This window comes from Chelonoidis abingdonii, chromosome 3 (genome assembly GCF_003597395.2).
Source record: "Chelonoidis abingdonii isolate Lonesome George chromosome 3, CheloAbing_2.0, whole genome shotgun sequence".
Classification (NCBI taxonomy): domain Eukaryota; kingdom Metazoa; phylum Chordata; order Testudines; family Testudinidae; genus Chelonoidis; species Chelonoidis abingdonii.
The window spans coordinates 107,402,284-107,472,866 of record NC_133771.1 but is presented as its reverse complement, the minus strand read 5'-3'; the positions used below and the strand labels follow the sequence as shown (position 1 = coordinate 107,472,866).

General features: G+C 42.0%; 1 protein-coding gene across 9 annotated transcripts; it reads right to left on the bottom strand.

The window, feature by feature from the left end:
- Positions 1–23,187: 23,187 nt before the first annotated feature.
- Positions 23,188–53,975, bottom strand: MYB (MYB proto-oncogene, transcription factor). 9 transcript variants are annotated; one of them, XM_032783926.2, is made up of 16 exons: positions 53,622–53,938; positions 49,032–49,149; positions 47,471–47,542; positions 46,664–46,756; positions 46,004–46,224; positions 44,343–44,577; positions 43,335–43,415; positions 42,839–42,943; positions 41,293–41,550; positions 39,880–40,242; positions 38,225–38,367; positions 37,687–37,801; positions 37,473–37,598; positions 35,989–36,099; positions 35,195–35,302; positions 23,188–24,572 (listed from the first exon to the last, which is right to left on the bottom strand). In XM_032783926.2, the coding sequence occupies exons 1-16, from the start codon at positions 53,642–53,644 to the stop codon at positions 24,456–24,458; spliced, it is 2,289 nt and encodes a 762-aa protein (XP_032639817.1). In that variant the 5' UTR covers positions 53,645–53,938; the 3' UTR covers positions 23,188–24,455. The 9 variants fall into 9 exon arrangements, with proteins under 9 accessions (XP_032639817.1, XP_032639823.1, XP_032639816.1 ...); XM_032783932.2 differs by lacking the exon at positions 39,880–40,242 and having other exon boundaries at positions 53,622–53,975; XM_032783925.2 differs by lacking the exon at positions 53,622–53,938 and having other exon boundaries at positions 49,032–49,310.
- Between the last annotated feature and the right edge of the window lie 16,608 nt (positions 53,976–70,583).

Below are 70,583 nucleotides of genomic sequence, written 5' to 3'. Positions count from 1 at the left end.
TGCACGTGTCTGCTGTCCTTCGCGTCATTGACTTCTTGTATTGCTTCAATTATTCGCAACGGCGCATTGCGGTCTATGGAATTGCAGGGGATGTGATCTCTCGGTGACTTGTTATTAAAGAGATATGTGTCTTTGCGACGTCGCTGTCGGAGTTTCCGGCGTGGCTGTTTAAATGCAGCGCACTAATAATTGGGCATGTTGCAGTAGATTAATGCACCCTCTCTCAGCTTTAGCTTTTAATTAGACAGCTGAGTTAGAGTGCGATTTTGTATTTAGAGCTTGCCGTTAGATTTTGCTATTAAAGTCTTCTGGTTGTGCTTATTAAAGAATAGTGTTGCTTTAATTTTGGACAGCTAACACCGCTTCCTTGAGGCCTTGGAGGGCTAGAATTCTCACACAGAGGACGTGGTGCAATTTTAGCGGGTTCTGATTGGCTCACTGGGTGGGCTACTGATTTTAATTGGCTGAGGACGGCCTTTGGTATTGCTTGGGGTTGTGATTTGGGTGTTGCTGCTTTATTCCGTGCTTCCTTCATTGATCATGCTGTAAGCTCTGTCCTCACGGCCAAGGCTATAGGCTGTCTCGTGACGGCGTGGCCGTCTTGAATCATGAGTGGTCCGGCCGCGTATTTTTGAATGAAGAAGGGGGATGTAGGATGCCGGGCCCAGTGGATGCCTCTTAATTGGCATTTTGTTCTTGTCTGCAAGTGGGAACACCTGTTCTAATCACGGAACTTGTCTTCCTCCATCCTCCCCGCACTTTCCCACAGATCTGCCGCGTTTGCAGCTGCGGTGTTTTTAATTTGGTATTGTGCTGAGCTGCGATGGAGATTTTTTGTAGAAAACAATGATTGTACTGTGCAATTGCGCATGTGTTTCTTTGTAATAAGGAGAAGGTGAGCTCAGTAAAAAGCGCTTTGCCTCCCAGTTATCCTGCATACTGGTGTCAAGTCTTCCTCATTCTGCGGATCAGGCTACCTGAGATGGGTCGACTGCACCTAGCACAAGGAAGAGTTAATGCAGTAACTCAGTGCACTCCCATCCAATCATCTCACGCCATGAGCAGCCTTTGCTGATAACTCCAAGATCAGTGCCCAACTAACCTTTCCCATATTATCATCCCCCATAACTACGCTAACTAGTCTTAAGCCAGATAAGTTTTTTGCCCCCCTTTCCCTCGGAAGGTGTTCCGAACTTCACTCCCCTATGTTAAACCTATAAATTTCAAGTCTTAGATTCTTTAATATCCAGTTTGTACCATTTTCCTTGTGTTTTGGATAGCTTATAATTCTCTCCCTCCCTAGTTTCTCTATTTTTTATGAGCAGATATCCCCCGGCAGCCTTTTGTTGGCTAGGGCTACCAGCCAAGCTCTTTGTCTCCTTTTCATACAGGCAGGTTTTCTTCTCGGATTCATGTAGTGCCCGTCTATGCACCTGTTCCGTTGATTATCCTTTTTACATGGACGACTTGACACAGTTCCGAGTGGGTTAACAGGCTTATACCTACTTTAACCTCCTTATCTTGCTGGAATACTCGCCTGATGCACTACCCATTTGCTTTTGTACGGCCAGTATGAATTGGTGGGCTTGGACATCCTGTATCACAAGTACCCCAGGTCCTGTCCTCCTTCTGTTGCTTCACTGATGGCGTCCCTGTATATCGAATTCTTTTTATCCTAAGGTGCATGACCTTGCATTTTCACCTATTATATTTCATCCTTTATATTACTCCGTTTACAGGTAGGTCCAGATTTACTATGGGTAATAAATCCCTGTTATCCCCCTGCTTCTCTTGTTTATGCAAATACCCCGCTTTGTTATTGCCCAAACTCTAGACACATTCCACTCTGCGCCAAGCGGTCAGTATAAAAGGTTATAGATGTGGTCCCAAAACGTCCTTGCAGGACTCGCTGTTTAACCTCCTTCGCTGCCGTTCCCTTCAGTAGACCGCTGGGTCTCCTTACAGTTCCTTATCGACTTACATTCCTTTCTCCCTCTTTTCATTTACTAGTTCCCATGCGGACTGTCAACGCAAACGCCTTACTGAAATCGAGGTAAATTAGATCTACCGCATTTCCTTTGTCTAAGTAATCTGTCACCTTCTCAAAGAAGGAGATCAGGTTGGTTTGGCACGATCTACCTTTAGTAAATCCATGTTGCAATTTGTCCCAATTACCATTGACCTCAATGTCCTTAACTACTTTCTCCTTTAAATTTTTTTCCAAGACCTTACATACTACAGACGTCAAGCTAACAGGCCTATAGTTACCCGGATCACTTTTTTTCCCTTTCCTGTAAAATAGGATCTATGCTTTCTCACCAAGTCTATCTTGATGCTTAATCACTAATCTTAGGGCATGCTGATAAGAAAGTTTTTTCATTACTTTGTCATAAATCTATTATTTCAACACATCTTAATTGCCAGGAGTGAAATTCTAGCCCCCGTGAAGTCAATGGCAAAGTTCCCATTGATTTTAATGGACCTAGGTTCACCTCAGACTCTTTCAGGGACTCAGAAGCCAGCAGTTCCTGAATTGTATCCTTGCTCTTCCACTGCTGCTTTGCATAGCCTTGGATAAATCAAACATCTCTGCCCCTGTTTCCCTAATCTTAAAGTGGGGACACTAACACTTCTCATGCAGGTTATGGCTGGAGAGCTGTTTAGTTGATGGGCATACAGCACTTTGACATTATACGGTGCCCATTATTACTATTTTAATTGTTGGTGGAGTCCTCTCTCCTTCCCCACAAACATCTGCGGGGATTGTAGAGCACAGCCACATGTAGCCCCCTGCAGACAAGCAGTGGTGCCAACATTCTTAGTTTTATCATGAGTCTTGTAATATTTGGTGCTTATTTATAAAGCCCCAGCTCCTGGATTCAAGTGATTGCATGACCATTTCAGCTTTTATAAAAAAAATAGTTTCTAGCCTTCATGATTACAGAGACTAGAAAACATGACCACAGTGAAGCCAAAAGGCTCAAAAACCAGAAGACAAATAAAAGGAACCCAGAACTAGTTAATTTAAAAAAAACCTCATGATTTTTAATTCAGTCTCATGATTTTGGAGGGCTGACTGAGTTTTTGTACACGTGGGGCTGGCAGAACACGACATGGGATGAAAAGTCCTAGAGAAGCACTGCAAGAGCAATTGCTTTTCAAGTTTGGATTCTTCAGCTGTACTTGGAGACTATCCCACTATTACAACACAATCTCCCCTGGCAGTCACAACAGTCCAGAGCAGGCCCCCTGAAGCTCCTGAAGGCTGGGATGCAGCTGGGACAGAACAGCTGACAGCCCTGAAGCCTGTTCCATTTAAAAGCAAAGGGGCTGCCTTTTTCCTCAGGTTTTCTTGCACTCCTAAGTTAGTGATCAGGAGAACGGGAGGAGAATGCTGGGGATGCTGGTAGGGAAGAAGACAGTTGTTCCCCACAAATGGGACTGTCTGTATATCACGCTGGATGAAGTGGTGAAGTAATACCTTTTATAGGACCAACTTCTATTGGTGAGAGAGACAAGTTTTTGAGCTTACTCAGAGCTCTTCTTCAGGTCTGGGAAACCAACTCAGACTGTCACTGCTAGATACAAGGTGGAACCAATAAAAGACATTACCTCACCAGCCTTGTCTCTCTACTATCCTGGGACCAACATGGCTATAATGACACTGCATAAGACACTGAATGAAGTGTTTATTTTACAGAAACAGTGATGAGGAGCAAAGAGCTAATCTGCTCATTATGTCAGGTATGAAAGCAGTACCAGAAGATCTAAGGATGATCCAGCCGTTCCAGCGTCAGTCTCTATTTTCAGGGCTTTGTAACAGAGGAATGAGAGTTCCTTCAGGCTGGAATATGGCTAACAAAGGCTCCGCCTAGCAGGTTGTTTCTTTAAAATATGTCACCTACTATTGTAATCATAGGCCCAAATCCTGAGCGGTACTGACGTGTGCAACTCCAATTGACTCATTCATTAAACAAATTCTTAAATAAAAAACACATTGATCCAGTCTGAGATGTTTTGATATTGGAGTGCAAAACTTGCTGCTGCTTTTTTTTAACAACTTTCTTTTTGTTCATTTGTAACTTGAAACCAGCTTTTTTTTAAAAGTGTCAACAAACACATGATGAGATCATATTTTTTGTCTATTTTGAGAAAAAAAAATCTTACATTTCAGCCCCGAAGATATTTCTGTTTAGAAAATGTAGGTAGTGAATGCAACCATTTTTACTGGGGGTGTGTGTGTGGAGAATAATGATCATAAAGTTTTAGTTGTTGGTATTTCCCACCCTTTCCAACGCCCACAAAACACACACCGTGGCCAAATCCATTCCAAAGCCTCGATTAGAGTCCAAGATTATTATTTTTATATTATTATTATTAGTTAGTTGTTATTATCTATTATTTATTTTGCCTCTAAGCAAAATGTGCTCAACCGAGCTGTATGTTCCAGGCACTAAGTGCAGAGTGATGTGACGCTGCGAACTGCAAATAAAGCCACTGAACCACTTACCCCCATTCAAAACTTCATTAAAACAACATGGTGCCTGATAGAAAACCACAAGAGCTGGACATTGCTTCCCAGGGGCCCCATCTAAGGCCCAATTAACTCAATAGTAGTTTTTCCATTGACTTTGATAAGCTTTGGACTGGGCCTGGGGTAAAACTCTTCCAGCATCCAAGTTCAAGTGCTGGAGTAGCTTTTGCAATTGTTTTCCATGCTAAAAACTTTCCGAAGTCCTTACCCAGACCAAGCGCCCAATGATTTCAAAACATAAAGGGCTTGAAAGCATAAATATTTAAATATTTCATTACAGTTCAAGTCCCACTGAAGTCAATGGGGATTGTGAGGCTTATCTACCATGCACCATCTTTGACATAGTTTGATCCACGTCAGTGGGAGTTTTACTATAACGAGGCTTCAGTGGGAATTGGCTCAGGCCCTTAGTCATTACCATTCTCTTTGTGCAACTTTTGCTTGGTAAATAGTAAAATATTGTACTTACCCGGTGTCCATAAATAGAGAGGGAGAGTGTAACTTCACACTCTGGTTTCTCTGTTGTTTGTACCTAGCTGTGTCATGCTGACAGCACCTGTTGTTCTAATGCCACTGAAGGGCGGCCAACTTTTTGTATCATTACATTGTCGTCCTGGTGCTAGGACTGCTGTCCGTGCACAATAAAGGAGTTTTACTTCACCTGCAATCACTACGTGGTGTTACCTATGGCTGTCATCTAATCCCCATTAATGAAACAGCCAATTAGGTCATAGATTGAATGGCTGTGCAGGCATACAAATATATGCAAAATGATTTGATTTAAGAGTGGGAGGAAATGGTTTTACAAGGCTAGAGATCCCTTCACCATGGAATTCCACTCTAACTAGTGAAGGCTGACCAGTGAGAGTCCAATTTAGCTAGTGAAGAGCCTGAAATATTAGAGTATTTACAATCAAATAATAACGGATATAAAAACTATAGTAATACTTTGCAATTTTATAACACCTTTCAGCTGAAGATTCCTAAGTGTCTGATGAATTAAAACTCACCCCAATTTATGAGGTAGGTAATGTATTAGTATGACCAAGAAAAGGTCCAAGCCTCGCTGTTAAAAACAGGCTGGCTGACAGATGAAATGGTTTCCCCTTGCCTGACTGCGACAGGGAAAGGCTTTGTGCATGAGCATTCCAAATGAAGGACACTGAAGCCATAACTGGCACAGGGTTGCAGCTTGAAAGTAGCATATCCAGGCTAGTGCCAGACAATGGCATCATGGCCTTGTTTGGCTTTCCAGAATCCCCAAGTAGTTGTAGCAGCATGGTCAGCTACCACCTCACAAAACCTCAGGCATTGTTTTGCACGATGTTGATGGTGACACTCAAGAGAAGGGGGAAAGGAAAAGGTTGCATTTCTGGGGGCAGGAACACAGGCTAGCAAGGTCAAGCTGCCTGAGGCAAATTATTTTTAACTGAATCCAAGTGAATTAGCTGACACTCTGCCTGCCTGATGCTAGTACAAGCTTCAGTCAATAATAACATTATTAAACATTCCCCCTCCACTACAAATCAGGCGCCCAGTATTGCCCTCTCAGAGCCGTGGTGATCTCCACATTTTCCCCTGCATTATCTCCTCCTCATTGCAGCTAGTGAGCCTTGGCTGGGGCTAAGTCTGGCTCCCATCAATGGAGGCACGGTTGGAGAGCAGCACAAGTCCATTCTTCCCACCTCCCCTTCTCACCCATCGGGCTGCAGAGTAAGAGACAGAGAAAATGAAGCTGGGGTGCCCAACATAGCAATGTAGAGCACAGCCTGCTGGGAAACACAGAGGCTATCTCCCACCCCCTTCTCCCCTTCCTCCTGCCCCTCCTCCTGGCTTTGTCATGCCAAAGAGTGAAGATAAAAGTGAGTCTGGCTGTTTAGCCCCTTAAATCATGCCAGTTCCTGGCTTCAGAGAGCGAGGTGGAAGCTGTCAGTATGTGACCGCCAGTGAGAGATCAGAAAGATGAGAGCCACCACTGTGGAAAAATGGATGTAGGGAAAAATAATCTGGCCCACATGTACTCAGTGGGTGGGAGGAACTGTGTGGGTGACAGCGAAGCACAAGTTAGACAAGATTTTATCACATGATATGGCAGCAAAAAGGGCCAGTGCAATTTTGGGCTGCCTATGCAGCAGCCTCATGTCATTGCGCAGGGATGCGAGAGTCCCATTCTGGGTGGTTCAAGTGCAGCTTCACCTGGAATGTTGAATTCATTTCTGAGACCCATCTTACCAGAGAGACACCTGGAAAATTTAAGGGCGTTTAGAACAGAGCAACAAAAATTATCAGGGGGCTGGAGGAACCTGGGGAAAGTTTAAAGAGCTAAATATGGATATTTTGGCTTTGTGACATCACATTAGACTGGGATGGGCATGGCAATGTATAAGGGTGTAAACACCATGTATGGAGAATTACGATTTTATATGATAGCTGGCTATAATTAGCCAGAATTAGATTAAATTAAGAGAGGGAAAAGGTAGGCAGACTATCAGGGGGAACATCCTGGCCTTGATACTGTTGAATAGAGTCCCAAGGGGAGTAATAGACGCCCCATTGTTTGGTCCTCTGAACACTAGATAGGAAAGTAACACTAGCCATTGACCCTTAGAGAACAATCCTGCATTGGCAGGGACAGGGACAGGATGAGCTAACTGGGCTTTGTTTTTTGGAAGGAATAATAAATTCTAGGTCTCCCCGACCACTTGTGCTCCTTAAAGACCCTATGGAACCTTTTATTTTAATGTCAATGTCTCAATCAACCTTCGGTCTGGGGAATTCCGATCTTCTCCATAAATCCCACCTTTATTTCCAATTGCTTATACTATTCACTTCCTGTTCCAAAGTGCTTGTCTGAAACTATTGCGTAGTTTTACTGTCCTCTGTTAAATGACTGCTGCCTTCCACCCCCAAGTTGGCTGCATTTCAGTGGAGGGTGAGAGGGTGAAGTGACCTTGGCATACCTTAACTATTTAATGAAAGTTTTTAATTAATTGGCTAATGTTTGGAAATGCTCTGAGAGCCTAAGAAGAAACTGCAAAAGTACTGTGATTAATCAGGGGACAGTTTTTTGGACCGGCTATCATTAGTTTGGCTATTTATTTATGCAATTTTTAGCTAGAGTTTTTTTGGGGGGTCCATCTTGGGGAAGAAAGGGTTAATAAGTTTCAGTAAAACATTGACAGTCACTAGAGACTACTAAACTGAGATGAAAAACAAGACTGCACCTGTATGTTGGCAATTTCAGCTAGATTCTGGTCAGCTATTTTTCTCTAGCGCTTTGTTCTGCCAGCTGCCTCCGTGCTTTGGATGCAGGTGGAAGGATGGACTTTGCTATCTATAAAAAAATTTAATGGTGAAGACCAACTTCCGCTTCACCTCCCAGGGGATCAAAGTTACTGTATTGCTACATAACATGGCGAAGCAGCACAGAACAGGCTGCAGGCTGCATGCCTAGCTACTGTGCGGGACGCTTTATCCAAAGAAATAGCTGGAGATATTCCTCCTCTTTTTGAAAGACATAATAGATAAATGGAAGGAATCCCAAACTGAGTAACTATACACAGAAGGGACAAGAATTCACTTCAGAACAATGCCAGGCAGTATCCATACCATACTTCCTCCACTAAGAAGCAGTTGTATTTGTTCAAATAATCCAGTACACAGAAATGAAGTGCTCTGAACACTGTGTATATGGCGTGATGTATGTCTGACAAAGCAGCTCTCTGAAGGACCCTATAGAGTTAAGTCATATGTGCTGGTGTATAATAAACAGCCCCACCTGCTCCTGAAGGTACCTTCATTGTCTGTGGTGGAAAAACAAGCTACCATCCAGACTTTTCAAAGGGGTTAGACCTATTCTCAGCTTGTGAGAGTAATATTTTGAAGTAAATCTTTTAATTGAGATTTATCGAATTGCTTGAGCCTCTGGGAGCTCTCTGGGGCAAGAACTGTCTTTGTGCTATGAGTTTGTATTGCCTAATAATAATGATGACTATACCTAGCTCCTATAGAGCGCTTTTCATCAATAGATCTCAAAGCACTTCACAATCAATGCCACTGTGAGGTTTATCCCCATTTTACAGATGGGGAACTGAGGCACAGAAAGACGATCTGGCTTGCACCAGGTCAGAGTCCTGATTGGAGGGTTTAGGTGCGACTGTGATAGAAATAAATAATAATCCTCTGATAGTAATGTAAGAACTCAGTGTGAGTAAGCCACAAAGAATATGAAGAATCTACATGAAAAACCATTAACAAGAGGAGCGAGAACTATCAGATCTGGTGGAAAGATTATATGTAGAAGAGCTGTGCGCCAGTTGAGTGGGCTTTGTAAATGCTAGTCGGAGCAAGGGAAATCTGTTCTTTTTTTAAAATCATACAAACAGCTGCTTAATTTAGGTTGTTTTCTTAGGTTGTTGATTTACATCACTGCTCTATGACCCCACGCCTCCAAAGTGACAGAAAAAGAGGAAAAAATACAGAAGTTGCTAAATGGAGATCAACGGGTTACAGCAGCTGAAAATAACCCACATGTATATTGTAATTAAGTATGTGAGGGATTGATTTCTTTTAGAAGTGGCTATGTAGCAGACAAATGTTAGAAGGTCAAGCTATTCATCATTGTATGCCATGATAATCACAATGTTATCTAGGTAACATCATATACCGCATATAAGGATAATGAAATCTCTTGTTTCAGGACATGCTAAGCACCTGAAAGGACTCACAAGGAGTTAGTTGCATCATGGGTGGGGCTTACCTTACTCTGAAGCAACAGGTATCGCCTGCTGTGAAAGGCAAGATACCAGGATAGAGGGACCAAGTGTCTTATTTGGTTTAGTAAATCATATGCTCTTGTGCATTTTCTGGTATTTGGACATTCTGATGCAGTATTATAGATGCTGCCACAGACCCACATGTAGGAGGGGCTTGTCAACGGGCAAATGTCAAACCTAGTTTCATATGTGGTCATGGGACGACTCTTACTTTTCCCATGCACAGTATACAGTAAATGAGTCACTGTTCTACCACCTATGGCAGATAGGCGTTTACCTGACATATGATTCTGGACTGCATGAAGCGTGAACAAGCTGCCCAGCTTTCCATTAATGACCTTCAGCATTATTGTGTGCTTGGCTGAGTACTGTTGCCATTAAGGGACATGACCTATTGTATTAAAAGAAACATTTGACTTGGGTGGTGCTCAGGATAGCTTATTCTGTGGGCCAGATTTATCCTGGCTTCAGTGGCATTACAGCCAGGATTAATTTGCTCTAATATGCTTATATGGTGCTAAAGATAATAAATAAGAGCAGTCATTTCATTGGACTATGCATGCATGAGTGAAATAATTTCAAAAACTTCTCCCATTGTATGCACAGTTTTTGATAAACTGGTATTAACTGGTCTGTGGGGAGGCTAGGATTGTCACTTGAACCAGCCCATCTTGCTAACAGGTGTTGCTGCTGCAGACATGGAATTTATTGGGTTCTGCTCTCTGACTAAAACAGGTGGCTTGTTACCTCTCCCAGACATAAGTGAAAAGGTGGGAGAGGTGCTCTGATGAGAGGGGAGGGCTGAGCAGTCCTGAGGGAGGAGCTCTAGGAGCAGCCAAGCCCGAGAAGAAGGTTTGAGCTGAATCACGTGTTGTATTGTTGTTAATTTCTCTGTTAGCAACTCTCCAGAAAGAGATGAGTTAGGACTCCCCATAGTGTATGGACTGTGTCTGAGAGCAAGTTGGGAATGGCCCGTGATCGCAGCCTTTGTTGTAGTGAATGTGAGAATGTAGTCTGTGGTGGCATAAAGCGTGGCTGGTCCTGGGTTTATGGCTATATATTAGGAAGGGTTTGATTAGCTACTATGCTCACAGAACAACCTAATGGAGTCTCTAGTTTATTTGAATATAAATCCTTCTTTCTTTGTAGGCTTTTCACACTTTGATTTCAACATGGGAATACATTAAAATTGCTCTTATGTACAAGTCCCTCTCCTTCTCATATGCTCCCGGCACTCTCCCTGGTTCCCCTCCCTGAGCTGTACAATGTGTGAGATTTTCCTAAGGAGCAGAATATCTAATAGACTGACATGGGGCCAGATTCTGCAATTCACATTCACGCTGAGCAGTGTTTACTCAGGGGAGTACTCCCCTTGAAATCCTTGGCGCTACCTGCATGAGTTAATAATAATCAACATGAGTGTTACATGATCTAGCCATGTATGGATAAATGAATCCACATGCATTTCTAAGGCTCTCGCCACTGTAGCACCTGAATTAAGGTAAATCAAATGATGATTGTCACAAATCCTAGCGAGCACCTATCCTGGCCACCCACTAGGATGGCTGTGCGAGGAATCCAAGCATGTGTGAACTGGATCCCCTGGTATGTGTTAAACTTAAAGCCTCAGCAGGCTGCCGCCATATTTCTACCCTTAGCCTCTCTGGCATATTTCCTGAGCACTGACTCTAGGACCAGTGCTGAACCCCAAGATACTCTATTTACTCGCCCACCTCTTCCCAGAACTCTGCCCCAAGGTGTGATGCTTCTTGTTTAGTTTGTCTCTCATGGGCATGCAGTAGTTGTAAAGCAGCTAACACACACTTTGCGCAGAGTCTAACATGTTTATGCTCTTTTATTCTTAATCACACAAAAGCACAAGAGAGTACAGATCATAAAAACCCAATAAACATTACTCACATTTCCCTGTCTACCTTTGTTTTCCCTTGGGAATCCTGCAGGACTATTAGTGTTCAGAAAGGCAAGTGAGAGTGTCCTCTGCATCATGAGGTTGTTACATGGTGGTGGTCTCTCCCTCCTGGAGCCCGTTACCCAAGTGTTGTGACCTTGCTCTCGCCTGTCGCACAGTTCCTTCCTCTCTGACTCCCTGTTCCTGTGTGGCTCTCTTAGTCAAACTCCTCCTGGTCACCTGGCAGCCTTTGTGCTATTTTCTGCGTAACTTTCTGTTGCTCCTGCCTTCCCCACTCCCTTCAGAGGGGTTGTGCTAAAACTGGATTTCTAAGGAGCCAGCTGCTTTTTAGCATAACCTTTGTGAGCAGTAAGTACCATTGTAAATAAGTACTTCTTATTGTCCCTGTCTGGTGTGTCCTGCTACAGGCCCTTCGGGCAACGGTGGATCCACATACATGTAGGCCCACATGATAGAGCAGTTTTTCCATAGTATACTTCACAGTATCAATCAAAATTCATAAAGTGTGCAGACATAGCCCCAGTTTATCTCACTAGTGCTGTAGGAGTGTGTTGAAGGTTAGAATCGTTCCTTCAGCTGGCTACAAGAGGTCAATGCAGGCAGGGGAGGGCTCTAGGTATTTTGCTGCCTCAAGCACTGCAGGCAGGCTGCCTTCCGCGCCTTGCCTGCAGGAGGTCCCCGGTCCTGTGGATTCAGCGGCACACCTGCGGGAGGTCCGCCGAAGCTGTGGGACCAGTGGACCCTCCACAGGCATGCCGCCAAAGGCAACCTGCCTGCCACCCTCGCGGCGACCGGTAGAGCGCCCCCCATGGCTTGTCGCCCCAGGCACACACTTGGCGTGCTGGTGCCTGGACCCGCCCCTGACAGCAGGGTGACTGAGGCCTCCCCTTCCAACAGAGTTTGCTTTGCAGCATTCCCTGGTGCTGCCAGGAAGTCAAGGACCCAACTCAAGGATTATTTGCAAATCTAAGCGATCTGAAGCTCTATCTCCTCATAAGGTTAACAGTTCCCAAATGGGCAGTTTTATTAAGAATTACCTTCCGAATCTCATCCATATCCTGTATCTTCCTCCACCCCTCTGCTGATAAATATACATGAAGTTTTATAGTCAGTTGTTTTGCCTTCAGGTCTGTTCCCAGTTCCCCTTCCAGCCTACAGTGTTTTCATATTCGTCTGTTGCCAGTAGGAAATTCATAATTCTCTTTTAATGCTATTACACTTGTTCCCCCAGACTCTCATGTGATTAATAAGACATTCAGAGAGGAGTACCAGGAATGGATGAAGAAAGAATCCTATCTCAATGATGTAAAACGTTTGCACAAAATAAATAACATCCCGGTTAAGTAAATTTGCGTATACACTTTACCTGTAATTAGCTCACATATAAACAGTGCATAACCTATAATTAAAGGCATTTGCATCTTTTCAGTTACTCTTCTCAACTTGAATGAACTCTGGTGTAAAATATTCCCCTTGTTTTGGTTACATATAAAGAAAGTTACATCCAAAAATCTATGTTAAAAGAACATTGAGGTTGCAAAGTCAAGCACTCAGGAGATAGCACAGCTGTGGTTCCCCTTGTGTGTATGCATTAGGATACAATCTTTAATTACAGGATCACACTCTGTTATGACCACAGGATCACTTCCACCAGTTCTTACCACTCTCAGCCTATCCCACTTTGCTCTTCATCCCTCGCTAGTTGAGTCAGGTTGCTTCCTCCCTCTTGTCTACACTGCCTTGGAGCTATCAAAGGAAGCATTTTGAGTGCAGGAAAGCCAACCTTCTTTCTCTTAGTTCTGATGCCTGGCACTACAATGGCCCTCTGTAGTGGGAGGAACATTTTCCAGGATAGCCTTCTCAGCCCCTCCAACCTGAGATGGAGCATGCTCTGTACAGACAGAATTTCCAGAGCATTTAGCTACCAAACTCAAAAAGTCTTTACTGAGCATGTGTGAACTGAAATTTTCAGGTGTTTTAATTTGGCCAAATTTGTTTCCCAAAAGGCACATCCCGGATAGCAGGGCAATCACTCTACCAAATGTAAAGTCCCTGATCCCAAGCATGGAGGCATCAGAACTTCTCAATTAAATAGTTGCAAGATTATTATTTTTTAACATGAGCAAATAAATAAATAAATAAATCCCTACCTTCATTCTCAGAAATGGCTGAACCATTTTTGCTAAAACTATTTTGTTTTTTGATCGATCCCTTATCTTATTTGTTTTCAAACACAGAAGGTGTATTTAGTAATTTCATTACCTGCAATAGTGCTAACTTTCTTACTAATTGTGATGTGGCTAGTGTTAAGTCAAAGAAGACTCACTCTATAGCTGCTGGGAACCTGAAGCTTATTCTGAAACACTTTGCTTAGCTCAGAATTCTGGATATATTTAAAACAAACATCACATTTTGGATTGGGCGAGGCTGTCTTTGTCAAATAGCAGCCTTTGGGACTAGCTTTTGGGATGCTGTTGTTTCATCAGAATGTAGATTATTGTACTTAGATTTATCAACAGTTAACATGAAATTCACCAATACTTTAAGTGAATATTTTTCTTATGAAATAGTGCTTGCCAGATACATTTTTTGGACAGAATGCCATCTACATCTATGTAGAGGAACCATTTGTACAAGGGAACATTTAAGATGAATATGAACCAATCTTCTTTAACTGTGTTTTAAAGCCAACATGTATGTCACCAGAATATGTAAGATACAGAATATTTGTTCTAAATTGTTACGTCCTTGCTGTATCTCTTTTAAGCCCAAAATCAACATGCCCCCAGCTGCCCAAACATATTTGACATCTATCTATTGCAACATTCTTAATAAGTAATTTCTAGCCTCATGTTTGTTCTTTCACACTTAGTGCTCTTAAAGGTTGTGGAAAATAAAGAATGTTGTATTTGAGATCACATAATTCACAGAGGAACATACTACATTAATGGAGCTTTGAAATGCAGGGCTTCATTGACATTAGAACCTCCAGGGGAAGCCAGATATTCATAGGATATTTCTGAGTCCACAATTTTTCCCTTTGGGTTTCTGAATCCTCAGGGAGATAATAGCTGCGACACAGGTTGCCGCAGCATATTGCCAGATCAGCATGGACAGCTGTGGCTCTCAACAATAAGAAGCATTGTTAGGTCAATTTTAAAGTAGGTCCTCGAAGTTAATGTGATTATGCAAATGCTGTCCTAACTACCATGGCTTTCTTATATACTTCACAAATGAATGCATTGTCACATTTCATTATGTGGATACAGTCCCACTGGTATGGTGGTATCATTATATCTCTTGGAAATGGACCACGTAAAGGCCATTCACTGTTGGCATTGCATTGCGCCTGTCCTCAGGCAAAGCAACTTTGACCCACAAATTAGAGTGATAAGGATTTTCAGGCCAAACGGTGCTTGCCTTATTCATATGATTACTCCCATTGACTTCACTGGGACTGCTTGAGTAAGGCAAGCAGGAATTACAGTTAGAGACAATTCTACAGTTAAGTCCAGTCTGCAACTTACACATGTTGAAGTGAAGATGTGAGAAACTTTAGAACTCTGTATTGCTGGACAGATCACTATCATCTTAACATCTGAACAGGATCAAATAAATGTTAATGGTTTTATTCAAAGTCATTTGCAATACAAGTGTTTGAAAATGACTCCAGATACATTTGGAAGACAAGAGAATCATTTGGAAAACTTCAGTGCTTGCCTAGCTTTTCTGTTTTTATTATTATTCATGTGTTTGACTGTAAGCACACCACAGCCTTTCCTGGAAAGCTGTGATCGCAAACGGAGGGAGTGTACAAATCTCTAGACCTGAACACAGCAGGCTTCAGGTGACTTGTCAGTTAAGTTACATGACTGATTTCAAACCCTTAGTTGCTTTGTCTTCAGTGAAAACTGGTAGCTGCAGTTTTATTTGTCATAGCAAAAAGTGGGCTTTATTGTTCACACAGCAAATCTCTTTTTGGATTATTTTAATTTCTTGCAGTGGGGGCTGCCAGTTCCCTCCATTTATTCCCTTTTGTAAGCCTATGTCTTTCTAGCAAAGAAGGCGTATCAATACTTCCCATGGGTTGGCTGGAAGGGGCTCTCCTCAGAGAAATATGGAGTGCAATGTCTCAAAGAGCAGCATACACACTGTCTCTGGAGCAATCCTAGTCCTTTGTAGCTCAGGGAGATGGTGAGTTGTACCTGGAGTGCCGGATCCTACAATACATTCTTCTCATTTTATATCATCCTTGTTGATGTATTATCTGAATGCCACTGGAGTAGTAGGTAGGTCAGCCCTGTCCCCACCTATGTACATAATTAATAGAAAGCCTAAGTTTAAATTATTCTAAATGTAGTGAAATGGACTTCTCCTTTCTTCCATACATTTCAAATTTCCTTGTGAACTTTTGACCCCGTCCTAGGCAGGTAACGCCAACGTAACAAGCCTGCAGTTCTAGCATCATGAGTCTCTCTGACACGACACAAAAGTACTTGAAAGTTTAAATAGCCTGGACAAATTGGCCTTTCAAATGGGATTTCTTTATTTCAAGGTATATATTTTTAACAAGAGTTTATGTCTTGATTTGGAAATCCTTTGAACAAAGTCAGTTAAAGAGGAAGCAAAAGGAGCTTGTGTCAGTCTGACGGTTAGGGAGGCAAACCAAGATATCACTTTAAATGTAACAGTCCATCCATTCAAGCTGACATATCAAAAAGTTGGTTGTTCCATTCATCTGATGCCAAAGTGGATGGTAGCAGGAGGTTTTTTTGGATGTCAGATAGATGCCCAAACCTTAGAAGTGACATCTTAACAATAGGAAAATAATCCAGCATGTTATTTTAATCATCAAATAGGTGCGGGTGATGTTTTATGATGCCTAAGGCCAAAGTATAGAGCAGGTGTGTCAGATTTATCCCTTTCTCCTCACACTGTTCTTGGGACCTAAACGTTCAGACTATGCCACTTTGGTCGAATGCAGACTATCCAAAGCTGAGCTGAGACAAGTAGTTTTTATAGTCGAGGTGTATAGGATATATACATCCTAGTTTCTGTGGTGGTTTTCTTTCACTGTATGAGCTCCAGTTGTATTTGAGTGGGTTCTGTGACAAAGTATATAGATTCCTATCAGAGGTTGGCAAGGGAAGGGTTAATCCTATTTTGGTTAGAGAAAGCTACTGCAATGTCTTCATTGCAGAGTTAACTGAAGTTATCTGCACTCAGGTTACTCCTCTCAAGTTTGCCTAGCTCTAGTGAAAGTGGCCATGCTGTGAAACAACATGCCAGCTGCTGTGTCGATACTGGCACTGCCCTGGGTGGCAGGTGAAGCTTCCCCTGGGGGTGGCTACCTCCATGTCCCCACCATAATCCATCCCCACTCCACCCAGGCCTTGCCCCTGCTCTGCCCTAGGCCTGCCCCCCACTCTCTCTCCGACTCTGCCCGCTCCCCACTCTGGCCTCCATTGGCCACCGCCACTCACCACACTGTTCCTCTCCTCCCCCGAGAGGCCCCCTTGCCCAACACTCCCCCCATCCCTCTTCTCCTCCATTGTCCTCCCCATCGAGGTGGGGAGGTGAGGAGGGATGCAGCAAGTGGCGGGCAGGGGGACCTCTCAGGGATGGGGGGTGAAGGAGGAGGGACGTGGCGAGCAGCTGAGACTTCTGGAGGGGGAGGCGGAGTGGAGGAGAGGAGGGGTTCACCAGGCAGGGGCAGGCAGTGGGGGTCTCGGGGAAGGAGTGGAGCAGGGAGGGGAAGAGGAGGAGTGCAAGCGGGGCCACTAGGGCCCAAGCATCTGGCAGCGGGTCAGCAGCGGCTGCACCATGGGAGACTTAGCTTCCTCTGGCCTTTTACACCTGTCGCCCATGAGTACTGCATTCGCTCAGATGTGGCACGAAGATGTTTAAATAAATATCCCATGGTTCCTAGGCCTGCATAAGCTGAGCCACTCTATGAATTGTTTACCAGGAACTGAGGGAGAACTAGTCTGCCCTTTCTGAGCACATGGGGGGCATCGTGGGAAAGCACTGAAAGACTAGCAGAACTCAAATGGTGCTAGCCTATGCCTACGTTGCAGGAGCAGTTTTTTAGCAGCTGATGAGTTGTGCTAACTCAAGCTTCAGCCTATATCCCCTGACAGGCCAGCCAATTCCAGTTAAGGGTTTTTGTGTATGGGTGGGATGTGAGTTGGGACAACACCTGAGTTACAGCTCAAGTTAACTTTGCAATGAAGATAAGCCCTTAAACACCAAGATAGCAAGCACTTCAGAAATACCATAGTGAGAACCACAGGTGCTTTCCCTGAGTGCAGGGCTGGGTCAGCTGTGGGCAATTCATTAATATTTTCTAGCCCAGTACTGTGTGGGTCTGATCCAAAAGCCACTGAAGTCAAGTTGGTTTTTCACTGGCCTCAATGGGCTTTGGCACAGGGTCTATCATACAGATGTACTGTGGTGGCTAAGTATACCAGCAAGAGTAAGGGAGAAAGGTGTGCTAAAAACGTGACTGGCGCTGAAAGGAGAATGAAGAAAGAAAATATTGCTCTTTATTCCATCACTGAAATAAGATGTAGCTGAGCCCTTTTCTTTGGATGGAGCTGAAGTAAGCCCTGGCTTGTCTTTTCTCTGGCTGAGGTAATCCCTGTTGTATTTTGTTTGGCTCTTTACTTTTTCTCTTTGAAACAAACCACACCACAGAGGGGTTGAGGCTCCATTGAGGGATGCAGAATCATTGTTGCTGGGTTTAGGCGATCAGAGTGCAGATTGTGTCAGGGAAAGCAGCCACAGCTTCATACTCTTTCTTTATTGCTCCTGTACTAGTGACACCAGTCTTGTGCCACTGTTCAATACCAACAGCTTTTATTGATAATACTCCATCTGTGCTCATGTTACAGTATTCAGGGGCTATGGTTAAAACTGCAAAAGAGGCATTTCCTTTCCCTCTCTTTATTGATCAGACCTAAGGATCTCAAAGCACTTCATAAACTGTTTACACACAGCCATCCATACACTGCAATGCAGGAGATGTTGCTGGCCAAAGACATAATGGCAAAGCCCTATATATGAAAAGGGCTATGGAAACTCTAACGTCCATGCAATGCAAACAGGACACTCATTGTTAAGGTGCCTCCAATAGACCTGCCACCACTTCCCCACAACTACATGATGAATTGCACAGTAAATATTTTTTCTACCTACAAAAGTTGGAGTAGTGCTTCTAGGATCAAAACCTGTGGTTGTTGGAAATATACGTACTGTATTGCAAACCCATGGCTTACCATCCCCTCAAGTTTAGAGTGTGCCCATGTTTGTTGATTTGTGAATGAGTGAAACATTATCGCAAGAAAACGACAAACAGAGGAGTATACATGCATTCATGCACATTTGTGTTCCATCGTTCAAGCTTCCTGAAGCATTTGGCATCAGCAATGCTCCAGTTATGTGCTACACTGGAAATAATTGGGACATGTATAGAGTTGGTCAAATAGTGTATGAATTTTTTTATGAACAGTTTTCTGAATTAAAAACTTTATTAGGCACTGTTTGTGAACATTCATTTGACAAAAAAAAATCAGTGCAAATGTTCATAAACATTGCATATTTGTGATTAATCAAAAAACAAAATTTGTTTACCCATGAAATGAAATTTGTTTCTGACAAAAGTCAAAGTAGTTCATAAATGTTAAGTTATTCAATTAAGGAACAGAAACAGCAGCACCGCGTGACTTAGGTGACCAATCACAATCCCCCATAAGGAATTCTGATTAGCTGACAAATGCTTTCTATGAACAATTCACTTTAAGTTCTTAGACCCAAGAATGTTTGTAAAAATTATTTGTAGAACCATATTAAATACGTAACAAATTTGTAACAAATTTAATTTGATTGCAGACAATTCATGAATAAAAAGCATCAAATGTGTTGAATAAATTGCTACATTTGAATTGTATAACCAGCCCTGTTGATGTGCCTGCATTTCTGAGGGCAGAATTTGGCTCTGGATGATATAGCTTCACTCATTTAAAAGTCAACAGTCATTCAAAGGAAAAGTTCTAGCTGTTCCTTTCTGGCAGGAAAAAAGGTTGTGATGCTGGTGTCAAGTCCAGAAGAAAGAGGCCAACAATAACTCCAGTAGGTTAGGAATGACCAATTTAATTTGAATTAGGACATGAGTCTTAGGGGGATTGAAGGATTTGGCCAGGCTGCCTCTTCTTGGCTGCTCAGCTAAAAGCATACCTCAGACACACTCATTCTTGGCAATGCTTGTCTGCTCTGTTGATTGACTCCTCCCATAATAATGAAAAAGCAGCCAAGCAGGATGCAGAACAGTGTTTAAAAACCATAATACTTACTTTCCTTAACTCCTAATTGGTAATTGATTGTTTCCCAAGCTGAAATCTTTTAATAGTATTTACATGTTTTCTTTCTTCTTTACTGTATAAACTAAATCCTTCCTCCTCTGCCCCCTGCGTAGGGGAATAATTTAGATACAGAATTTAATCTGGAGAAGGGGAAGGTAGAAAAGGTGGATGAACTTAAATGGCTTAAATGATTGACAATGTGGGGTTGTGGTTTGCTCCAGAGCAGTGGGTTTTCAACCTGTGGTCCATGGACCCGCAGACTGTGTCTAAGATTTCCAAAGAGGTCTGTATCGTCATTCAAAAAATTGTAGGGGTCCACAAATAAAACAAAAAATGGTTCAACACAACTGCTCTAGAGTCAACCACTTGCCTGGCCTGCCAAGGTGAAGGAGCAAGGCCAAAAGAATGGGTAGGGAGAGTACATAGGACCAAGAGAGTGAGGGTAAAAATAATGATTACCTGGGAAATATATTTCTTCCAGCTTTTTGTAGTGAGATGTAACCCACCCAGTGGTCAGTTTGTGTTATGGGTCTCCTGTGGTGTCTGACCCACTGCAGATGTGAATCTGTTACAGCCACTAGCTAGTAGAGAGTGGCTCCATAGCTCAAGCTGTACAGACTTTTATACTTTTTAGTTCTGGAGATCCGCAGTCCAGGATGGGAGCTCTCACAAAGTCGAGTCTTGTCCAGGATTTGAACCTGGAACCTCTTGCATAGAAAGTGCACTATTCTGGAACAATGTAATGAGGAAAGTTAGAAAATTGCAAAGCCAGCTGGAAAACTGCTTCATGTGCTGGTATTTTCTGTTACTGTTTCACTGCTCCTCTGCCTCTTTTTTTAAAATAAAAAACCCCTCTACTTGAGACAAAATAACACTTTGAAATTAGTGCCACCTGCTTAAATAATATATATATATATAATTCTTTGCAAAATTCAAAAGCCTTCACACTGGTGACATTATGAACCTATAATTGCAGGGCTGTAAAATGGTTGATAGATGTTTGAGCCAAATTCTGCTGTTAAACTAGAAATACAGAATAACTTGATTGAACCTCAGTGGGCCAAATTCTACTTTCACATACACTGCTGGCTTTGCTGGCGTGACTCCATATTTCCAACAGTCTGAGATAAATTCACCCATGTGCAGAAGCTGAACTGGCACAAAGCCAATTACCTCTAGCAAAGACCACTCACATCCTCAAGAGAGGGTTTGAATGATACCTAACTAATGCATAGGACTTATGCTGAGCCTCTGCAAAGGGGTGTGTTTTACCCTTTGAGCAGAATTTGACGCAAGGGAACTGTTCAGATGAGCACGGCAAGCAGGATTTAACCCTTATTTTGCAAAGCAAGCACAGTGAAAATTGGTAGGAAAAAAATAAATAATCAAATATGTGGGCCACAGTATTCAAACAAAGCCTGTTCCCTTGTTCATTCCAAGATCCACATGCATGCAGAATTCTATGCAAATCTGGCCTAATCTGCTGGGTGTTTTGCATTGTCAATAAAAGGAATGAAAAGAAAAAGGAAGAGTTTCCCTACATAAATCATCATACATAAGGCACCCATTAAAATGATTTTTGCATGCCATGTTAGGGCGATTACTCCTCTGCTTAAAGAAGGTTCCAATACTGGGTATTTCCAGAACAAACCTCCAGATTCTCCATTTAGCTAAACCCTGGCTAGGTGGTTACTGTAATGTGTTCTCTAAAACTGCCACTGCTTTGCAGTTAGGACAGTAGACCTTCACGGCCAGGGGCAGGCTTCTCAGTGAAATGCGAGACCCAGCGTAAGTCTGGGGTTGTTTTAGCTTTGCCGCCTTACTTAAGCTGTAACATGCCACAAACAAAACACTTTAGCATTGCTGAAGCAGCAGTCCATGAAATCCTGCAGCCCCCTCTCTCATTTTGTGTATACAATTTCATGCCCCCAAATCTACAGCGGAGGGTCAGTGCTGTCCCCCACTCTAGCAGACTACAAAGACAGTAAATAAGCCGCAGAATGAGCAATTCCCCCAGTGCGTGGGCATTGTAAGGCTGACATAAGCAGCCCTACGCTGGCCTGTGGCTGCTTCTACTTACACCAGGGGCCAAAAGCACCCAAAAATGCAGGCTCCGCACAGGGGGCTGTAAAGCCACATTTGTCCTCTCCTTTCCCTGGACTGCGCCTCTGAAGGTGCACATGACCTGGGCGAGAAACTGTGCGCACAGCTTAGAATCACAGCACAGAAAGAAGGCAGCTAAGGTCACTTCAAGCCATCTTTTGATCTTTTATTACACTGGGCTGTTTGGGGACTGGAGAGGCCCTCCAAGTAACTTAGGCTGCCCTGGGAACCTGTCTAAATTATGACAAGTCTCGCCGGGCTGCCCTATGGGCTGCAGCATTCCCTGCAACTGCTGCAGCGCTAGTGTCAGGGGCCCACCCTGCCATACCCCTCCCACAGCAGCATACACATGTCCCAAGGCTTGCAAGGGGCATCCTTGAATGGCAGCCTTACGGCTGTCTACCCCAGTGCCCGTACTGGGAAAATCCTCCCCCAAGGGGATGTGGGCTCTAAGGGCTCCTTTACACTGCTCCACCCCTCAACGTAAAGCAGCTGGAGTCAGGGTGTGGAGCTTATCCCTGGGTCTTAGAGACTTAGTAGGTTGGGTCTCAAATTATGTTAAATTGTCTCTCAGATGGAGCCAAATTCTGCTCCCCTTTACACCAGTGTATCTCTGGAATGCCTGCATCAACTTGAATTTTAGCACCTGGTGTTAAGTAAGATGAACAATCGGTTTAATAGTAACTTGTATGATAGCATTTATTGAAAAGCTGATAGAGCAAGGGCAGAGTGCCCTCATTTCCAGCTAAATCTAGGGAGGGTGATTCTCCTCTGCACTTTCCTGGATCTGGCCCTACAGGCCTGATCACTTATCCATGAAACTCAGTAGAGGTTTTGGGTTAGATTTTGATCTCTGGTTTGTTGAGCCGTGTAAAAAGTACACATGGACGTCCTGCTGGAGTATATGCACCCAGCATACACTGCTTTTATTGCATCTGGTATGCCAATCTCAAACGGGAGGACACACACAAACGTCAGTATCCCAGAAGAGTACCAGTTTTGCATAGAAGTTGCTAAGATTAATCTTTTTTGGTGTGGCTGTAGCTTTCGGGCCTGAATCTGCTCTACGCTGTGCATCCTTGACTCCCATAAAGGTCAGTAAGAGTTGAGAGTGTTGACTGTGCACCAGGATGAGGCCCTTTAGGTCTGAACAAAGCAGGGTGACCAGATGCCCTGATTTTATAGGGACAGTCCTGATATTTGGAGTTTTTTCCTATATAGGCTCCTATTACCCCCCACCTCCGTCCCAATTTTTCACACTTGCTATCTGGTCACCCTGGAACAAAGCCATCCCCTTAGAATGCTACTAAGAATATACTACTACTGTATACTGGACTGAGGCAGAGCCCAGCCTGCCAATGCTTACTCATCTAATTGTCCCATTGGCCTCAATGGAAAAAGTCCCGTTGACTTGTTGGTGGCAATATTATTTCTGACAATAATGTTTAATATGAGCAAGTTTCAGAGACTAAGCGAATTTAAGTAAAAAAAAAAGACACACTTTATTTATCTACAAGGCAGTAAGTACATTGTCATATCAAAAATTAAGTGCAGAGGAAGCTGCACCAAATGCTATTAAGGCAGCAAAGTCAGAGTCTTATTAAAAACAAAAAAAATCAGTGTCCTTGCCATATCAGTAGAGGTTTGGTACGGCAGTATAAAGAACCATACATTTCTAAGAACTTGATTCAGTACATGAAACCCAAGTTAGGGAACAATTAGGCTAAACATGGAACGAAACAGATGACATGAACAAGACAGCGTTCTCCCAAACATATGAAGGTGCAATGCATGTTCTTACAAACCAGTGAGAAACAAAACACAACCAGACAAAAAATAAAAAAGAAATCTCCCAGGAACAGTGTTCAAAAGTATTGCTTATAAAAAGGGGGCAGGGATGGGGGGGAAGTAAATATATAAAAAAATAAAATAAGAAGGTCTGAAATGCTAGTGCATAGTCAAGTAGCTAACACCAAAGTTTGTTTTCTTTCCATATAAAGCTCTACTGCCCCTTTTACACTAGCAGCACTTCTACATGCTAAAGTCCATAGCAGCAAAACACAGTATCCATTTGGCATTTACAAAATTAAATTACTGAATAAAAATATAATTTGTTCTCATAAATCTATGTTTCATACAGTAATAATTTTTAAAGCAAGCTAATAAAAATCCCCCCAAAACAGAAACACACAATGTATAAGTGGTCTAGAACCATAAAAAATCAAATAGTACTTCAAACGGTATGGATTTTTGAGCATTCACAATCTTGATCAGTTTTCCCCCTTTGTATAGACTAGCGTTTGTAGTAATGCTTTTTATTGCAGTATTTATACCAATGCATTTTGTTCAGTGATTTAGAATAAAACTGTCTGAGTACCTGCTCTTTATAAAAACCCCACACATTTCATCACTGAAATAACAATACTGGTGTATTATGTCTGCTTGATCTGAGAAAATACAAAAAAAATCACTTGATTTTTAAAAGTCTGCATTAAGATAATAATTAATTGATTAAAATTCAATACCTAATAATTTAGGCAAGTGTCATTTATTTTAAAAAAATCCTTTTAAGTTGGGTGAAATCCAACAAGAATATGCTCAGTGACTAAATGCACTTTGTGCTGCTCCCAACTGTTGTACCACAACAAAAATATGTTCTTCTCCCATTCATGAAAAGTTTTCATGTAGAGGAATGGTGAATTCCAGGTCAACTTGAAGTGTTTTGAAAACCATAATGCTTGTCTGTAGACCCTTTACATAACCAGAGTCCGGGCTGAAAATGCATTCATGTATTTGCGTGCTTGCTCGGTCAGGATCATCTGATCCTCTATCTTCCCACAGGAAGCTGATTCCCAGGCATTGCTCAGATGCTAAATTTTAAAAACAAGGAGAGAAGTTAGGGTCTGGTAGAATATTATTTATTTTTTTGTATCATGGTAGCACCTCCAGGCTCCAACTCAGATCAGACCCCAGGGTGCTACACACTATACAAACATACTAGGAGACAGTGCTCTGCCCTGAAGAATTTAACATCTAATTAGATAAGATATACAAAGGAAACATTATTCCATTTTACAGATGGGTAACTGAGGCAGAGAAAGAGATTAAATGATTTATTATCAAACAGGTAGAGCAGGGAATGGAACTCAGATCTCCTGAAACTTAGAAGGCTATCCTTCCTCTGTACAAGAGTATCTTCAGAGAGTTCCCTTCTCTTGCCTTTCGAGTAAAGGCCTAACTACAGAAGTTCTTTGCAGGTTAAAAATAGTTCTGACAGATTAAAAACTACAGGCGCCTGTAAATTCCTGCTGGATTTTTATTCTATAAAGACAGATTCTACCTGCCTCTGCACCCCTCAACCAGATTTGATGATCATGACAGCAGCTAACACATAGTTCAACCTTCTTAGCCACTTTTACCTGTGTGTAGTGATTAGCACATACCCAGTCGTAGATCCACTTTAACAAAAAGGAGGAGGGGGAGAACTGGCTTTCAACAGAAATAACAAGTTAATTATAATTTAAGACATTTCAGTTTTTGGCTTATTTACAGGAATTGGAGACTATTCAATACAGTGTTACAGTAAGATAAGCATATCCACTGTGAGGGCTGCACACAGTGTGTTTGTTTACTCACTATTGGGGTGAAATGTTTTTCATTGCCGTGAGCCACAAGAAGTGTAGGAATTTCAGCTCCTGGAATTTACTAACATACACATATTTTTCCTCTGATCTATTTTTGTTGTTCAAACTAACACTTTTGCTAGGGCAATTTACCATCTAAACACATAACTGCTTTATGAGGCAGTGCTAGCCATACAAATTTCCATGTGTTCTAAACATAATTACTTGATTCGAAATTGTTTGCTAAGAGGGGAACTGTCCTGTTGTTGACAACAAGTTGGTGGATTTCCTGATTGCCTGAAGATCTAAAAGTGTGACCAAATCAGCAGAAACAAACACGAATCCTCCTTTGCCTGCAACATGCAGCATCTTGTACATTTCAAGATCCACACTGCTCAATTACATGGTCATTATCTGCCCTAATTCTAGGACTCTAGCTTAAAGCATGTGCTGTTTAAGGTACTTGTTTTGGCCTACTGAACACATAATAGGCTCCTTAGTTAGTCTCTAACCTGAATTTATATAGAATATTATCCTAACTGGGAACAATGTTATCTGAGACACATTTAGATTTGATGCGGAAAGCCAAGGAACCAGTATATAATTTGAAAGATCACATAAATGTGTTATCCTAGATAACATTTAACAAATATCCCAATAAAAACCTTGCTGTGCAGGGTGCTGTACAAACACATAGGAAGACATACTCCTTGCCCAAAAGGGGCTTATAATCCAAAGGAGAGAGAATATATGACCAGTGGAGGGAAAGGGATACAAAATATAAGCAATGTGATCCAGGTGAAGGCTGGCGCACATCAGATAAGAGTTGTTTTCTTTATATCTAGATTTTTCTTTTTTAATTTATTTTTTTGCCTTTGCCCATTTATTTTTAGATTCCAAATGCTGGGTGTGATTCTACAGTCTTTTTGCATGCAAAACTCCCACTGACTTCCAGTAAAGTCCCACACCCAGAAGGAGTGCTAGGTCAGGCATGAAATCATTAGGCTCTCCATGTATCTGTGAAGAGAGACATGTTAGACACCTAGTTCGACCCAACCTCATCTTGTCATACACCTTGTGGTGTGACTCCGTCTAGATTACGTACCACAGCCAAAAAGCAGGTGTGACATACTTTTCACTTCACAGACGTGCATCTGACATGCCACAAAATGCTGTAACTTCCTCATATGTTTTAGGTAAACAGCTTCTAGTGTACAATTTTCAAAAGCACCTAAGTCATTTACTAGCCTAAGTTACACTGACTTTCAATGGGGTTTAGGTGACTTAGGTGCTTGTGAAATTTTTACCCCCCACATATCTGGATTTTCTCACAAAAGTCAAATTAATCTTTGGTGTAACACCACTGATTTTACTATAGGGTCAAATTTGGTCTCTAGTAAACAGTTGAAAGAAAACTTTCCCCTGTTTGGTCATTCCAGAAGTCTGATGTTTTAAAAGACAAAAGTATGTGTCCCTTTTCCTTATGAGCTTCTGAAGTTTCAATGTGCTGGTCTACTAAAGTGGGTTCAGTCTTCCTTTAAATAGCTGAAAACATATGGGAGCAAGATTCCATCTGTCACAAGCTGACAATTTTTTAAAAATGGAACTAGAATCATGCAGACAGTGTCCCAATTTCATAAACTATTCTTGAATGTAAGGTATTTACAGTGGACTTTTTGCATTAACAGATGTATGTGTTAAAAAATCAGGTATCTTGCCATCTCCATATCTCAGCAGGCTGTTACATGTCGGTTATTCCACTTAAAGGCATTAAATAACATTTTCACCACACTGGCCTTCATTTACGTGTGCGTCAAGATGGAAGAATCCAATGAAACATTACCAAGCCTTACTTTTGGTGTCTGTTGTCTCCCATGCTACAATGAGGAAGAAGAGTTGGATCAGGCACAAAATATTATGAGGGGTATAGGAGAATTCAATGGATGCACAACATACTTCAGTTTAAAGTGACTTGTATGAGCTTTGCTCTATAGACATGATGGTAGAGTTTGACTTCTAATATGTTTTCTACTTGTACTAGAAATTTAGACTTCATTAATTTCTCACACACACACACAAAGCACAAGTGAAGAGTCAAATTCTTTAGTCCAGTACAAGTCAGTATGAGTTTTGTTTGAATAAGGACCACAGAATTTGGACCAAAGTACCCGTGTGATTTCTATTAAGGTTTTCACTCTTGTGGTTTGCTATTCAGATAATGTTTTAAAAATGTTAGAACAAGCCCCTAACAAAGCACAATGCCTTTGCTCTGCCAGCCTTGCAGCTCACTTCTGGAGGCATGTGTTAAAGTCATCTGAACTCGAGCAACTCTACTTCCACTCTTGGCACAGATCGCTAGGTCTCACAACCCAGGCAGAGCATATTTCCGGATGTGAGACAGAAGTCCAAGAAGCCACTTTGTAAAGAGGGAAAAGCAACTTGAAGTCTGAGAAGCACAATGAACGGCTCTTTCCATGCCACCAGATCAGCAAGTGTGTCAATAGGTCTCAGCTGCAAGAGAATTTCAACATGAGTGCAGAAAGCAGTGCCTAACATTCACATCAAAAGATTAAAAGAAAGGGATAGGGGGTGAGCAGAAAGCTAGGGACATAAAGGAAACAGGTCAGAACCAGACACTAAAATACACTTTTTAGAGAGCCCTCATTATCTTCCCTGTTTCGGAACTCACTTAACAGTGCCTTACAGAGGCAAAACTGTTGACATCAATAGGAGTTTTGCTGCACAAAGACTAAAGGATTGGGGCCATAATTAGTCGCTTTAGGGCATGAGCCAAAGCCCACTGAAGTCTAATGGGCTTTGGATCAGCCTTTAAGTCTGCATATGGCTAAGAATTCTTTCAGTCTTCTGTTAACAATATTTCTGTAGTAGTAGTTTTATTCTTTCACTGACAGTTTTTTCCCTCTTTAAATTAGAATAATGGAAAAAAAACAGAATATATATACTACCATGAGTTCCCATATAATTCTAGCCAAGTCATTCTCCTTGGTTCATTTTTTGTATCAGTAATCCTACCAGCACATCCTTCTCTTGGCAGAAGAATTATCTCACTTATCCTGTAACGTGCCTACAGCTGCCCCAGGCAGAAGTGAACTGTAAACAAACTGTTAAAGCACTTTAAATAAAAACTTGGATCCTTTAAAGAAAACAGAACAGTAAGGCAAGACAAGGCTGTGCAAAGATGCTTTTCTGACAGAACTAGCCTTTCTGCACCCAGGGTATGAATTGCCTTATATTATGCTGTGTATTTTTAAAACGTTCTTTCAGCATTACTACACTATACTTGCTGAGAATGGTACTCACAACAAGCACTTCTGTAGTCACGTAATACACAGCTACTACACTGACGGAAATATAATAAAAATCTTTGGGCAAAGACACATATTGGAAGATATATTTAAAGCTCCCTGGACCAGATTCTGATCTCAGTTAGGCCAGTGAAAATCTGCAATCGCTTCACTGAAGTTATTGATATTCCTCTACATTTGCACAGGTGTATCTGAGCAGCATTTGGCCCAGTTGTTCTGACATTAAAGAACTGTCAAAGACTTTCTAAGGGGTGAGACTACTGACAGTGTTTTACCCTCCTTGTCTACTTCAAGAGTATGTGGAGTACTGAGACCAATTGCAACCTATACTGATATTTTATGACTAACTTCATAGGCGCCGACTCTGTGGGTGTCCCGCAGCTGGAGCACCCATGGGGAAAAATTAGTGGGTGCTTCACACCCATCAGCCAAGCTCCCTCCTCTTCACCTCCTTCTCCCCCTACAAATGCACCACGTCCCTGCTCCTCTCCCTCCCAGCGCTTCCCGCCCCCTCCACTGCCTAACAGCTGTTTGGCAGTGCTAGGACTTTCTAGAAGGGAGGGGGAGGAATGGGGATGCAGCATGCTCAGGGGAGGAGGCAGAGAAGAGGTAGGGCGGGCAGGGGACTTAGGGGAAAGGGGTGGAATGGGGGCGGGGCAAGGGTGGTACACAGACAAGAAGAGGCATGGCAAAGGCGAGGCCAGGGGTGGGTGGGAGAGGGGACATCGGCACCTATAGCTGAGTTACAGCATGCCATTAAACGTGGGGTTACAGTAGAAATGCAGAGCTCCTTACTTAATAGTAACAACAGAATAGATGTCATAATAAAGCATTTCCCCAACAGAACATAATACCCATCAAAGGTAACCTTAAGCTTTTCTATTTCATCAGTATTTGGAACCAAGGCATGTTTTTTCACTAGCTATTTATCAATTCCATGTGAAGATTAATGCGGATGTCAAGCTACTGTAAACCAATTCTATTTCATTTGCTTAGGGAATAATCAGTTCTAATTTGCTTAAGTAGCAGCAATAAAGTAGCATTAATGATATGTCTACACTGCAAGTAAACACCTGTGGCTGAACCGTGTTGGGTGAATTGGGCTTGCAGGGCTATAAAAGTGTGCTGTAGACATTTGGGCTCTGGGTGAAGCCTGGGCTCTGGGACCCTATGGGCTGCAGCCTGAGCCTGAACATCTATACCGCCATTTTACAGCCCCAAAGCCCGGCATGGCCAAGTCAGCTGACATGAGCCAGCCACAGATGTTTAACTGCAGTGTAGACACTGGCTCTTACTGGAGCACTGAGCAATCCCCTCCCCAACTGCTGTTCTTCCAATTATACAGATATGTAACCCACTCTTGCTAAATAAAATAAAATGTCAAAGCGCTCTGGCTTTTATTATTACATGGATTATATCAATGCCAGGAACAAGCATTTGGTGGTGATAGGGCCAAAACCTGGAACCCTGTTTCAGGCAAAATTCACATTTGGAACCAATGAGAGTTGTCCTGGGTCGAACACTGAGCACTTGTCAGATTTTGTCTCCAAGTAAAGACTTCAGGATTTTCCCTGTAGATTTTTCTTCCCCCTTTAGATTACATTCTTTCAATTCAAAGCTTAGCTCATAATGCTGCAATGGCTTCTCTGCTGCCATGTGCCTGTAACCCTTCTGTGGTCTCTGAAAACTGTTTGAAGGAACCACAGCTGCTAAGGCAGCAGTCACCTCTGATGCATTTGGCACCTAAGTTATGGTGCCCAGAGAGAACACTGTTGCACAGACTGATTGTCCCCTGACTTCTGACCTCTTCTTCTTTGCACAACTGAAGGAAGCAAGGTTGCCTTTGTATCAGCCTAGAACAGAGAGAGGGGGCTACCCAATGAGCAGAAAACATACTATATCATGGCCACATTTCCCTTCCACACAAACTTCAACCCTTCTAGCAGGATTAGCGCTGTTCTGATTCCCTGCTTCACTCTGGGAACAGAGGGAAACATATGGCCTTATGATCCCAATATCCCCAGAAAGCCAGTCACCAGCAGGTTCTCCACAAAGACCTCTGCTGCAAGCTATATATGCTGTCTCATGTGTATGTGTTTCGCTTTCTAGCCTAACTTCAATATGCTGAAAGATCCACAAAATGAAAAAGGAGAAAATTAAAGATCTTGTCAACTATAACAATAGCCCTTGGAGAAGACTAACAAGGCCCCAGAGTAGAAATAACTGTATTTTTAACTTCCATTAAACTCATTCTTTAAAAGAAAATTAAGATTGTGACATAAACCATTGAAAGTCAGGAAATTCAAACTGAAGGGTGTCAGTCTGTGGTTAAAAAGAGGAAAGTGATGGGAGCTAAAGGTTTAAGATGTGCTGTTTAAACATGCAAGGCTTGTACAACATGTAGTTTCCTTTTGTTATTTCTAAACAAATCAATTTTTTTAGAAGTTTTATATTTTAAAATGGCTGCTATGAGGTGATGTGTTTTGTCAGAGTGAGGACTGCAGGACTGGGTGTGCAGTCTGTGATTTAGCCTGATTTTCTTTCCCTGGTATTGTATATTTCTGTGATCTTTCTTGTTATCTGATAGAGTGGATATGTCAGTCTACTGGGTGAACATATAAAGGTTCTTTAAAAGCATGTGTATTACATTCGAACAGCCAAATCCTAAAGGCTTTGCAGAGCCAGGCTTTACTCAAGACAAAATCCCACTGAAGGGAATCAGTTTGCCTAGGTAGACTTATCCCAAAGTCTTATCTCTTGAAGTCCTTACTCAGGCAAACTCCATCTGCAGTGAAATGGAGTTTTGTTCGAATTATGACTGTGAATGGACTCTGGGTGAAATTTACCAATCATATAAAGCCCAAGCACACAACGCTCTGAATGACCTGGGGGACATCCAAAGCTTTCAGATAACTGGGTGTTCAGATAAACAAAGATGTTCATTTGAGATGGGGTCTAGCGGCTGGGTAGTAAAGGTTCAGGTACAGCTACTTCAAAGTGAGTGCATAAAATCGTTCCCAGAGACTAGTTATCAGTGGTTCAAAATCAAGCTGGAAGAACATATCAAGTGGGGTCCTGCAGGGAACGGTTCTGGTCCGGTTCTCTACAATATCTTCATCAGCTACTTGTTTTTTTTTTTATTACTAGTTCTTCTTTCAGTTTCCTGGTTATTAAGTATTAGGCTAAGTTATTAAGTCAGTTTTTCTTCCTTCCCTACTTAGGTGAAATGCCCTTTTGGTCAAATCCTGAGAGGTGCTGAACACTTGCTGAGCATCCTTCATGCCCACTGAAGTCAATAGCATTTTTGTCTGATGGAAATGTGTCAAGATTTTGTACTGAAATTAGGCCAAAGCTAGGCTGATATATTAAATCATAGACAGAGCAAAACTCCCCACAGGAAGGAGAAAGGAGGAAGGAGGAAAAAAAAAAAGAATAAGCCCCTTGGATGATAATAGTTTATAAAGAAATTTACTTTGACAAAACAGGAAATGTAACTTGATTTAATATTTCCAAAGATCAAAATATCCCATTCACCAGACAGTAATGTTTTGTAAGTCACTAGGGGAGGGATTTTCAAAAACTACTAAGGAGCTCAAGTGCTGATTTTCAATGGGATTTTTGCTCCTATGTCATTTAGGGAGACAAGGTGGGTGAGGTAATATCTTTTACTGGACCAACTTTTGCTGGTGACAGACACAAGCTTTCAAGCTACACAGAACTCTTCTTCAGGTCTGGGAAAGGTACTAAAAGCCTCCCGGCTAAGTGCAAGAGCAAACAGATAGTTTAGCATAAGTAGTTAGCACATATTCTAAGGGACCATTCAATGTAGAGTGGCCTATTAACACCCCTGTAGTCAGGACCGGCGCCAGGGTTTCTGGCGCCCCAGGCGCCGGGCCATTTCGCCGCCCTGCACGCGGGTCTCGCGGCTCTGGTGAAGCTGCCGCAGGCCTGCGGCAGGTCCATCGGAGCCGCGGGACCAGCGGACCGTCCGCAGAAATGCCTGCAGCAGGTCCACCGGAGCTGCAGGACCAGCGGACCGTCCGCAGAAATGCCTGCGGGAGGTCCACCGGAGCCGCGAGACCAGTAGACCCTCCGCAGGTACGACTGCGGCAGCTCCACTGGAGCCGCCTGCCCCCCCCCCCCCCCATAATGCTGGCGCCCTAGGCAACTGCCTAAGTCACCTAAATGAAAGCGCTGGCCCTGCCTGTAGTCATAGGACAAAAAGAGGGGTTAGTGGATTATAGAGTATTGTAATAAGCCATAAATCCACTGTCTCTATTCAGTCCATGATTTTTAGTGTCCAACAAAGTTATGAATTTAAGCTCCCCGGCTGGTCTTTTGAAAGTGTGGTGCAGGTTTCCTATTTCATTTAGGTATTTTGGAAAATATTACCCTAGAACCTTAAAATTCAGTGGGGGTTTACTTTTCCATAGACGTGTTCAGGATTTAGCTAGTCAACTCTCAGTAACGCAACCTGATCTTATACATATTGACTAGAATGTGCTGAATTTTTTTTTTTTTTTGGACAGAATGCTTTTTCACCAGAAAATGCTCTTTTGTCTAAACCGCTGATTGTCAAACTGGGAAGGAGGGTGCAATTCCAAAGGCTTGATGAGGTTATCAGAGGCGCGGTGGCTGGCTGTCTGCAGCAGGGAGAGCAGGCAGGAAGCTCCCAGCGGTTGGGGACGGGAAGAGAAAGCACAGTCCTGCCATGCCCCAGCAGGAGCCTGTTGCTCTCCCTTTCCTCAGTTCCCTGGCCACTGCAGACTGACTGACTCCCCGTGTGCTCTTCCTATTGCTGCCCTGCCCCGTCCTGTCCTGTCCTGTCCTGGATATCTGGCAGGCCACAGCCCCGCATATTTTAAATCCTCTGGAGCCTGCAGGAACAAGATGCTCTGGGCAAGGAGGGTGAAGACCCTAGTCTGCTCCAGTCTGTGCTGCCACAGGCATGAGGTGCCTGTTGGGGTCCTGCCACCACTCTGTACATGAGCTGCCCTCTGCCCTCAGTGAGTCACTTTCTTCCCCAGCCGGGCTGGAGTTGGGGAAGAGGCCTATATGTGACTCCCATGAAGAACGGAGATGCAGAAAAAAAACGTGGGAACCTCTGGTTCATATTGAAACTTTGCACTGGCATGTGTTGATTTTGAAGAAATTGGGTTTAGAAAAGAATATGGAAAAGAAGCATTCTGATACAGTGAAAATGTTCCATTTAATTGCTGGAATGGAACACTTTTTGAAACAAAATTGCACTTAGGAATTTATTTTATATTATTAAATGTGTATATATATTTAAAACTCAGCTTCAAAACAAACTTTTGTTTGGCTCAAAGCAAAAATTTTTCAAAAATTTGATTCTGCAGGAAATTTCTAAATTCTTTGTTTTCTTTCCAAATTGGAAAGAAAACAAATTGAGAAATTGTGGAATTTCCTACTAAGTAGCAATTCTGGTTCTCACACAGTTCTACTACTGACATTAACATATTATTAACATTTGAAATGTAGAAACATGGACAGACTTATGATCTTTTAATGTACTGCTTTATACACCATGGTCTGAGCTGATTAATCAAAGGCAGATTTTGCTGCTTTGTTGAACTGTAATAAATAACCAACATCCTACTAATGCAAATTCAAAAGTAGATTGTTTATCTGTAAAACTATTCTTAATCTGTATTAATTAAAGTAAAGGTGATTCATAAATGCTGAATCATGCTATTACTGGCTGGAGAGGGAGGGCAGGAGTATTAGTGGTATACTGTAGAACACATGCCTGAGAACTAGGAACTATGGGGTTCTAATCCCCACTCTAACAATGACGCACGCTCTGGCACTGGGCAAATCACTTAAATATCTCTGCCTTGGTTTTCCCCATCTGTAAAAGGCGAATAATGTTATTTAGCCATCTACCTTAAAAATGAACACTGTGAAGGAAGATTAATTAGTCAGTATCTATAAAGTGCTTTATTCTTGTTTTATTCAATTTCCTCACTATTTAGTGTTGTTTTCTAGGGCCTGATTCAAAGAACACAGAGATCAGTGGGAAGACTTCCCATGACCTAATTGGATCAGGCCCTATGTTGTTTCTTTCGAATGTTAAAAGGCTAAAGATTTATTTGTTAAAATTTGGCAAAACATACATATGTAAACACTTACTGTATCTAGCCTTCCTTATTCGAATTACAGTAAAACACAAACATTTGATACAGTCAAGAGAGACCAATACCAAAAGCTGGACAAAAGACTTGTGGAGTTAAGAGGTTTTCAAGTGGTAGAGTTAAACATGCATCTCTGGCATCATCTTATTTTCAGCTAAGAAAGGAATAGCTTGACTGTGCCAATCTGCAACATTGTATTGTATGGAGTATCACTGAATGGACAAGCAGATAAAGTGAGGCACAGATAAAGTGAAGCCTTCAAGTTTGCTAAACCTTGGTCAATTAATCTTAACATATCACCTCTCTGCACCTGAAAACTTGTTAAATCATTCTGTAAGAGATGTCTAGTATACATATAAAGAGAGATTTATATCTGAACATCAATTACCTGCAACGGACTAGCCAATGGCCTGTTTCTAGGTATGGCAAATGTTTTGTGAATGCTTTCATCCTGTTCTGACACTGGCATCCTTAAAACGGAACTAGTAAGAAGATTCTAAACAAAAAAAGAAAAGGGAATATTTAGAGGAATTTTCATAACACTCAATTTAGAAAGACCACGAACAACATTTAAGTGTTCTAAAAACAGACCCACCTCAATTGCATGTTAGATAATAGTATGCCTTGTTGCATAGGGAGCTTGGGCCCTCTCATCCCTGAAGTCTGATTATAGACCAGCATTATAAAGTGTAGAGTAAGGCCCTGATCCAGTAAAGCACTTAAGCATTATTTTAAGCACGTGAACAATCCTAATGAACTGAATAGAACTACTCAGAAGTTTAAAGATAAGCACGTGCTTTGCCAGAATGGGATCCAAGTGGAAATTCTTTTCTTTTACCAGTTTTAACTCTGTGATTTAGTCACTTTTATAAAGAGGTAGAGCTAGCTCTCTTATAAGTGGATGCCTTTTACCAAGACAGTCAGGAATGCCACACCTATATCTGAATGCCTGCAACTCCCACTGCCTTCAGTGGGAGTCACAAAGGTCTAATTAAGACCAGAATTGCCCCTTGTCTTTCACATATGTGTAGAATACACAAACACGCAGATGGCACTACATACACAATGAACCAATACTTTTCCTGTTAGGAAGTTCAAAAGTAAATTGTTCTGTCTCTTGCCGTTAAGAATACTGGATTAAAAATGAAGAAAGAGTTCTAGAGTTTGGACACTTGTACGTACGGGCACATCTTCCATAGTAGATGCATGTGTGAAGAGCTGAGTGTTCAGGTTTTCCCCTTCCCAGTGATTTGAGCAAAAGAAGTTTCCAGCTTTACCTGTTGGAGACTCCACCTGGAAGCAGAAAAGGTACAATGATGTGTTATAAGACAATGTCTAGTTTATCATTAGAATATTTATCCTTTATGTTACTCAGCAACTGGACTGGTCTGCAGGGTCCAGGTATCCAAACACACAGTTTAGCCTTTTGTAGCAATTTTGCTCTTTACATCCAAAACTTCTTAAATATTCAATTAAAAAATAACAGATCTTTGAATATGTGTATTCAGATATTCACTAGTTCCACTTTCAGTTATTTATATAAGTTGCAATTCTTTTTTAAAAGTAGTGACAGAACATGTATTTTGGGACTTCACATAAATGATAAATTAATGTAATGAGATACTTTCAAACCACCGGCCTTCTAAGTCACTCTGTGTAGTTTGGTCCCCATTAGGTTATTTTATATATTTCACCAATATTAGAAAAATTAGTCCAAATTTCTGTATAAATTTACCTTTATAAGACGCAAATTATAATGCACATTATAATAGCCTGAACCAACTCCCACTAGAATCAACAGAAAGACTTCCAATGAAATCAATGGAAGATGACTTGGGTACTAATTGCTAAGACTGCCTGTATGTCATTGAGGTCACAGAAGTCACGGATTCTGTGACTGTGACCTCTGTGACTTCTGCAGTGGCCAGTGCTGGCTCAGAGGTTGCCTGAGTCAAGCAACCCCTGGGCCAGTTGCAGCAGTTTGTGTTTGGGAGGAGCCTCAGGGCTGGGGCAGGAGGTTGGTGCATGGGGGGGCCCGCTTACCTTGAAGGGGTCCTGGCTCCCACCGGCATGTCTCCACAGCTAGGCGAAAGGGCCAGGGAGGCTCTGCTCGTGCCAGCAGGCACTGCCCCCACTGCTTCAATTGGCTGCAATTCCCAGCCAATGGAAGCTGTGCCTGTGGAGTTGGCGCTTGTGGTGGGAGCACCCCAGCTGACCCTCCCCCTAAGAGTTGCAAAGACATGGAACTAGATAAGGAGCCTGCAAGCCCCACCAACACTGCACCCCTCCCCCCGAACCAGCGGGGGTCCCAGGCCACACACCCCCCAGCACCCACAGTGCCCCCAGACCGTGTGGCCCCCACAGCCCAAGTTTTAGTTTGGGTTATATAGTAAAAGTCATGGACAGGTCACAGGCCGTGAATTTTTGTTTACTGCCCATGACTTGTCCATTACTTTTATAAAAAATACCCAGGACTAAAATGTAGTCTTACTAATATTATTAGTAGTAATTATTTAGCTCATATATTTTATTATTTAGCTCAGGCACTAAGATCTTGAAATTCACCTGGAAAAAAAGACACATATGATTGATTGAAAATAACTTTGATAGAACCGTTTTCTGTGAAACTGATTTAGGTTGCCCCATGTAAAAGTTTTATGCCTTACCTCTTGTTTGATTTTCTTCACCAAAGGGATTCCACTTTCATGTAGCCCAGACACAATTCCAGATTCATCAGACTCTTGTTTGATAACATCGTGCAGGTCTTCTACAAGATGAGTTGGAGTCTGAGGCTGAAAGGCAACAAAATGTATAGTTTATGTCTCAGGAAACCCCTTCACACTAATATCAAAGTGACTTTTATCACCATTTCTTTCTTACCAGCATCTTCAAGGGGCCATATTTGATTTCTTGAGCTGCAAGCGCATTTTTGAATGGAGTAGGTGTTCTTGGAGAACTCTCCAATATTGACCTCTTGATGGCAGGAGTTCTGAAGCTTTTAAAATGAGCATAGGAAAAAATTTGTTACAGAGAATGTGTTTGAGCATCTTTGTTCTGACCCTATAATTCAATGGAAAAGTGACCTATAGTTAAAGACAGATGGATTTTATCAAATATTATCCTGTGATAATGCCATGAGTTCACACTATGCTATTTTACTTTTACGGAAGAAGCACGTTTTAATTTAATGTAAAACAATAATCTAATAAATTGACTGTATATACATGAGTGTTACCCATTCAGAAACTCTATAATGAAAAATACAAGTATTTTTCTAAACTAAAGAAAATCCAAATAAAATGCATCAACAAACAGGACTGTAACAAACAATCCAGCATTTTGTGCTGGCTGAGTCCTAAACTGGAAAAATAAACCCCGGTGAGTCTGAAAATACAATGCTAAAATAAAAAGGACTTACATATTGTTTTCCTTCTGAGGCTTAAAAGTTTGGTCTCTGTGAAGTGGTGTTGTAACAGACACTTTATGACCACAAAGTGGAGTGGAAGTTAAAGTAGGATTGTCCAGGTCCAGATTTTCATGGTTGGCTGAGGTGTTTAAGAACTGCAATTATGGAAAGAAAAAATAGTATGAACACCTAGATGATGATTTTGCCTTTAAAAGTTAGTTTTGCTGAGCAAAAATGAAAAAAAAATCATCTTTCTAGATAATTTTTATTGACTCACATATAATTGTATGTGTGGTTATTAGTGTCTGATTAGAGGATAAGGGTGTTAACTCATGAGCAGTAGGTTGAGAGAATCATGAAGCAAAAATTAGCATTTCTAGTGTTGGAAGTATGAATAAAAATTACTTTCTGTTCCCATAGGAAGCATTTACCATATTCACAGAGCTAAAATCTTATTCAGTTTTTAATCAAATAAACTGCAAATGACTTCAATCACCATTTGCCTAAGTAAGGCCTCAGTAAAAACAGGTAAGGACTTCAGGAATTGGCTCATAAGTATGGTGGTTTAATTCCATTAAGCTTTATGTAAAGATATTAGGCATGTTTTTAAATTAGTAAATAAAGTGTTTATTATAGGACACTGAACTCATTATCTCTCTGAAAATAGAGTTCTCCATTTGCACAGCACAAAATGAAAATTATAGCAAGCTACAAATGCACTCAGTGTTCTGAAATGCAAGTATTGGACTGAGTGCAAAGGAGACAGTTGTATTATTTAGGTAAAAATTCTGCATTGGCAAAGTGTCGCCTTAACCACATTTCCATCTCTAATGTTTATGATTCTATGGCATCATTTCTCTGTTAGTTACAGTTTTGCCAAAATGAATATTACCCAGTATGCCTACTTGTGACAAATTAAAAAGATGCACATACAAAAATATAGTACATCTCAAAATATGCACTTAGATCGGTCAATAATATACATTTAAATATACCTAAATGCAAATGTAGCAGATCTTTAAATAAAATGCATTTTATAAACTCCAATAAATTATTTTTCTCTTTTTAAAAACCATCATAGAAGAAAACCTAGAAATCCACAAAGAAAAAAACCATGCCAACATAGTGGTACAGCTGTGACACAAAGCAACAAATGACAGGAAATTCTAAATGGAGACCAAGATGACCTTCATAGACAATTTTTCTCCTCATCCCTGTCCCACCCCACCCCAAGAATCATTTGAATTTTCTGGCTGTTGTCAGTTTGTCTCACAATCTGCATTTTATTTAAATAAACAGAGTTTGGGTTTTTCTGGGTAAGTGAATCACACTGTGAAAATGGACAGAGATGGGACAGTGTTACAATGAACAGAGATGTTAAACTCTGGTAGTTGGAGGAATTAAAAGCAAGAGAAAGCAAACAACGATCTTCCCCTTCAAAACTACCAAGAATTAAAGAGACAATAAAAAAAGAGAATCAACAGTTAGCTTGCTGATAATCTAAACTCAGTGGTGAAGACTAACAGCAGTAAGAAGATTCAAACATGGAGTGAAATCAACAAGTGCAACAGTAATTAGTCATTTGTTCCAAAGGATTAGTTTCTAAACTGTTAACACTCTGGTGACTTTTGAGAATTAGTAACATCTGTGCGGAAGACTTGATCTACCTGCGAGGGAGAGAAGGGTAGGCTTTTGACAGGGGAGCGCTTAGGAGTTGAACTGCTGACGTCAGCAAATATGAAGGAGCTACTGTGACCTCTGGCTAAGTGGCTGGAATGCCCTCTCTTTTTGCGAAGAATGACCAACGGAGCTGTGTTGCATTTTGAGGCAGATAAGGACTTTGGTGAGTCAAGGGAACCCTGACTCAACATTATTTTGCTCAAGTTTGTGCTAGGGTGTCCTTCAGGTCTACACGCATTGGCCTCTCTTTGCTGAAGCTGTAAGACTTTGCCTGAGGGAGTTTTGCTAGGCGAAGTGTCTGCTTCTTCAAAGAATTCAAAACTGCTGAGATCACCCCATGATGAAGGATCCTGAAACAACGTGGGAGGCACGGAACTATAAGACAGTGTATAGTGCCACCTCATGAAAATACAGCATTACAATATGCCAGTAACAACAACAACAGAAAAGCCCTTCCCAATTTAATTCACTTTGACCCTAGTTTTTTGAGTAATATTATGAACACTTACTCATGTTTTTAATATATACACTGAGTATATTAACTGAATATTATTCCATTGGTGCTGGAAACCAAATTCCTGAAAGTAGCAATGAGTCAAGTGATGTCCTACCACTATTAGCTACATCAATGTAGAGATAATACCTTCATATTATGGAAAAGTATGTTAATCAGTCTCCAAATTAAGCTCATCCTCTCTCTAACCAGCATGCTTGAAACTACATGCTGAATGAGTGTAGCAAAGTTTGAAATGTGCACCCTACTTGTTATAAATTAAGATGACAGCTAACAACTCATTTCAATGTAATAGCTCTATTTCAACTGACATACCCAGAAATCACAGTGAACAAAGGCCAATGTTAAATGCAGTAAGCCACTCAGTATTAAATTAAGGTTTCCAGTTCTTTAAATATGCCATGCAAGCTAGTTAAGCTTTGAAAAGAGGCAGCTATTGATGCTATGTCCCGCAGCAAGGAAGAATTCCAGAAAAGCATATAGAAGCGTGCACAAATTATACATATGCCTACAGACTCCTGACACTTTTGTCTTAATTGGGTATCACTTATACCATTAAGCTGGTTTTGTTATCTCTAATTTGATTTCATTTTAAGAGAGAGTGTATTATTAAGAGTCCATCTAAACTACTGAATTTTGTAGTTTGCCAAAAATGACTCCTCCCACACACACAAGGAGGAAAAAAATAAAAGAAATCCACATATTATATAAGATTAAATCACTCTTTTGGACTTGATACAAACAACCACGTGTTACTTTAAAAATAAGTTTCAAATCTTGCATTTATGTTGTTCAGAAAATAGAAATAAATATAGGGAGCTCCCAGCTCCACTCCCCTTACACCCAGAACGCACGCAAATTCACCTGAACTAATAGTTCTACTTACGGAATCTATTAACTGAAGTGTTTCTGCAAATTCTAAGAGATTCTTAACATTATCCAGGATGTTGCTCTGATGAACAATCATGCACCTTGCAGGGGATGCGCTTTCTTCAGGTAAGCAACCATGATCCACTGGTGGAGATGGAGTACAATGGTGATGCTCCCCCAAACAGGAAACAGGTGCACTGTCACCATTAGTTCTGGTATTGTCAGCAATTGTGGTGCTGTGCCAGCCTGGGTAGCTTGATGTGTGGTTCTGTGTCTAAGGGAAGAAGAAAAAAAAAAGGAGGGAAAAAAGGCAGAAGGAACTTAGCAATGAAATTGCACAAGGTGTCAGATGCTGCTGGAGGAAAGATAAAAGTAGTTGCATCATCTTAAAAACTTACGCCTATGAAACAATTGTCAAGATGTTTCCTTTCATCAGTGCAAAACCTTGTAATGGTACATTTTATTTATCTTGAAAGTACCTCATTATTTAGATCCAGTATTAGGTATCATGGGCATATATATTGTATATCCAATAAATTCATACTACTATGTTACTCCAAAAGTCCCATAAAGAGTCTACAAATCTTTGGCTGTGTGAAGCAAGAATTGGCAAGAATCCCCTGCTTAACACTCAGCTCGATAAGAGGCTAAAGGATTTAAGAGTTAGAGTTGCTTTTGTTTGCATATCTCATCTTCTTCTATCCCTGTCTAACACTACAGCTTACACCAATGCAATGAAGAGGCTGTCAAATCAACGTGGTTAGGAAAGCAGAAGAGCAAATTAACAGAAGTTTCTTTGCAGTGTGATCATGCAACAGAAGAAATTGCAAAACATTAACTAAAGTTAAAAGTGGCCAAACTAACACATCATGCACACAATCGTTTTATTATTAACCAGAAAAAATTACTCATAAAAGTATCTGCTGGCTATCACTTATGTTCTACGATGATTTTGGTTTATTTGCTTTAACTATATTATTACATAGAATACGCTACTTATCTATTTTACCACCTATGCATGACAAAATGAGAATTCAGTAATAGCCAGCATGGGTTGGACACATGCAGCTAAAGGTTCTAACATTATTCACAGAAAAGTAAAACAAATTATCAAACATGCACCAAGTCTGAAGTTTACAAAGTATGTAACGCACAGCTGAAGTAAGGGATGCAACAGAGAGGAAAAATCTAATGAACAGGCACTACATTTTCATTACATGAACCATTGCACACTTTCAGAAACACACATCAACAGTAATATCAGATTTGGTGGGATTTACTCTGCTAACTTTAGCGTTATAACCCTTGTGGTAAAATGCAGAGCCCAAACTTGCTCCTGCTGACTTTGCAAAAGTAAAAATACCTGCAAATTATTTAGTACTGTAACATACATAAATTTATAAAGCAAATGTATATTAAATATGTGCTATGTTTCATTCTTTTAAAACGGAAATATAGAGCCTTGATTAGTGTCACAGCCAGAGGGGGAGTAAAAAGGTAAAAAGACAAGCACTGGGGTAAAGCTGCTATCCCTCCATCCAAGCACACAGTGACAGTCTTACTGGTAATGCCTGCTGCCCTTTCAGTTCATTCTCAGTCGACATTAGTAGCAACTCTAATTCCTTTATTCGTTTTTCTTTCTCAGGGTCTTCATCATTATAGTGTCTCTGCAATTAAGAGTTAAGGGAAAAGAAAAGATAAAGGTCTGGATGTTGCAACTAAAATGCTTATGGCTTGCCGTCCTGTGGTATCACAGCCAAATTAGCCTCAGAGATAAAACAAATGTCAATTGTGTTTTCCACTGTAAAAATCCCTCCTGAATTTCAGTACAGACACAGAAAAAGTGAAGGATATTACACTAAATGTCAGCTAATGTGTTTCAAATTTACCTCGAAAGAACTGATTATTAGCTATGTCAGAACTCCCTCCCCTTCCCCATTTTCTCTCTCCATCACTAAGAATGTTAAAAATGTTTTTTGAAGGTAAAAAGTTTGCATTTTAACTTCCATATCAAATGTTTAATAAATTGACTCATGAAATGATCTTTAAACTATCTACCTGAATAGCTGCAGCGGCTGGCTGAGGGACATTGACAATATTTACATGCAGTGCTACTGGATATGGGATTTGACCAGGGACCTACGCCAAAACACAAAAGACACTCAAAGTTATTAATTCCATTATGCAAGCTGCAGTGTGTGTTTGGGTTAAACTCAAGCACTATTCCTGCATCTTACACTGAACATTTAAAATCCATAAAACTCCTCTCTTCTAACTTGCAAGAAAACTGAGCAGCTTTTAATGAGTAAATACGACACTAAGCATCAGAGGAGGAAAGACATTCAAATAAGAAGCACCCACCAGTTCTGAGAATGGATGAATATTCAAAGAAAGTTATGCTTGTTAAATGTTTTTAAACTGAATGCAAATGGGAAACAGATACATTTTATTACAATCCAAAACCCCATTGCAATCCATACACAATTGTGTTTAAAGGGAGCAATAATTTTCGTATTAGTTATTAGCATAAAAAGATTTCGATTAAAAAACAGTAATAATTAACTACTCAAACAGAACAAATATTGAGAGTCACATAAAAATAGACTGCAGAATTAGGCCCAACTATAGTTGAATTTCAACAAGTGCAATACTTACCACCAAAAGAAATGCTACTTCATATGCATTATAGTTGGTTAGTTTGTTTTAAAAATTAAGATGTTAGAATGCTGTAGCACAAAGGTATGAAAGCAGATTTACCTATTTTAGGTTCTGCATGCCCATTACTGTAGTATATGATATTCCAGTTCTGAAAAGAACTTGCTTAACTTTATGCATGTGTAGTCCCATTGAAGTCAATGGAACATAAGCATGTTCTGAAGGTTAAGCACATGTCTAAATGACTTGCGGAATCAGGGCCTGAATGTCTAAGATCGGCATTCCTTATTTGCCCTCATTCCTCCAGTCCATCCACTAAAGCGATAACAAAAGCATAATTCTTCATCCATTTCAATGCAGACAGCTTAATCACAGATCTACATATTCAACAAAAAGTTTTCAGCAGCTTACATTTTGTGGCTCAGAGATGTGGTAATAGGAGTAGTCATTGTTAACTGGGGGTTGGGTGGCTGCTGGAAGCTGTGCAGAAGGTGGAGTGTGAGCAAATCCCATTAAGTGATTGCTTTTCTGAAAACTTCCGGCTAATGATGACTGGTTGGCTTTGGAAGACTCCTGAAGATAACCTTCCTGTTCAACCTTTCGACGCATTGTAGAATTCCAGTGGTTCTTGATAGCATTATCAGTTCTACAGCGAAATACATGCATATAAAGACTTTTTCAAATAGAACTTTCAATTCAAATTCAGTGTAGTTGTAGCCATGTCAGTCCCAAGATATTAGAGACACAAGGTGGTTGAGGTAATATCTTTTATTGGATCAGCGTCTTTGGTGAGTGAGGCAAGCTTTCGAGCCACACAGAATTCTGGACTTGAAGAAGAATTCTGTGTAGCTTGTAAGCTTGTCTCTCTCCCCAAAGACGTTGATCCAATAAAAGATATTACCTCACCCACCTTGTCTCTATAATTCAAATTAAAATTAGTTGACTGGAAACTGTTGTCAGCATAAGCAGCAAAGAATCCTGCATGCATCTGATGAAGTGGGTATTCACCCACGAAAGCTCATGCTTCAAAACGTCTGTTAGTCTATAAGGTGCCACAGGATTCTCTGCTGCTTTTACAGATTCAGACTAACACGGCTACCCCTCTGATACTTGACACCATGCAAGGCACTGCATTTAGCCATATGGAGTGGAAATCCATCAACCTCATGAAGAAACTTGCACAAATACAGACAGATATCATCTTCCTTTCCAAATGCAAACGGATGGACATCATACCTAATGGACTATCTCTAGCTTGCTTGCTAGCATATATATACCTGCCTCTGGAAATTTCCACTACATTCATCTGACGATGTTTTACCAACTACTGACATGTTTTACCAACTACTGGAGTCTAGAGGAAAAAAAATATTGCTTGTTTATTTTGTATATTTGACAGTACTTTGTGTTTGGGGACTTTCACTGTTACCCCTGCAAAGTCAGTAAGATCCCAACCCTGCACACTTACAGATGAGTAGTCCCATTGAAGCCAATAGAACAACTCATATGAATAAAGTTACTCTTCTACATAAGGGTTTTCAGGATTGCAGTTTTAGTTAGTCATTTTCCCTTAGTTTGTATTTGGATCATTCACGTAGCAACAGAGAAGAGTAAAACACTTTAAAATAAGGGGAAAATATTAATGTAAAGCCATCAAAACTGTCTGGGACCCCGGAGCAGCTATAGCTTGTAAAACAACTTTTAATTCATTGTTAAAAATACTGACAGGATTTCAGTTGACTGTGTCCCTTTAGCTGAATGTAAACTTAGTTTCACTTGTAGAGTCTGATCTTGCATCATTAAGTCAACAGAAATTTTGACAAATACTCCGACACAAACAAAACTAGACCCACACTTAGGAAAGCCCTGATGATCTGCTATGGTTACTATTTCTTCATCCAGTGGCAAATACTTTAAAAAATATTTCTCGATATACCTGGTCCTATTTAGACTAATGGCATTAGGATTTGGCTCAAAGCATTTTGGTTTATAACATGAAATTCTTTCAGTGTACAGACTGCTCAGACTCAAAACCTTCTTTTCCCTATTTAAGAGCTACTATATGTCATTACCGTCCAGGCAGCAACTTTGCAATTTCTGCCCATCTGTTTCCCAGCCTCTTGTGTGCCTGGTAAATAATTCTATCTTCTTCTTCAGTCCAGGAGGTTTTCTTTACTTCTGGATTCAAATGGTTGTGCCACCTCTCCCTGCATTGTTTTCCAATCCTCCCCTTCAAGTGCTTGGCAATAACAGACCAGCGCTTTGGGCCATATTTTTGCACAAGTTCTATTACCTTCAAAGAAACACACAAGAACCGCCCATGTTTTAGTGTTACATAATGAATTAGTGCAATCATTCTGTGATGCTGCAATATTTTCAATCAAGTTTCTCAAAACCGCTGCAGTAGAGCAGAGGTGTAGGCACTGCTTCGTATTTTCTATTTATATATTTACCCAAAACGAAAAGGCTTTGGTTTCCAGCGTACATTTAGATTTGCAGCGTTAAAGTATTAATTGCTCTACACAAATCAAGTACGTTGAAACTGTACCAGGAAGCATTATATAAATGCTAAGTATTGATATTATTGTGACCAGTCTTCAAATCCTTCCTCAGGCAGTACTCCCACTGAAGTCATTGAAGTCTAAATGAGTTTTATCTCAGTTATGACTGCGGTATTGGGCCTATCATAAAGTATTATTTAAAATATGAGGCTGAAGGAAAAAGTTGATTACCCGCTGATCTTCTTCTTTAGTCCATGGACCTTTGATAAGTTCAGGATTTAGTACTTTCTGCCATCGATGCTGGCACTGCACATCTGTCCGATTCTAATTGCACATAAAACATACAAATTAATCACTTCTCAAATATGAAAGAATTGCAATATTTCTTTCTAGTTGCACTTCCTCCCCAAACAGACCCTCTATGTATCTCATACAATTAATACAATGAAGCTATATGGGAATGACTGAGACAAGACTGAAATGAGGGTCCTCAGCAATCTTTGGCTGGAAAGTACTCTGCACATTAAACTAGAAAAGCATCTTTTCCATAATTGTCACTGTATCATGGTAACTAAACAAACTTATCCTTTAACATCTATTAAAGATAGTTTTAAAGAATACGTATTATGTTATCTGTAGAATTTGAACAACAGTAAGAGATCTCAAAAGGGATCTCATATTTTATAAGCAGCATTTACTATTGATCAAAGCTAGGTTTTTTTCTCTGTACTAAGACATTTTTGTTTCACTCACAGATCAACCATCTGTTCTATAACAAATCCCCCAAAAGTCTTTTTACATTTTCCCTCCCCTATCTGAGATGAGTAGTGAGAGAAATAAAATTGAGCATAAAAGTTAAGAAATGCAGCTATAATACAGTAAGATGCCTTGTTGAATATCTTAAGTTCCCATTTGTGTGGGGCTTCATATCACATGAAAACGTAGTTAAGAAATAACCTCTCCCTTGTCCCTTACTTGAATATGGGTGATAAAGAGTTGTCATCTCTAGAAACGAAAACAGAAACAATACCCACTTACAGGAAGGAAATTGGCAATAACTTTCCAGTCTTCTGTACCATTCTGTTCCACAAGTTTCTTTAGTTTTTCATCCTAGTTTTTCAAAAAGACAACATCATCAATGCTCCAATCACTTAGTGCTGCAACTAAAATATATCAGTCAAGCTAACATAAAAAAAGCAAATACTTCACGTTGCTGAATTTTTATGGATCCACTTCTTTCAGGGATCCAGTACTGACATAAAAGGGAAGTGTCTGGCCTGATTATGCTTTTTTTTCTTGCCAAATACACCTCCTCATTCAGCAGATATTTTTTCTTTGGTTATGGGCAGGAACTTAAATATATTTTCTGGGCTTCTGGACTATGCAAATTATGCTGATCTGCATTTTACCAGCTAAGGCAATTTAAATTATTATTTTTGGGGTAGTATTTTCAAAGAAGTCTAAAGGAGTTAGGTGTCCAATGTCCATTGAAATTCAATAGGATACAGGTGCCATATCGCCTTAGGCTGTTTTCAAAAAGCTTTAAAGATTTTAAGGGCAATGTTAATCACAATACTGCATAACATTCTATACTGAATGCATAACGCAAGTAATCCGTCATATTTACAGCTTGTGTAAATGGGCAAAACTCCTAAATGGGCGAAACTCCATTTACTTCAAAGGAGTTTTGAATATTTTCATCATCAGAGAATTTGGACCAATATCCTAAAAGGAAAGTCCAGTAATGTAGGCCCTAAAGACCAAAAACAGCCAATTCAAAACATCAACAAGGACAAAGGCACTGTAATAGCAATTCAAGCTTTTAAAAAAACGTACATGAAGTGGCCTGCTAATGTTTACATATCAGTATGAATGACTGATGTTGAACAAGCCCAAATATCATTCAAATAACTGAATTAACACATTTCACACAAAATTTAAACCATTGTAAATGACCATGGATTATCCACACCTGTAAATGAACTTTTTATTACTATAATTTGCACAGAAAATAGACACAAGAGCACTAAAAGCTACCAAAGCATACTCTCTTATATTCAGTCTTTGAAAAAGGGAAAACATCTTTAATGTCAGTTTGTGGTACAGAATAGATGTTTCTTCCAGATTTTAGTTACTGCTGCATGGAATCACAACTACATAATTAAAACACAAACTTCAGATGATCCACTTATCTGTAATAAGAGTGCAGAAGTTTGTACCACATTTGTTTGCTGCTGTTAAGATACCGAATAGACGTCATTTCTCACATAGCAACCATTTTCAAACAAAAGAGCCAGCAGTAACAATCAAACATTGCTACAGGTAACTTTAAAAGTGTTGTATCCTGACAGCTTAATACAGTAGTTTGAACATCTGTATAACAGTCTTGCTGGAGTCAAGGATCAGAATTTAAACAGTTTGTGTTTTATAAAACAACAACCCTCAAAGTTACATTTAATTACGTATATAGCCAAATTCTGACCTCATATATATGAATGAGATTCACGCTGAACTTGATATCTAATGAAATCTGCATCTGACAGAAGACTCTGACTTATTTTCTCTCTTTTTAACCCAAATGTAGTAAGCCTTTATTTACCTCTTCACGGGTCCACCTGGTTTTTCCTAAATGACGTTTTCCAGCCTTAGGAAGCAGACCATCGTAGTCATGATCATACATCTCAACATCTTCATCATCATCATCACTACTATATATACTACAAAAAGAAACAGGAGGTGACTTAGAGTGGAACATGAAGACTTACGTTACTGAATTACAAAATATATGAAAAACAACAATCTTTACAAAGGTTATACAGATAAAAGTTTGAAAACTTGCACAACAAGATTTTGTTCTGCATTCTGTTCTACTATTCTGAACTGGTTCTGCTGTTTTTGGTATCCACAGATACAAGCAAAGGGCTGGCAACCTTCTTATTGCTGTACATGTTTAGACCTGCTCAGACTCTTAGATCAGTGGCAACTTACACACTTGGCAGCCTTTCAACCAATGAAAGTTTCAAATTAAAATACAATGTTTAGGACAATAAAAATAACAAGAGGCTATGTCCTCTACACAAGTGCATATGCAAAATCTTTAACTTGTGCTACATATTTTGAAGAGTGCTTAATGTTTTCATATATTTGATGAAGTAGCTGGTTACATAATTCCCAAATGGTATTTTATGTACAAATATAAAAATTGTAAAATTATTCAATAATATACTTAAGTCATCATTTTGGGATTAGAAGACCAAAAATATTGAAGGGCACAGGTTTTTCAAAACTAATTAAAATAAAGGCCATCAAGTGATCACACTGTTTTGTAAATAAACTCTTATCAAATATGTCACAGTTCATGGTAGAGTATAGACAAAGCTGAAGACAAGTACAATATAAGTTCTCCATAGTAACCACATGAATGATCAAGTCTCCTTATACTGAGTATTTTGCTAACTTTACTACCTCTATCCCATTTCTAAATATTTCATACTGTTTTTGAAATACTCTAGTCCTCACCTAATTCATGATTAAGGGATTTCCCCAGAGGCTATCTATGGGTAAAAAAGAATCTATTACTGTTTTCACAAACAGCACTCACCCTATCCCACTAGCTAAAACTAAAGTGTTTTGCAACAGGAGTTGTCTTTCTGTTGGGTCAAGTATTATTTCCGACTTTAAGATATAAACATCACTTTTGAAACTTCAACAAAGAGATGACATCTACAGTACTAAACAAAAAACAATGTAGTATTTGACTAATGATCATGATACATGGAAAAATCTTTAGATAAAATTTTAAAAACTTTTTTTTGATAAACAGCCATATTAATAAATCCACACTAACAACACTTCAATTAAGGACACTATTCCTCCTGTTAAACTTGTTTTTCAGAGATTTTTTGGGGGGGGAGGGCGGGGGGCTTTAAGCTGAAGTTCAATGCACAGGTTGCTAGCCATGATGCAAGTACCACCAAAATTCAAGCAATCAAAAAGCTTAAAAGAAAATATATTAGGTTAAAATAACATTAAGTCTTCAGCCCTGTCTTCTGACACATGTTGTATATCAAGGAAAATCACTGTTTAAGAGGTTTTTCAGCATCTGCAGTGATGCATGTGGCCCATCTGAGAACAAGTCCCAAATGGCTAACAAACTGACAAAACAAGTCTGCTAATTCCTTTCTTAATTACTACCACTGTGCCTAGGTAAGGTGGCACATGTGACTAGATCGGGGTTCTCAAACTGGAGGTTGTGACCTCTCAGGGGCTAGTGAGGTTATTACATGGGGAGTAGCCTGAGCTGTCAGCCTCCATCCCCATCCCTACTTCACCTCCAGCCCTTATAATAGAGTTAAATATTTTTAAAAGTGTTTTTAATTTAGAAGGGGGGGTCACATTCAGAGGCTTGCAGTGTGAAATGGGTCACCAGTACAAAAATTTGAGAACCACTGGACTAGATAGTTCACTCACAAAGACATGTGGAATATTTAGGAATAGCTAGTGACTTCAACTCAACCCAATCCTTCAACTCAAAAGAGTAGTTATTCACAGTAGTAGTCTCACTGACTACAATAGGACTACTTATGTGAGTAAAGGTTGCAGGGTCCTCCTATGTCTTTGCTTTTATTTTTTTAAAAGTTGGATTTTCTTTTCTAAGTGACACATGGAGACAATTGTGCGACTGCTTTTAATGTTAAAAGAGGTTTTGTAGCTAAATACCCATGTATCATTTTGAAAATCGGTGTCACTGATATTGAAAGTACCAGGTACAGCCAGCAGGGTGACATCTCCAGTGCTGCCAAATGTTCCAGGTACATCAATGGACATGGCATATGTGAAACTGGAGTAGAAGATTAGTGATGAAAAGGTTAACATTATTTTATTGTAATGTTTATAATCTAAATTCTTTCTTTACCTAGGAAGGACCTTATTGTGACATACAGAATGAGTAACTCCCACTCTGTGTCTCCTTTGGCAGGAAAATTCGGCCTGGGAGGGTTATAGGATGATCCGCACCATATTTAACAAATCTGGTTTCTAACATATACCTGAAACATTTTTTTTTAAATATCTGCCTGACCACAATCTGGCCCCAACAACAAATGCACTTGCTAATTACCAGTGGCGTGGACTAAATGAAAGGGTTAACGATGCCCCACAAGCTAGTTTTCAGTGCTGTTTAAATACTCTACATTTTTGTCAAGGAAACCAAATTGTGCAATGATAAAAAAAGGGGGTGGGGGTGGAGAGGAAATGACTTGCTACTGTGATTGAAGAAACTGGGCACAAACAAACGAGGGGACTCCACTTTCGTTGTTTTGACTAATCCACCTAGCCGACATCTCCTTTCAGAGCACTTTAGGGAGCAGTAATCTAGAGTTCCCCTTCTCGCATCAGCGCATCCCCTTCGCAACCAGAGGGAAAGTATCTGGCGTTTCGCGAGCACGAACCACCACTCGGGCTAGGAAGGACCATTCTGAAACCTGCTAAGCAGCTCCACTTTCCTCCCGGCTCTCCCGCTCATTCAGTTCCTGTAAAGAGCAACTGACCCTCTCGTTTTGCAGGCCTGGCTTCCTCCACCACTCCTGACACGCTCATTCCGCCACTCTGCAAAGTCAAAATAAAATACAGACTACCCACTAGGCTCTCACCCACCACCTCTACCACCTCCCTTTTGGCCTGAAGAGGGAGGCGCAAGCGAGGCGGAGACACATGCACGGGGACTGTGTCTCATGCAGGGTGACTGTGTCTCTCTCGCTCTGGAAGGACAGGATGAGTAATTCATAACCCGTCCGTCCTAGTAACACACCCGCTCTCTCATACTCAAGTAACAGCCTAGTTTGCACCGAACCTCCAACCCGAGCCTCCTTCTGGATTTCATACTCTGGGCAATTTAAACCTTTTTTTAAAGCCAGCGATCGGTCACAAGAGGGGAAAAACGGCGGGGGAGGGGGATTTGCTTTTCTGTCGCAAGCCGTGTGTGTGTGTGTGTGTGTGTTTTTTGGGGAGGGGGGGGGGTGCTGGACAGAAAGGAGAAAGAGACTCTCCACGTGTCCGACCGCCAGTCCGGAGATAATTAGAAAACAATCCTCCTGCACTGTGTGTGTCTGTAATAGCAGCAACCACGAGGCGCTCAGACCTCTCCCTTCCAGTTCGCAGCACGCCACCCGCCAGAGGGAAGGGAGCAGCAGGGATCAGTCACCCCCAGCACCCACCCCCCACCACAACACAGCTCGGGGTCTGCTGTCACCCTGCCCTCGTCCCGTGCAACAGCCCATTCCCCAAGAGGAGGAAAACAGCAACGGGAGTAGCCCACATGACAGCTGCTGCCAAACGCCCCTCTCTCCTTCTTCTCTCCCCACCCCACCCCCCTCCTGCCAAAGTCTAAGAGTCGCTCTCATCGCGCTGCTGAAAAGCTTGCTCGGGCTCCGACATGTGCGGAGCGGCGTGTGCATTACAATAAAAAAAAAAAGCCTTGCAGGGCATAATTATAAACCGAGAGATGAGCGGGGTAGAGCTGGAGTCATTAAAAGAAAGTCTCGGCAACTGCAAACAAAACAAAACAAAAAAGGTTTGCTCCCTCCCCAGCGCCTCCTTTTCACGCCGCCTGTCTGCCACCCACCTGACATCCCACCTCCACAAAGAATGAATGAAACGGGAATGAACTACCTGCAGCCACTAAACAAGTCCGACATTTTTGGGCTTACATCTGCCATCTGCTTGGCTCCTCCAGCCCAAACAGACCGCAGAGCAGCTCGGCACAGATCGCTGAAGGCAACAAGTCCAAGTGGGAATCCTGTTCCCCCACCCTACTTTTCCCCCCTTCTAATTTGTAGCCACGCGCGCCATGCATGGTCCTAGGAAATTTCTGTCTGAGCAACTTGCAAAATGCACTGCAAGTTGCAATCTTCCCAACATCGTGAGTCTTTTTTTTGGTAGGGGGAGAAGTGGAGGTGGTAGAGTAGGGAGTGGAGGGGATTCCTAATATGCTATTCATTTGGTCTTGCAGGTTCTGTTTAGGTTTCCCTCTCTCCTTCCCTGTGCACAGTCTGACAGGCGTGGGGAGGATCTGGCAAACCACTCCTGCAAAAACTAACAAAAAAAATAATAATAACCCAAATAAACCTCTCTATCCATAGGCTATTAAACATACACACACACAAATGCTTTCATGCTGCAAAGAGTTTACCTGTGCCTGGGTCTCCTGGCCATCCTGGGACTAGCCACTGGGGGAGGAAGGGGGGACCTGTGCTGGCTGAAGTGCTTTGCTTTCTGTGCTGCTTAAAAATGCTCCACCGCCGCACAGTGAAGTTTTCAGGAGCAGCAGCAGGAGGAGGAGGAGGAGGAAACAGGTTGAGATTAAAGAGTAAACTCTGTAAACAGAGATGCCATCAAACAAAGGGCTTTTTGGACACTCCCCCTCCCGCCAAATCTGGCGCCCCTGCGAGTGCGCAAGCGCTCTCGGAGCACGCCTCCCCTCGCTGCTGGGGTTTACTACCGTGCCTGCGGGTCCCCGGCTGGCTGAGGAGCCGCTTCCAGCCGTGCCGCCTCTCCCTCTGCATGGCTGGGAGCCCGCGCGACGGCGGCGGCCAGGAGCGGGGCAAAGGGGAGGGAGGCGGCAGCAGGAGAGGCGCCTTTTGCTGCACAATCCCCGCTCAGCAGCATCAAGTCCCCATGACCCCCCCCACACACACACACAAGTCGTCCCTGGGCAGTAGAGCTAAGAGGGGCCCCTCTGTGCTGCCCCGCGCCAGCTCTCCGGGGGGTTGATGCGAAAATGCTGTATAGTAATTAAACAACCTCCACACTAGAGGAGGGAGGACTTGAGTTGGGTGCATTTCAGAGCAAGGCTCCCAGCCCCCATGGTGTGACATGTCCCTCAGCCGAATGGCCACAGCCTGAGAGGAGCCCCCTCTGGGGTGCGTCCCTGGCACGCGGGTGCGAGGGACAGGGGGTCCTGCTTCTGCAAGTCTGTGCGGGGTGTGGTGGATCTGAATCTCCCGGGGGTCTGAATCTGCCTGCGTGGCGGTGAAGTAGGATTGGCTGGATAGAGCTGTGTGTGTGTGTGTGTGTGTGTCTGGGAGGTGGTGATACGTGTGAGTCTGTGTGGTGTGTGACTGACTGTGTGTGTGTGTGTGTGTGTGTAATTCATTCAGTGGAAGGGGGAAATGTCCCCAGCTCAAAGTGCACCTGTTTCTTGTTTGCTTGTTTAGTTTTAGTTTGCTCTGGTTCAGCAGGGTTTACACTAAAAAAACAGAACGAAGGCAGTGAAGCCCAGTAGTTCGTAAGGGACGAATCGTTGTTTGTTTGGGTTTGTGTTACTGCTGGTGTAGGAGGCTGATTTTTGCTGGAGTTCGTCATGCAGTCCTGCTGGGGATTTTTACTCTCGTTCCTCTTGCTGCTGCCGGGACCTGGACTGTGCTTGTTGCTGCAGCTTGCCTTCCCCCCCGCTTTTAGCAGAGGTAGTGGGTGTCCGATGAGCTCCAGAAAACTTTTTTTTTTTCATACATAAATGAGTCACAATTTGAAAATGGTGAAACATGCAAAGTTCCCAGGCTACTCTGCAAGTTACAACTCAGACACCTGTGGTGTTCCTCAGTTTATGGACCCTGCCACCAAAGGCTTAGTTTATGAATGAACGTTTCTTGCCTTCATTCCATCTGGGGGACAGTGGAGCCATAAGCACCATGAGCACTTTCAGTTTTATGGACTCTAAAGTGTCAGGCTATTTTTAAACAAGACCACAAAAGATCCACATTCTAAGATGTGCACTTTAAAATTACCCAGGCAAATCACCAGAAGGATACTCAGACTGAAAGCGCACCCAAAAGAATGACAATTTATGAGTTCTCGGTGGCGTTGTTCCTGTCTGAATCTAACTGTGTACTCTCCAAAACCTTCCAAACTTGCTGAGCCAGTGGCCTGAGCTCACTTCACTCCAAGCCCTTTAGGGCTTTTTAGAAATGGAAGACTTCTTTCAAGGTAGTCGTGAATAAAATGCAAAGTGTAAAGCATATAACACAGTCATTCGTAATAAACAGGCACATACTGTAGCCCTTGCAGTTATGTAGACTTTTTAATTGCAGCAGTCAACGCACTAGTGACTGCAACATTTTATGTTTACATACATGCCTATTCTGTATATTTCATAATATAATTTGTTAAGTCTTAATATCTGTGTGTGAATTGTCTGTCAGGGGCACTCCCTAGATTGTTAGGAGTCAGAAATCACGACGTGTCATCGGAAACATGAACTTCAGTAAATTAGCAGTAAGCTGTTCTTACTGCAGCTTTGCTACTGACTCACCATGTGACCTTGGGCAAAACCCTTTGCCATTCTGTGCTTCTGTTTGGCCATCTGCATAATGGGTATAATTTCCTAATTCCCAAGGTTGTTACGTTTAACATATCATTTTTTGTAACATACCCTGAAATTCTCAGATAGAAAGGAAATAATAAGAATAATGAATACTGACATACTAAAAAGCCAAGGACCCATTCTAGCATCTGACTTCAAGAGAAGTTGTACTGGCAATTCAGGGAGGGCAAGAACTACTCATGGCCTCAGAGTTTCTTCTGGTAAAGAAATCCTTTCGGAGTCAGGGAAGTAGCACTGCAGAGGACAAAGCTTATTATACTGTAGTATCTTAATACAGTTCTTAAGGGACTGGTAAAAACTGAGCAGCGGTGCTGGTGGTTTATTAAAAGTGTTCCATAGGAAGTTGATGGCAATTAAGTTGGTATTCATGAAGGGAAACTTCAAATTCAGTATTGTATCCAGCCTTGCTTGTTGTATGTTACAGAGAGAACATCTCTTATTTGTAGCAAAGTAACCCTTATTCTCATGTACAGTCAGAGTTTATCAGCTCAAGAATAAAAACTGTTGGCAATCCACAAGAATAGAACTTTTATTTGGAAAATGTATGCTGCATTGCTGTTGATGGGGGTGGTACTTATTTTACCTCACCTGGTTTCTTAGGGTCTAACCCTGCATTCCTTGCACAAAGCTCTTTACATCAGTAGGACACATATGAATACATACTGCTCAATGTGAGTGTGGTTTTCACAAATGGGCTCTAAGGTAGGCCTTTAACCAAGACAAACATAAAAATGGGACCTTGAATTTTACTTGTTTAAGTATTACTCACCATGACTAAATAGTACTCAATGTGAGTAAAAATTGGTCATTTAGTGAAATATGGTGCATATTGTCTATTACATATATTGTGACAAAGTTCCTCCTCTACCTTGGTGGGTCCTGCACTTATTGGTGGATTTGCTCACCTCAGTGATCTTCCCCTCTGGTGGAGGTTTTGGGGGGAACCCGGGCCCGCTCTCTACTCCGGGTTCCAGCCCAGGGCCCTATGGATCGCAGCTGTCTATAGTGCCTCCTGTAACAGCTGCATGACAGCTACAACTCCCTGCCCTATGGATCGCAGCTGTCTATAGTGCCTCCTGTAACAGCTGCATGACAGCTACAACTCCCTGGGCTACTTCCCCATGGCCTCCTCCAAACACCTTCTTTATCCTCACCACAGGACCTTCCTCCTGGTGTCTGATAACGCTTGTCCTCCTCAATCCTCCCAGCGTACACTGTCTCAAGTCTCAGCTCCTTTGCGCCTCTTGCTCCCAGTTCCTCACACCCGACTCTCACTGACTAATGGAGGCTGTTATAACTGTTCCAGCCAGTCCTTGTTGGCTTCAGGGGCCAATCATGTAAGCTATCTCTATTGCTTCTATGAAGATCTTAATTTGGCCCCAGGATAATGTTTTTAGTGCCCTGTACCATGGAGCAACTGCCTATTGAGTTACCATTGGTCCTAGGTGATTTTGGTTAGCCTGGGTCTAACATACTCATGTTCCCTTACAGTTACTTTACTGATAAGCCATCTGTGGCCTTGCCCATCACAATATTCCGTCGGCCCACCCTCCCCCAGCTCTCAACACACATCTGGCCAGTGGGGCAATTGGGAACGCCAGCAGGATGTGCTCTGATTAGTAACCTCAGCATTGCTGTGGTGGCATCCAGCCCTGTGTGGCCGTAATGCGGAATAACTGGAATGGTTGGAGGGATAATAAGAAACTCCGTGGTGCCCATGCAAATTACGTATTTCCCTTATTTTCTCTGCATCCACTGGACAGGGGTGTGGCTTTTGATCCATGTCGACCGTCGAACAAGAGTAAATCGCCCAAGGACTAATGGTATTTGGTAATAATGCAAGTGTTCCATGGCCATATTTGCCTCAGCAAGGGAATTCTTCTCGACTACTGCCAATACTTTCGATGTGTCTCTAGGAGCAGCTTTCTGCTTGGTAGTGTAGGACGGATTCAAGCGTGGTGTTCTTCTCCAATACGTGGGCAGAACTGCCCCTACAACCCCACCTCAGAAGCATCTTGTTGTGTAAAATAAAATTCCTTGGTAAAGTCCAGGGCTTAAGTAGGTCATTACAGAAGGAGGGTAACTCTCAGTCCGAAGGTCTATGAATGCCTCATACTCCTGCTGCGCTACAGTCCAACTTCACCATAGAGCTTGGACCCTCAGGGCCTTCACCCAGGTCCGTTTAGAGATCTTGCATCCTACTGGACAGAAGTAGTGGGATAGAAACGGATCATGATGTAGCCTACCTCTGCCTAGGAACTGTGCTCACGGACCTGCTTCTTTCGGCGTCGGCCAGGGGCCAGATTTGAATCTCGCCTTGCTAGGTTATTAGTTTGGGGGCTTCACTATACCCCTTCCTACAAGTATGATCCCCATACGAGCGTGAGTACGGTTAGCCCTCTGTAGTCAAACACTACTAAATGGCGCATTTCAGTGGGATTAGCGAGTTGTGAGGCCGCCCCAGCTCTTACAAGGTGCGTGAGTTACTGCCTTCAACTTTCGTCCAAGTGGCTGTTCCCAGTCTTGGTGTTATGAATATGATGAACATCATCTAGGTTGCGGTCTAATTAGCTAGTATGGGGGCACAGCAGCTTATCCATGAGGCGCTGGAATGTGGCTGGGGCCCCAATAGTTGCCCAAAGGTAAGACTATTGTAGCTGATAGCCCACTCGAGAGGTGGAGAACTCTGTTTGTTCTTACTAGGCTTCTTTGAGTCAGGGGGAATCTGCCATATATTCTTTCATCAGATTCAGTGTTATCAAGAACTGGCTGGGCACTACCCAGCTTCGTGTCAACCAGTTCGTCGATTGCGGTTAGCGTAATACTAGGGGTACATCTATTCAAAGCAATGGGTACTTCATCTCGACGGCGAAAGTCATTACAGACTCTCATGAGTACTGTCAGTTTTAGCACTAGAACTATTGGACTGCACCACTGACTGTAGATCTCATAGATGCCTAAGTGTCTAACATTGTTCTTACTTCAGCGTTTTTGATGTTCTACTCTTTTGTGAGCTCCTACGGATTCGGATGAATAGGGTCTGTCGTTATCTTTGCTCAGGGGATAGTGCTGGATTATTGATGAATAGGTCTCAAGTCGTCCGCTCCAAAACCCGGTTTTGGTATCGAGAACATCATGCTATCAGAGTTGTCGAATTAATCATGTCTAAGCTGTCCTCAATCATTTTGGAGGATTTGGCGTCAAGTCGGGTGATATCCTCACCTATGCGTCCTGATGAGTTATCCATCTCTAGTGGGATAGTGGTTCGCTGGCGTGACATAAAGCATGCCTTCTTGCTAATGCTCCTAAGGGATTTTAGAGATTGATGTGGGTACTTCTGTCTCTGTGGTGCTGTTGGCCTGAAGCTTTTTCCTCGACACCTTATTAGAGTCTTATCAAAAGAGGCCAAATTCCTGAAAGTTTTTAAACTACATTCTAGTTTACCAACCACTTCAGTATACAGTAGTAATGATTTCTGCCATGCTTTCAAACTGTAATGATGGGTAACTAATAGTTTTAAATGGATTTACCTCTCCCATGGCTTCATCACTTCGTAGTGGTCCCTGCCACTGGCCAACAGCTTGCTTTCTGATTTGTGGGCACCAGGACCATTACTCGATCCCCTGGTTGGGAACCGTTCGAAGCTTTGAGGGCTTACGAGGTGGTTTATTAATGGCGTTCGTTAAAGTCTCTTGTGCTTGTTCTTTCACAATGGTTTTTCTCTGCTACAATGGGTGTAACTCGGGTTATTCTGATCCCTCAATCATGTAGTAGATGTCCGACTATGTTCCTTCCGGGATTTGGCTCCTCTTCCCAGGCTTCTCTGGCTATATCCAATATGCTCCGGGGGTGGTGCCCATATAGTAGTTCGAACGGAGAGAAACCTGTGGAGGCGTGTGGGACTTCCCGAATGGCGAACATGAGGTAAGGCAATACAGTATCTCAATCTTTCCCATCCTTGCTCACCACTTTCCTGATAATGGCCTTGAGGGTCCTATTGAACCTTTCCACAAGGCTGTCTGTTTGTGGGTGGTATACAGAGGTCCGTAGGGCTTGTACATGGAGCAATGAACAGAGATCTTTCATCAACTTGGGCACAAAAGGTGTCCCTTGATCAGTCAGTATCTCCTTTGGTAGCCCAACCCGGGAAAAGATCTGTACTAGCTCCTTAGCTATTGTCTTGGATGCTGTGTTGCGTAGGGGAACAGCTTCTGGGTATTGGGTTGCATAGTCTAGTACAACCAGAACATGTTGGTGGCCCTGAGCTGTCTTCTCTAGGGGCCCAATCAGATCCATGGCTATGCGTTCAAATGGTATCTCTATTATTGGAAGAGGTACCAAAGGGGCCTGCAAGTGTGCGTGAGGGCTATGTAGCTGACACTCTGGACAAGAGGTGCAGTATTGCCTGACATCTTCATGTACTCCTGGCCAGAAGAACCTCCGCAGGATCCTGGCCTGGGTTTCTCTACCCCAGGTGTCCTCCAAACAGGTGACTGTGGGCGAGGCTCAATATGGCTTTTTGATGTTTTTGTGGTACCAGAAGTTGATGTGTCTTCTGCTCCTGCATTTGCACCACACGATACAGGAGATCTTTCTTCACTATAAAGTAGGGTCCTGGACCCCGGACCTTCCCCTCCACTGGTGTCTCATCTATCTCACCCACCTCTTTCCTGACGTTATCATATCTAGGGTCCTCTGCCTGGTCCCTCCCGAAAGTCTCTCTCCCAGGACTAACCTGCCTGAGCTCCTAGAGGCCAGCTTCTGCTTCTTCCAATGGCTCATCACCATCATGGCTGGGGCCAGCCTCCGGCTCACCTTCCATGTTGGTAGTTTCTTTGATGGCTGCTCGTGTCCATCTGCCTACTAGCACGGTCTTCTGGCCCTGGGTCAGGATCTGGGTTTAGAAGGCCTTCGTGGCCTTTCTTTCTTTTTTTCTCTTCCAGCCCTTTTGGGGGATTGAGAATAGATCCTGAGAAATTGACATTCCCCCAATGATGAGTCGCTGCCAACAGGGTCCCCACCTCCCTCCAGCTTCTCTGGAGGGAGTAAATTATCAAACCCTGGATAGTCCCTCCCAATGACTACAAGATATGGGAGTTTAGGAACTACGCCCACTGTCACCTTAATGGGGTTCCCCTAAACCTCTATCTCCACTGGGATGGTGGGGTAATGGCTCACAGCCCCATGCACACATGTTACTGCTACATGTTTGGCTTGTAGCAGCTGGCTACTTTTTACCAGCTTACCCGATATAAGAGTGATAGCACTCCCTGAGTCCACAAGCGCTGTAGTCTCTGCTCCATTTACTTTAACCAGCCTGGTGTAGTTATGCGGGGTTAATGCGACGCCCACAAGGTGGATAAGGGAGCATGGGACCTCCCAATCCCCCAAGTTGGATTGCATAGGCTCCTCGGTGCTGGGACACTGTGCTGCTATGTGTTCCCACTCCCTACATGCATAACATCTATAATTTTTTCTAATCATTCCCCTATCATGGGGGTTAGGGGGTTTAGTCTCAGGGTTTCCCCTACTCAGGCCAATCCCTTCCTTCTGGGGTCTCCACTGGTTTTCGGCCCCCCTCTTCCTCCACCTAGGATTCCCCAGGGGTTTGGCTGCCCCACCTTCCAGGGTTGGGGTTGGGTGTTTGCTACGAAAGGGGCTTCCCTTGGGTAGTCAGGTCAATTCCCTGCCTGTCATGCATCTTTCTACCAGCGTGATCATCTCATCATAGGTGGACGGATCGTTCTGGCTTATCCATTTGCGGAGATCTGGTGGCAGTGCCCTCATGTATCAGTCGATGACCAGAACCTCTAGTATCTCTTCCGGACTCTGGGACTCTGTTTGCAACCACTTTCGTGCAAGATGGATGAGGTCATATTAGTTGGGCCACGGTTTTAGTGCTTCCTGTAGCTCCACTTTGTGATACCGCTGGGCCCGCAATGCGGTCGTTACCCAGATCTGGCCAGGTCTCTGCTTTCAACGAGGGTAGTCTGCTGCAGCCTCTTCCGGCAGGCTGTAGGGCCTTCTGGGCCTCCCCACACAGGAATGGGGCACGGATGCCAGACCACTGATCTTGAGGCCAGGCCTCCGCTAGACTGTCCTTCAAAGCCAGAAGGTAATGCCTCTACATCATCCTTCTGCATCATTTTCTGCAGCCAATGGCTGGCCCGTATGCGCCGCGTCCATCATGCAACGGTTCACTCTGTAAGATCTTACGGTTTACCAGTTCCAGCAACATAGCTCGTTTAGAAGCCTGATCCATCAGCAGGCGATTAGTCTCTTGCTTGCAGCGCACTGCTCCTGTGGCGGCTGTTGGCCAGGTAGCTCCTGCTGGGCTGCCTGGCTTGTATCAGTGCCCACTACATCATCCATTATGGTCGGGGGGTAAAAAACCCTCTCTCTCTTTTTTTTTAAATCACTCTCCTTCTTCTGCCATGCGTGCACACCAAATATCCACCCCTGGCACCAATTTGACAAAGTCCTCCTCTACCGGTCGGATTTTGCTCACCTCAGGATCTTCCCTCTGGTGGATCCACAGTCTGGGTCAACTCCTCCTGTGTCTGATCAGAGTTGGAGGTTTGGGGGAAACCGGCCTGTCTCTACTCCGGTTCAGCCACGGCCCTGGGATCGCAGCTGCTATAGTGCCTCTCTGTAACAGCTACAACTCCCTGGGCTACTTCCCATGGCCTCTCCAAACACCTTCTTTATCCTCACCACAGGACCTTCCTCCTGGTGTCTGATATGCTTGTACTCCTCAATCCTCCAGCAGTACACTCTCTCACTCTCAGCTCTTGCGCCTCTTGCTCCAGTTCTCACACCCGAATCTCACTGACTAACTGGAGGCTTTAAATAGTTCCAGCCAGCCCTTGATTGGCTTCAGGTGGCCCAATCAATGTAGCTATCTCCATTGCCTTCTAGAAAGATCTTAATTGGCCCCAGGTGTCTTGATTAATCTGGAGCAACTGCCTTTGTTACCATGGTCTAGGGATTTGGTTAGCCTGGGCTAACATACCTGTTCTTACTACTTTACTGTAGCCATCTGGCTGCCCACTCACAATATGAAAATATCTCCTAATGTCTTTCATGGTCCTTCTTCCTTAAGGAGATGTTTTCCCTTTTTTGACTACTTCAGAACATAAAGAGTGAATGTTAGCTAAGACAAACTCAACACATCCCCAGTCTATTCATATCTAAGTTTCCACAATTAATTTATTGAATTTCTGTTATTGACTGCTGAGTTAAGTAAGAGTGGTATATGTCAAGCTTCCTTAGAGGTTTTACATTTATGAATACGGCATTTCTATTGTGAACCTGAACAAACACATTTTCTTCCAGAATTTAAAACAAAAATCAATTTGTCGTCTGTGTTCAACACTACTTGGAGCGCATAATGACTGATGCCTAGAAGATCACATATCCAGTCAGCTTAGGACGTGAACAATCTCAAATCTTCAGTTTGCTGAATGACATTGATGGCTGGTAGGTAGCGAAGATGAACTTGCACCTTGTAAATGATGATAAACCCGCAAATACGGCATGGAAATCAGTGCAGAAGAAAACAAGCTAATGACAATCTCTCTCTTTTTGTACAAACATGATGGGATCTGGGCACATATCACTGTAAGTGGACAAGAGCTGGAGACAGTGAAACAGTTCAAGTATTTGGGGACAATCATCACTGATGAAGGATCAAAGGCAGAAATTCTGGCGAGAACTGCGCAAACAACAGCAACAGTAACAAAGCTAAAGACAATTTGGAGGAACAAGAACATCTCCCTGGAATCCAAACTGAAACTGCTGCATGCACTGATCATCTCAATTTTTCTGTATGTGTGCGAGACATGGACCCTTACAGCAGAACTTGAATAGAAAAGAAAGGTGATAGAGATGAGATACTTCTATAAAATTCTGGGCCTCTCCTACTTTGACCACCTCACTAATGAAGAGCTCCACAACATCATCACCAACGCACTGGGTCATATAAAGACCTCCTGATGACCACAAAGAAGTGCAAGCTGAAGTGGTACAGCCATGTAACAAAATCATCTGGCCTATCCAAGATCATCCTCCAAGGGGCAGTACAAGGGAAGAGAAGAAGAAGTAGACAGAAGAAGAGATGGACTGACAACCTAAAAGAGTGAACAGGAATGGACTTCACGGAGACTCAACCACTGACACACAGTCATCGGGGTGGAGACAATTGGGTGGTTGCTCATCAGTGATGGTGCCCCAACAACCAATGCAGTTATGGGAGTGATGATGATGATTCAGGGAGAAAGCTTTTATTCTGTAACAAAATTAATTTAATGTTCAGTCATTTCCCAAGATATATGTGTGCAGCTCCCACTGATGTCAACAGGATTTGTGCACATCCCGGGGAAATGTATTGCATCCTTAAAGTTTACAGTATAATAATGATTAACTAAAAGAAAGTAGCCAGAACTTCTTTTCTTTTCATAGGGCTGGTCTACACTACGGGGGAAAATCGGTTTTAGATATGCAACTTCAGCTACGTGAATAACGTAGCTGAAGTCGAATATCTAAAATCGATTTACTCACCCGTCCTCACCGCGCGGGATCGATGTCTGCTGCTCGCCATGTCAATTCCGGAACTCCGTTGGGGTTGGTGGAGTTCCGGAATCGATATAAGCGCGCTCAGGGATTGATATATCGTGTCTAGATGAGACGCGATATATCGATCCCTGAGCAATCGATTTCAACCCGCCGATACGGCGGGTAGTCTAGACATGGCCATATTTGCACAACATAAAACAATTTTGGGTCTCAGGAGGATTTTTGTATATCTTTGCTGAAGTCCTGTTTATATCTGAGATATTAAACTTTAAAACCATGTACTCTGAACGTGCAGTGACACATTTTTTCTTATTGTTAACCTCTTCCTGCCCAGACTTCATTAATTTATGATGTCTCCACATCGCTTTACAGCAGTTGCACCAGATGACAGAATAATTGTAAAAGGCATAACTACATGTTCCAGTGATCTTTTATTTACTTATGGAAACTATACTAAGTAACTCAATAAAAGTAATTATGTACATAGTAAATACAGGATAATACAGAAAAATACTAAATCTTTACTCTCCACACTACCACCAACACACACTGTCTTAAAGTACGTAAAAAAACACACAGTTCAGAATGAAATCCATAATGTGGGCATTATGGGTTCACCACTGATATTTTTCTGTTGTGTGCTATGTTTAGCTCCTAAGTCTGGCGTTCAGTCCTGCAATCCTTAGGCAAAACTTCCATTGATTTTAATGGGAATTTATCTGGAGGAAGGATTATAGGATTGTGCCCTTAGACTGAGTTTTTCAAAAAGGCTAGGAGTTGGTGCTTAATTTTCTCAGGCCTGCAAATACCAGCTTTAATTCTTAACCATTATCTGTTCCTGTTTTTTCAGGGTTTGTTAGAGAACCTTAAAGGAACACTGCCAACTTAAAATTATGTTATAAACCAACACTTTTCTTTACCCATCTTACCAGTAACACCTTAGATTATCAAAAGTAATATTTTAAAAATAATGTTATTATTTATGCTGTTTGTTTGTTTGCATTTCCCTCAGGTTGGACAATGAAAATCAATGAGTAGGTTTTACTTTTATTATTTGTTTCATTTTTGCATTCTTGTTGCTGTAATGTTTGGGCTTCATATGCTGCAGAAGAATGTTTATTGCTTAAAATCAGCTGGGTTTAAATGACAAAGAAATTTTGAAAAAATTGATATTTTATAAAAAAAAGGGTCGTTCTAACATCTAGATTTGAGGCAGAATTTAAATTGATGTGGTTGCTTTATCATATATAATTCTCTCATATATAATTTTGTATATGTGAATAAGGAAAGAAGAGTGGTTAAGACAAAAGAGGAGGAGTCAGGAAGCCTCAGTTCTAACATGGCTTATGCCACAGACTTCTTACATGTCAAGTCACTTAGAGGTATATATATTTTGTGTTATATTCCAGGCTCCCTTAATTGTGGGTACAATTTGTGACTAAAAATCTGCACCTACATTTTACTCCTGCAAAATGAATTCAGAGTGTACATCTGAGCAGTCAGACTTCTAACTTCTTGACTTGTACCTGCAATCAAGGTAGTTAAAGGTGTCGCTACTCAGATTTGTATCCGCTAGGAAACTGCAGGAACAAAAAGGTAGGTATAAGTAGTACCATAAAGGTAGGCCACCTTCCTGAAAATTTACGTTTTAATTAATCTGGAAGAGCCAAATCAGATAATGTACTGAGGGTCTGTACAAGGACAACCATTCAAAAAGGACAGTCAAATACTTAATTCCATGTCATTGTTAACACCTTCTCCAGTGTCCCGTGGAGGACTTGCAATGGGCTGGAGTTCCATCAGTGGGTAGACAGAGGAACAGTAGTAAGGCTAGGTGAAATCCACTCAAGAGTTAATGAAGAAGAGCCTCTCTGTGCTAAGCCAAACCCCTCCATACAGAGGAACTCAGGAATACATGAAAAGGGCCATGACCTCACAGCGTCCCATCACCACCCACACTCTGGAGTACATGTAAGTAGCTCAGCCAGTAGCAAACATCAAGATCTGAGTCACCCACATGGAAGTCAATAGAAGTTTTGCGTAAGAGGACTGCAGAGTACAGAGATTCAGTTGAATTCAAGTACAAACTATATTTCAGGTTCTCACAGTGGCCCAGCCTTGGAAGACCCTGCTATAAGGTCTAAAGTAAGTAATGATCTCTGTATCATGCTGCCAATAGGAGAGCACTATAGAGTGCAGCTGTATAATATCAGGATGGGAGGAAAGAGATATAAACTGGATGAAATGATGATCCTTCCTGAATGATGGAAAATTCTGCACATTTTAGCAGTGGTTCTTTTTTGTGGCCACCCCTCTTTGTTTGTATAATGGCTTGGAAGGGAGACCTATGCCCGGGGCCTCCCAACTGCAAAAACAGAATACTATAGAAGCTGAACATGTGTTCTACAAAGGCTGTTATTTCATTAGTTCTGAAACAACAGCACTATGTTTTGTTTCTGCACAGTGCAGTAGGGTCATGTTCAACCTTGGGGGAAGTGGGACCAATTCCTTGGCTATCAGCAAATTTGCATGTGCTTAAACCAGGTCTGTATTTTGAGTCTTACACTCTGCAAAGGATGGAAGTGTATTGGACTGCCAGAATTTATGAATCTATATTTAGCAATGTGAGCTTGATAGTACAGTGAACAAACGCAGTGCATACAATGAAACATAATGTCCCGATTTTGACCAGATGTCCCGATTTTATAGGCACAGTCCCGATTTTTGGTCTTTTTCTTATATAGGCTCTTATTACCCCCCACCCCAGTCCCAATTTTTTACATTTGCTGTTTGGTCTCCGTACTCATAAATAAATAAATAAAATGATATACTTTTCTTTCCAAGGCACAATACAGAAAATAAGAAACATCTTGTGCATCCATCTAACCTATAGCAGGTTATTTACATCACAGCCTTAAAATTAATACAAAGATAACAATATAGTAGGATATTAGTATTGCATGCTTTAGATCTGCACAGTACAAAATACCTCTCCCACGTAATCTTGTCACACTGCAGACTCTAAGCTTCTTTTCTTTCATCTCAGCTTCTGACACTTTGTATTTCCAAGGTAAATAGACCTAAACACAGGCAAACTTTTTTTTATGAAATGCTTCATTTAAATATATTAATATGTCAAGAAATAGCAATATGCTTCTTAAAATGATACTACATACAGAAAGTGATTTGCTCTATCTATATTCATGGTTTATTCTAGAGTCTGTTCTTATTATAATGTGTGTCTGCTGTCAAAGAGAGAGGCTTTTGTTGTGTGTTGCTTTTCAGTGTGTCCCTGACTGAAGTGCATTTTCAGACTGACTTCAGAATGGACAGAAGTCCAAATTTTTCTCTCATTTACACTAGAATAAACCCAAAGTAATGCCGCTGATGTCATTGGTGGTACTCTGAATTTATGTTGGTGTAAATGAAAACAGAATTTGGCTGCTAGGGCCTGATTCTCCACTTGTACTAATTTTCCTCTGGTGTAATTAGGAAGGCATGCGGTCTGGTAGACAGCTTACTGGAATGGGATTCTGGAGGCCTGGGTTCTCCTTTCACTCTGCCACTGACCTGCTGTATGACTTTGGGCACATCACTTTCCCTCTCTGTACCCTGGTCTAGTAATTCATAATAGGTGATAATGAATGTCACTTTCCTTTGTAAAATAGTTTGAGCTCTACTGATGAAAATTGCTAAAGAAGAACTCAATATTAGATTCTAAGGCCTATGTTATACAGGTCAGACCACAATGGTCTCTTCTGGCTTTAAAATCTGAATCTGCATTGACTTTGGTAACTTAAATTGAGCCACTAATGATTTACATCAGTGCAAGTGAGGGACCTATGGGGTCTAATATTCCACTGTCTTGCAGTTTATGTAGTCATTTACTTGATGGGGTGGAGAATCAGGCCTATTGTCCTTAAAATGCGTGAAATTTTACTAGCTGTTAAACAGTGACAAATGGCTCTATCCATGGTCCCTAATCACTGATCCTCATCCTTTACTAAAGGTTTCTTTTTACAAATGACCTGTAGTTAACCCAGCCTTGTAAAACTGTCATGGACACTTAGTCCACATACAAGAGGCACCTATATTTTCCATTATTATTATTATTATTATTATTATAAAATAGTGGAGTGATATTTTACTTGTTCATTTAAAAAAAAAAAAAGGAAAATCTCAAAACAAGTGCAAGAGTAGAATTTTTCAAAGGGACATGAACCCACTCCTTACTGTTCTACTTCCCTACACTTTTATCTCACTATTGGGGAGCTTATTGTAGGATAGAGGGCAAAACTTCTTCTTACTCGTTATAGTGCAATGATACCAGACCCTACGTGTTGCTCCTTTTATTTTGTCAGCAGATGGTGCCAAAAGAATGGCAAGAAAAATCATCCTGTTAGGCCAAGAGAAAATTCATCACTTCCATTTTACACCCTGCAGTTCTCATGTTGTATGGATATTCAAGGGTTTATCAAATGACATGTTCAATCGAGCTGTGAGTATCTACAATATTATGTCTTTGTTCCTGAATCCCTAATGCCCATGAATACTTCCACTGAAGTCAATGGAACTACACATATATCAGGCCCTTAATTCTGAAAGAATATGCTATTCCTACTCAGGATTATAGAGTAAGACAAAGAAATTAAACAGGCGACTACAATTATTTAGACAACTTAAGAACAGGCACCATTTTAATTCCAAGTATTAGTACCAAACACATTTTCTTTCAGTTTCTAAATGCTCATTAAAACCATGTATGTAAAAATAAATTACATTTATTGGCAATAACTTTTCAGATTGCATGTTGCATTGGATTTGCATTCATCTATGTGGGGTTTTTGTGTTGCAAGTGCTTTGGGGACCTATATACATATTTCTACAGTTCTTTTGTAAATGTTGATAAACAAAAGACAGAAATTTGCTGGCTGACAGCACAGTCTGATAGAGGAAGTCAAGTCAGTCATTCAAAAGACTTAGCAACCTATGTAAATCAGGAGTAACTCCAGTGAGGGTATATGTAAAAGGAGAATCAGGCCCATTATATGAAGACTTCCTTGCAGCAGAGGGTTTTTGTAGCTTTTTGGCCAGTTTGTGATGTAGTTGCACACATACATTGTCAAAATGAAAACAAATTTTAAGAATAGATTGCAGAATGGAAATTTTCTGTGCTTTCCCTTTCATCTGTGTTAAGTGAGATATTGTTAGGTAAGCAGGGGATTTGTCCCGTCATAGTAGGGGAATTTCTCTATGTTCACAATACCCCAGCAGAACTGAGTGATGAAGGAGTCTGAGTCCACACTCTGATTCTCTTCACCCCAGAACCTGTCTACCTCGATTTTCCCTCCAAGCCCCATGTGAACTGAGCCCAAGAGTTCCTGGGTGTTTTACCTCAGTCCCTCCATGGGTGCCCCTACTCCAGGATATTCCTAACTCACTTGTTAGGAATTTAGCTACACTAAAACCTATTTCTTTGGGGATTAAAAAGTACATCACAGCTTAAGCACTGTGAGGACATGGCTTTGGTAAGGTTCAATGCAGCAGTCTCTAAAGTTAAAAAAAAACTTTAGTTACAATAAAATGTATGAGTTTGGTGTTTTCTCCCTGGAGCTGGATGTGCTGCTGTGATACTGCAGGGGTGGCACTTGGTTAGGATGGATTTGGGCTCTATGTGACAGAACCTGTTCTTCCACCTTTGGTTCTGGCCTTCTTGTCAGGCCACATCCCTCTCTGGGTCTGGCACTTAATTCCCTCTTGACAGACTTTGGGAAAGAGGCCCATCTCCTCCTAGACCAGCTGCAAGAGCAGATTTACCTCACCACTATCGCTCCAATGCTTCTCCAGCTCTGGCTGCTGCTCTGGCTCTCTTGCTCTAGACTACTCTGACTCTGGGCCGGGGCAGTGGAGCCTTCCCAAAAGTGGGGAACAGGGCCACTAGCCCCTCCGTGGCCCCACCCCACTCCTTCCACCAGAGGTCCCGCCTCTCCTCTTCCACCTGAGGTCCTGCCCCCCCTTCTGCCTGAGGCCTCACATCTGCCCCTCTGCCCATGGGCCCACACTGCCCCTCCTCTTCCGCTAGAGGCCTCGCCAAGGCCAGAAGGGGTTGGAAGCTGTAGATTCTCCACCTGGCTGTGGGTAGGGAAGCTGAGAGCAGCCCGTGTCCCCACTCCACTGGCCCCCCGCCCAGGGCAGGAG

What these genes read in the sequence shown, in the direction of transcription:
- MYB (XM_032783925.2), bottom strand. Translation starts at nt 49,187, where the DNA reads ATGTTCCACTCTAAGTCACCTCCTGTTTCTTTTTGTAGTATATATAGT. An exon ending in CTAAAGAAGAAGATCAGCGG is followed by an intron (nt 46,225 to 46,663) that starts GTAATCAACTTT and finishes GTTTCTTTGAAG; the next exon opens with GTAATAGAACTTGTGCAAAA. An exon ending in GCAAAGTTGCTGCCTGGACG is followed by an intron (nt 44,578 to 46,003) that starts GTAATGACATAT and finishes ATTTCGCTGTAG; the next exon opens with AACTGATAATGCTATCAAGA.